At 43.5% G+C, this 72,089-nt stretch overlaps 2 long non-coding RNA genes across 6 annotated transcripts; one reads left to right on the top strand and one right to left on the bottom strand.

Moving 5' to 3' along the window:
- Window positions 1-18,483: 18,483 nt before the first annotated feature.
- Window positions 18,484-23,671, bottom strand: LOC309333894. 2 transcript variants are annotated; one of them, XR_014152764.1, is made up of 3 exons: window positions 23,295-23,671; window positions 22,222-22,299; window positions 18,484-18,671 (listed from the first exon to the last, which is right to left on the bottom strand). It is a non-coding gene; the product is annotated as an uncharacterized lncRNA (long non-coding RNA). The 2 variants fall into 2 exon arrangements; XR_014152765.1 differs by lacking the exon at window positions 18,484-18,671 and adding an exon at window positions 19,530-19,594.
- A 689-nt stretch (window positions 23,672-24,360) lies between these two features.
- LOC309333866 lies at window positions 24,361-70,075 on the top strand. Of its 4 annotated transcripts, XR_014152727.1 has the most exons (7): window positions 24,361-24,565; window positions 37,097-37,195; window positions 58,907-59,053; window positions 63,895-64,059; window positions 65,698-65,811; window positions 66,337-67,664; window positions 68,132-70,075. It is a non-coding gene; the product is annotated as an uncharacterized lncRNA (long non-coding RNA). The 4 variants fall into 4 exon arrangements; XR_014152728.1 differs by lacking the exon at window positions 24,361-24,565 and having other exon boundaries at window positions 34,112-37,191; XR_014152729.1 differs by lacking the exon at window positions 24,361-24,565 and having other exon boundaries at window positions 34,112-37,195; window positions 58,910-59,053.
- The last annotated feature ends 2,014 nt before the right edge of the window (window positions 70,076-72,089 follow it).

Raw genomic sequence — 72,089 nt, 5'->3', positions numbered from 1 at the left:
CTTCATGAAGAAGAATCTCCATGGGATGGGGGTAGGCCAAAGGTTTGAAAATGGTATAGGTGCAATATATTCTGAACAAAAGGCAAAGCTAATTGTAAACAATGTGGTTACTGATGAACTTCCTATAGAAAAAGGGACACGACAGGGGTGCCCAATATCCCCACTACTTTTTATATCAGTCCTGGAGGTGTTGTTAAATATGATTAGGGGGGACCAGCTGGTAAAAGGAATTCGGGTCGGAGCTAAACAATATAAATTGAAGGCATTTGCAGATGACTTAGTATTGACTTTACAAGAGCCAGACACTAGTACAAAAAGAGTTTTAGAACTAATTCAATTCTTTGGCCAGGTTGCAGGATTCAAGCTGAATAAACAAAAAACTAAAGTCTTGGGAAAAAATCTAACAAATGTTGAAAGGGAGAAGTTTCAAAGTGAAACTGGGTTAATGGTGGCGAAGAAAGTGAAATATTTGGGGATTAATATGACATCTAAAAATGTGAATTTATTTAAAGACAATTATGACAAATGTTGGACAGAGGTAAAGAAAGATCTAGAAATATGGTCGAACTTGAAGCTTTCCTTGTTAGGCCGAATTGCTGTGATTAAAATGAATGTTTTGCCAAGAATGTTATTTTTGTTTCAGACACTACAAATTGTGGACAAACTAGACTGTTTCAAGAAGTGGCAGAAAGATATATCTAGATTTGTCTGGCAGGGCAAAAAGCCCAGAATAAAATTTAAGATATTAACTGATACAAAAGACAGAGGGGGGTTTGCCCTGCCGGACTTAAGACTGTATTATGAATCAGCAGCTTTTTGCTGGTTGAAGGATTGGCTACTTCTTGAGAACACAGACACCTTGGATTTGGAAGGTTTTGACAATAGGTTTGGTTGGCATGCTTATATATGGTATGACAAGGTTAAAGTCCATAAAGGCTTTAAAAACCATGTTGTTAGGAAAGCATTATACAATGTTTGGACTCGATATAAGGACTTGTTGGAAAGTAAAACTCCTAGGTGGCTATCACCAATGGAGGCTAAGGAGGTGAAGAAACTCAATATGGAATCTAAATGGCCAAAATACTCTGAAATTTTAGAGCAAGAAAGTGGCAAGTTTAAACTACAGAGTTTTGAGAAAATAAAGTCCAAGGTACGAGATTGGCTCCATTATTATCAAATAATGGAGACTTTTAAACAAGACAGGAAAATTGGCTTCCAGGTGGAGAAATCGAAACTAGAAACAGAATTGTTAGAACCCAATACTAAGAATTTATCAAGAATGTACAATTTGTTGCTGAAGTGGAATACAATAGATGAGACAGTCAAATCAGCAATGATCAAATGGGCACAGGATATCGGTCATGACATTATGTTTGCTGACTGGGAACAGTTATGGACCACCGGTATTAAATTTACGGCATGTAATGCCTTAAGAGAAAATATTATGAAAATGATTTATAGGTGGTACATGACCCCAGTTAAGCTTGCGAAGATTTACCATTTGCCCAATAATAAATGTTGGAAATGTAATGAAATTGAAGGTACCTTTTTTCACCTGTGGTGGACCTGCCCAAAGATTAAAGCCTTTTGGGAAATGATTTATAATGAAATTAAGAAGGTACTTAAATGTACTTTTCATAAGAAACCAGAGGCCTTTCTCTTGGGCATGGTTGGCCAATTGGTGTCAAGAAAGGATAAGACTTTTTTTCTGTATGCTACCACAGCAGCAAGGATACTTTTAGCAAGGTACTGGAAGACGCAAGAATTGCCTACACTGGAAGAATGGCAGGCGAAAGTGATTGACTTTATGGGACTGGCAGAAATCACCGGCAGAATCCGTGACCAAGAGAAAGAGACGGTGGAGGAAGATTGGAAGAAATTTAAAGTTTATCTTAAGAACTGTTGTAAAATTGATGAATGCTAAATTGCCAAGGGAAAGGAAGATGCAGAATTGCAGCGGAAATTATTTGATGAATTAAGATGAAATAGAGAAAGAATAAGTTATAAATATAATTGGACTAAGGGGTTGCTGAAAAACTGTAAAACAAGGATGCAGAGAGGGTGAGGTATGGGGAAGTCGGGGAAAGAAGGTTTATGAAAATGAGGATATGAAATTACACTTGTTTGTATGTTTTTGTTTGTTGATGTTTCGTTTGTTTTAAAATTGAAAATCAATAAAAAATTTTATATATATAAAAAAGAGTCTCTTAACAACTCAGTGGTCTGATAACTGCTTAAAAAATATAGCACAAATGGGCCTAACTTCCCCCACTAGAGGTCAATGGACAAAATAAGTTGCGTTGAAAGGTTTGTCCTAACTCTAGCACTTATTTAGTATTAAGAGTACAATATAAACCTCAAAAGCCACAGCACAGGAAACATCAGGCTGTGCACCATGGGTTATCTGAATGATTTTGTGCCCTTAAATGCCCTTAAATACATGCACACAAGAAACAAGAGCTTAAATCAAAGTAAGTTATACTCAGAATAGTCCTGCTGAAATTCACTGACATAGTTAGAGCAATATATGTAAATTCTAGTGGGCCTATTCTGAGCAGGACTAATGTTGGATGCAACCCAAGATGTTGGATGCAGAAAAGGGATGTTCTCTGGTAAATCAGGTAAATTCTATGGTAATTTGGTAAATCTAGGAAATTCTATGGTAAATTAGGTTGGGTTTTTTTAAGGGTCAGTCAGGATCTCAGGAAGGCTTTCCAAGCTCTGCTAGCTAATATCTTTCTAGCTAGAGATTTTAGAAATGGAACATGGTGCATGTAAGGCAAGGATAGGGAACCTCTGGCCTGCCAGATGTTGGACTGCAATTCCCATTGGCCCTGCCCATTGACCACACACAGTGTTCTCTAAGGACAGAGGAAGAGCCATTCTGTAACAGCCCAAAAGCCCATCTAATCCAGCATCTTGTTGTCCCTATTAGAAGCCCACAAGCAGGATCTGAGTGCAATAACACTCTATGCACTTGCATTTCCCAGAAGCTGGTATTCTCAGGCAGACTGCCTCTGATACTGGTAAAACATATCCACTGTGGCTGATAGCTTTATTCCTCATGAATATATCTGTTGGCATCTGTCTGTCTCGAGAGACAATGGTGTGTGCCTCCGGGGGTGACAATCACAGCGGCCACTATGGCTGCAGAGAACAGTAACACATAATTGCTGTCTCCCACGTTGTTTTTGCTGCCCTCTCTGGGGTGCAATCCTAGGCAGTGTGTTTGGAGATTCTGGGCTGCTGAGATGACAAGACCCTGCTCTCAGCCTTGCTGATATGGTCCAAAGGAAAGGAATACATTTGGCACCAGCTTGGCAGCAGGCATACAAGATGCTATCCAACTACTTTAGGGACTCCATTTCAGATTTGAGTAGGGTTTACTCCTTAGCCTTTTCATCTCCTGAAGATGTCCCACAAGGCAGTAGGTACAGTTTTTTTCCTCAGGGTTTACTCTCAAAGCCTTTCTCATGAATGTGTATAACCACAAAGCCGAGGAGGTTTAGGATCAGAGTTTTCCTTCTCCTAGATGGAGAACCCCACCTGCTCCTCACTTCCTTCTACAGCATGAGGAGGAATGTTCTTGAATCTGTCTAATCCTCTTTTACAGCCATTCAAGGTGGTGGCCATCATTACTACTTCTATTGGAATCAAATGCCATAATTTAACTATGGGCTGTGTGAAGATGGATTTTTTGTTTGTTTGTTTCTCCTCATTTCAGCATTCAGCTTCTTTGGATGACCGGGGTGCCATCTAGGGGGACTGGGGTCCACAAAAATTTCAAGGAGGGTACCAGGCCCCATCAAAATTCCACTGCAGCCATGCATGAATGCCATGGGCATGCTTGCATCACGTGCACAAGACACATGACATGTGCATGACACATCAGAATGCCCTACAGCATGCACGAGTAACATCAGTGCCCTCCTTACATTTTCTCTTAACTAAAAAGCCCCAAACGTGTAACCGTTCCTCACAGAGGAATTTCTCCAGCACCTTGATCATTTTGATTGCCCTTTTCTGAAGCTTTTTCAGCTGCACAACATCCTTCTTGGGGTGAGGTGATCAGAACTGTATGCAGCATTCCACAATTCTAACCCTGAGCCATGGCTTTCCACAAGTTATAGGCATATCTGGCCTATCTCCACTAGCTGTTAAGTGTTATTATGACACCTAGGCTGTTCTTGAGCTGTTTCTGCACCAAGCAGCGGTTGGGACCCAATTGTCCAAAAAGACCCCTTCTAAATCCATCCATGATTGTCAGTTGCTCTTCAGAGTAAAGAAACAGGGAAGTTTGAGCAGATTTAACAGAGTTACAAGTCTGGCCTTGCTCAGAAGACACAGATTATGTAAGCCTCCAGAGATGAAGGCCTACAAACAGATTCAACATCTGTGCATGACTCTTTCTGTGTGTGCGTGTGTACATGCAGACCCAGCACCACAAAAGGCAATTTTCAAAGTCTCGTTTGCTCAGCGTATGCGTTCTACGTGCAAATATCTCACACAAAAAAGTACAGTTCCCCACTACAGGGCCCAAGGTATAGCATGGGTTGCCAGATGTTGCGTCTGTAGAGTGGGGGTGGGTAACACTACTGCATCAGCAAGTGCTGCAGTTGATAGATGCGAGACAGGAGCATCATACAGTTGTACACATAATCACACACAAGAAGATACGGAGCTGCACACTTGCTACTGAGGGTCAAGAAAGGTGAGCTCCTAGTTACCTGGGATCAAGGAATCAGTTGATTCCAAAGTTTTACTCAGAGGAGACCCACCAAAATCAGAAAGCATAACTAAGTTTATTCCATTAATTTCTGTATGTCCATTCAGAGTAAACCTTTGTTGACTACTGCCCTAGAGTTTGAGAAGGCCTCGTAGACCATCAACTCCCAAATTGATGGTGGAAACTAGAGAATCCTCACCAGACACTAATTTAGCATTTGTCCGAAGACCTCTATAGAAGATCCCACCAGTCCTCTTAGTCAAGTAAGGGAACCTCAGGCCCAGATCCCAAATTCTGTCCTCCTGGCCTCTTTATCAGTTTAGTTTTTTGTTTTTGGATCTCCCCAGGCCACACCCTTTACTGGCTTCACACCCTCTTTGCTTTGAGTACCTTGCCTGTCTTGAACCTGCCCTTGAATCCTGATAAAGATTCATGTGCCTAGAACCAGAACAGAGAAGGTGTGTTAGTGTGTGCAAAAACTAGTCTACTGCACAAAAGTAAAATTCACATTCATTGCTCTGCCCACTTTTGCCTCTGGCCCTGCCCCCCGGGCTGTGGCCCCCATAAGGTTGGCAAGATAAGAATGTGGCCCCGGAGCTGAAAATGGTTCCCTACACCTGTACTTGGTAAAGGTCTGCTTTGTTGAACTGCTCTTACTATTGAAGATGTTTAGCATCTTTCTGACTATGGCGAAGATCTTACAGAGGTAATGAGCTTGCCACTGGGCTGTATCATTTCCTGGGCAGATGGAGACTCACACAACTGAATGCTGCTCCATGAAAACAAAGGCATAAAATCAATGCAAATTAAAACAACAACAATGATAATGTCAGGGAGAAAATTTTAGTCTAGCCTTCTCCATGACCAGTGGTGACTGTTGCCCACTGGGACTAGTAGGGCAATGAGCAAAGAGGCCAACAGTAGGTGGCGCCAGAGCCAATGGCAGGCAGAGCCAACTCATTCTAGTTCTATAATGGCAGCACTGAGGGCTCATCCACACTTTCACTTGACCCCTATTTTGATAATATTTTGTACATTGCTGATTATTCCCCCTGGGTCTGAGAACTTCTCTGCAACTGTGCCTTGCAAAAAACCAATCTTACCAGCTTCAAATGTTGCTATCTATCATTAAGGATCAGGCATGTGTACTATAAAACAAATAACTTTATTAACTCCTAACTCTCTGGCCCTCCTGCTGCCTCCACATGCTTTTTGTGCTGAATCATTTCCTGGTAGCTGTTCCCTTAACCTGTGCCTTCCCTCTGTGCCACTAAGTTTCTCTCCCTGACCATTGTCCTAAGCTCTTAGTTCCACATACATTAACCATTCCTTTTATAACTTTAATAAAACCCAAAAAACCAAAACTGGCTATTAAGTTGACTATATAGTTTCAAAAGTCCATGTGCCCACTTGAATTAGACATAGTCTCAGGCAGAGGTATTTTTTTTAGAAAAAATAGGTGCAAGAACTCACCATGAACACCTCCCTTGTTCTCTTATAAAGGCAATGGCACCCACCTGAGAGGTGCCGGAACTGAGTTCCATCAAATTCTGGCTGGAAAAAAGCCATGATCTTAGGTGATGGGGTTTCTGTACTAGTTAACCTGTCAGAGTCTTTATCTGTTTTGCTGCAGGTGACATAATTATTTCCCAGTGGTGATTGCAATATGTGGTATCCAAACAGGATTGAGGTGAGTATGAGCAGTAGCGGACCTTAGGCTCTCAAATTTCAGTGTGAAGCCAAAATTCGACAGCCCACCGTTCTACGTCTTAGTTGCAGCATCCCCTATGGAGCCCCTGAGACTCTGCGCCTGGTGTAACTGAACCAGTCATGCTCCCCTAAATCCACCTCTGGTGTGAGCTGTCATTCACTTGTGCAGGACAAGCTGGGCACTCTCCAGGATGTAGGTTTTCACTACTACACTGGCTCTTCTGGCTCCTGAAGATGCCTCTCCTCCATCATCCATCAGTTCTGAGTCTATGGGCAGGTTGCTGCCCCTTAACCCATGGCTTCCATCTATGTCACTAAGTTTCTGTCCTAACCCTCTTACTTAGTTCTATATACATTGATACATTACTCATTAGTCATTAGAGGCTCATTTAATCAAAATATCTCTCTGAATTTTCTGTGCACCTGAGAAGTTCCAATTCAGCAGGTAAGATTGGATTTTCACAAGGCACAGCTGTGGAACAACAATTAAAATGCTCAGACCCAGGATAATTATTCGCTACACAATATGAGCAAAATGCAGGTCAAGTGAAAGGGTGGATAAGTCCTGAGACTTACACCCCCTGTAAGTCTGCCTACACCTTACACCTTACTTGTGTAAGGTAGACAGATGGAGATGCCTGAATGGAGATCTGAGGTTGATGGGGCAGCTCTCCATTTGATCTAACAGACCAGCCTCCACAGTGGACCATGGCATGCACGCCATCTATCCAAGTGCACAGGAATTGGTTTGTCTGTCTTAGGGAGAAGTGGAGGTGTGCACCTAGGTGTTAGACCAGATGTTCTGATTAAAACCAACTGCTTCATTCCCAGGAACTGGAAGGCTGGATTGTGAAATATCTTCACCTGAGGCCTTGGAAATCAATTGCTAGTAACTGTAGCTGGACTGGGCCAGACAGGACAATGCTTTGACTGAAAATCAGGCATCTCATTATGCATCCCGCAAGATTTTCCCTTCGAAGTGTTTGGCACGTGCAACATGTTCTGCAAACTATAATGGTAAAGGGTGCCAGAGCATCATCTGTGGGGGCAACATCTGGCAACATAGCAGTCTTTAGGAAGGCTGTACTTTTAAAACATGTGGTATTTGCACGTAAAATTCATATGCTGAGCAAATGAAAATCCAAATTTGGACTTCACAGGGCTCTTCACAGGCAGACTCCTATGTCTTTTACTAGCAACATTATAGGTTACTGCAGTTTTCTGACTACCAATACTCATTTTTTATTTAAAACACTAAGTTTGCAATCTTATTAGGCATGGGCAAAACTGTTAGTTTCAGTTTTGCTTGGTTTCTCAGTTTTCCACATTTTTATTTTTTTTAATTATCATGAAAATTTATCAGCATTTCAGTGCTACTTTCTCTTAATTTGCAATTTTTGTATACAATTTTCCCATACATACTCATTTCTGCAAAGCAGATTTTGCTAATATGATATGTTTTTGCATGCTATTAATATTAATGGAGGGTTGTAGCGGTGGGAAGCCCCAACAGCAAACTTAAAGCAAGCTCCATGTGGGGGTGGGGGGTTTGACTTGGTTAAGAAAAGGGAGGGAAAGAATCTGCCCTTCGCAATTACATCTTTCTTCATTTTCGTCTGATTTTGAACCTCTTCCTTTAGAAGATAAATACCAGCAGCTGGAGCCTTGTTAAGTAAAATCATAATCAAAGTCTTTTGTATATAAACTGAACTTTTGGAATAATGAATTGATGTCAAACTTTTCTGTGTGGGAGAGATGTGGGGGAACAGGACTGGGATGGGGGATATGCTGTACCTCCCTACCACTTTCCCCCTGTGTGTATGTTTTATTTAATAAGTTCAAAAGCCAAGCCTTCAAGATAAGCACAGGCATGTCTGAACATGCCTGAACTTGCCCAGAGCGGATAAAAGCCACAGGAACAACTGACTCCTCTTATTTAAGGCAAGAGTTAGCTGTACTGTGTAAACTGGAGTGGTGATATCAGAGGAAATGAAAGTTTAAATACAGGGTGGGGTGTCAGAGTGCTTCTAAATCAGTAAAGAGGCTTACATTTTGCTACCTACAGTGATACAGCCCAAACACCATCACTAGATCTAATGGCATCGCTTCCCCCCTCCCCAGAGTCTCTCTGGACATTTTTTTTTTTTGGGGGGGGGGGGAGGTTATTCTGCAACATGTCACTGATTCAATAATAGGGCATTAGTGGTGAATTTATACTGGTGCATCCACATCATTCCACTTTGTTAGTTATTGTGAGATGCTTCCCCAGTGTTATTTATTGTGGTCATGCACATCAAAAGCAGGACAACATACACACCAGGAACATTTGTGGTGTTACAAGTTACAGGATTCCAGTAGGAAGTCATGGTATACATGCCGCCTGCAAATTGTGTGACTATAAGACATTGTATCCAGCAATGGCTACTAGCCACAATGGCTATATTCTACACCCACTGTTGGAGGGAGTATGCCTCTGAATTCAAATTGCTTATTTTACCTCCACTGCACAGGTGGGGAGATGTCAGGGAATGGTACTGGGGAATGCATTCTATGGCAGACCAGCTTCTCTCCGGTGGAAGAATCGCTCCCCTTGCTCACAATGTATTCAGAAGCAGAGAGAGAGGCAGAAACTGAACAGCTTTGAGGGGAGTTACCCAGTTATGGGATAATGACGACAGAACCAGAAGGGAGGCAGCAGCTAGCTGAGACATCTCTTCAGAGCATGGAGGACCTCCCCTTCCCTTGGACTCGGAGGTCTGAACGTATCAGAGAACAAAGGAGTCAGAGGGAGGGAGGAATTTCCCGCTGGTGCTCAAAATGCTGCAGAAGTCGGAAGGATGATTTGACCAGGCAACCATTCTCCTTGCAGACAGCTGTGTATTTGTGCTTGCAACATGATGCTGTAATAAAAGGACTATAAATCTATCAATTGCTGGTTAATTCTTACCTGTGAAGTTACCGAAGGGAGGGAAGGACTCTCCATGCTTGACAGGAGAGCACTGTTGCACTCAAGTCCTGCTTGTAGGGTTCCCAAAGGTATCTGGTTAGCCACAGTGAGGACAGGATGTTAGACTAGATGGCTTTGGGCCTAATCTAGTCTAGTTCTTCTTCTGTTCTTAGGGTGACTTCTGGAAGACATGCCTCATCCTTTATCTCATTAAGCCTTATTTGAAGCCAACAAAACTTCAGGACTGTCTATGTAAGTTTTATTAAAGGCCGTTTTCAAAGCAGCAGGAATGCCGGTACAGTTCACGTACAGATATCACATATTGCACAGCTATTTTAGCTATTACTCTGTGTGTGTGTGAGAGAGGGAGGGAAATAAACATAGGCCATAATTCTATATCCCGTGGAAGCAACTTTTTGGAGGCAGTGATGACACCAAATTTCTATATAACGATAACAATATCTTTATTGTCATTGTCCCTTGCGAACATATACATACATATATAAATAAAAAAGAAACAGTACACAAAGTGTTGAAGGTGTGATTATATATAACTGCCCTGAAACCATCACGAGAAGAAATAATCATGAAAGCACAATAAAAAAAACACCAGGAGAGCCCTATCACATGAATTCACCATCTGCCAAAGGGGATTGGGATAGTTGTACTGAGTTTATACTACGGTTTTATCCCACACTTCCTGCTGCATTTTTCCATCACCTTCCTTATCAAATTATTATTATTATTATTATTATTATTATTATTATTATTATTATTTGGAGGAGATTGTATATTTGTGCAAGATCTCCCAGACAACCGTGCAAGCTTCATTTGCTGGTGTGTGACTGAATCCCACCTGAAAATAGCTACAGTGTTCCACATCCCCCAACTGCCTCCATGTTCATATAATGAAAGATTCAGAATTACATGGTATGCAAGCATATGGCTGTGAAAATGTTGGAAAGTTTGATAAAATGTGCTTATCTAGTCTGTAATGAAGCTTTGGGTGTTGATAAAGATGTAAAATGTTACACTAAAAGGGACTCCACATGGACCCCTCCTGATGGACGCAATACCACACTGGACTTGTACATTGACTGCTTCCGCCACAGAATCCAAACAGATGTGACCAGAAAACACCATCGCTTACAACAAAATCTAAACCATGCTGAAAGGAGAGCCATAGATAATCTCAGAAACAACCCAGACATTATAATTAAAGAAGCGGACAAAGGTGGAGCTGTCGTCATCATGAACAAAACTGACTACATTCAGGAGGCTCACAGACAACTTTCCAATACCGCCTTTTACATAAAATTGGACTCAGACCCCACACAAGAATACAAAAAAGAACTGAACAAGATTGTTAAGGAGCTACCCCCACACATCCAAGAACAGATCCTCACTAACACACCAACAGAACCGCGACCAGGAACTTTCTATCTTCTACCTAAAATACACAAACCAGGCAATCCAGGACGCCCCATCATTTCAGGTATTGGCACTATTACAGTGGGTGTCTCTGGTTATATGGACTCTGTTCTGAAACCATATGCCATCAGTGCTCCCAGCTATGTACGTGACACCACAGATTTTCTGAGGAAAATACAATCTTTAAATAATCTTCCCAACAATACTATACTAGCTACTATGGATGTGGAATCTCTGTATACCAACATCCCACACAACGATGGTTTACAAGCTATAAGGAACACCATTTCAGATAAAACCACAGCGGACTTTGCCACCAAACTCTGCCAATTTGTCCTTACCCACAACAACTTCAAATTCAGTGATGACCTGTTCCTTCAGATCAGCGGCACAGCAATGGGCACCCGCATGGCCCCACAGTATGCCAACATCTTCATGGCAGATTTAGAACAACGTTTCCTAAACTCCTACCCACTCAAACCTCTCTTGTACCTGCGATACATTGACGATATTATTATCATCTGGACACATGGTCAACAGACCCTGAACACCTTCCACCAGAAATTCAATGATTTTCACCCCACAATCAACCTAACAATGAATCAATCTATGCAAGAAATACATTTTTTGGACACTACTATAAAAATACAGGATGGGCACATAGACACCACCTTATACCGTAAACCAACTGACCGACAAACATATCTACATGCCTCTAGCTACCATCCCAAACATACCAAACAGTCCATTGTATATAGCCAGGCACTACGTTACAGCCGCATCTGTTCCAATTCTACAGACAGAGACTCTCACCTAAGAGATCTACAGCAAACCTTTTTAGAACTAAAATACCCAACAGATGAAGTTAGACAGCAGATCAACAGAGCCAGACTGATACCCAGAGAGAACTTGCTGCAAGACAGACCCAAAAAAGAAAATAACAGAACACCTCTAGTCATCACATACAGCTCCCAAGTTAAAACAGTACAACACATCATCAGAGATCTGCAACCTCTCCTGGACAATGACAGTTCTCTTTCTCAAGCTCTGGGAGGAAGACCTTTCATTGCCTACAGACAGCCACCCAGTCTTAAACAACTCCTAACCCACAGTAATACTACAACCAGACCTAACACGGACACTGGCACCAGAGCCTGCAATAAACCCAGATGCCAACTTTGCTGCCACATACACCCGGACAACACCATTACTGGCCCCAACAACATCACACATACCATCTCGGGACTATTTAATTGCTCATCGTCTAACATTGTGTATGCCATCAAATGCCAACAGTGTCCTTCAGCTCTCTATATTGGACAAACAGGCCAGTCCTTACGCCAAAGAATAAACGGACATAAATCGGACATCAGAAATCACAAGACAGAGAAACCAGTAGGAGAACACTTCAATCTCCCAGGACATTCTATACAAGATCTCAAAGTAGCTGTTTTACTACAAAGGAATTTCAGAAATAGACTGGAAAGAGAAGCTGCTGAATTACAACTTATCACCAAACTTAAAACCATGGAGAAACCTGGTCTGAACAAAGACCTTGGATTCTTATCTCATTATACATGACAAAGCCATTTTTCACCTTTTCACCCCTTGCTTTTTCCTGTAAGACCTATTGCAGTCGTTAAGAGTCATCAACAGGCTCATCACAGCTATCTGCCAATCACCCATTCCCACCACCCTTCTGAGTAATACCCCTCCCCACCTTCTCACTATATAGAAGGGTCTGGAAACTTCTGTTTCAGTGTATCTGAAGAAGTGTGCATGCACACGAAAGCTCATACCAAGAACTGACTTAGTTGGTCTTTAAGGTGCTACTGGAAGGAATTTGTTTTGTTTTGACTATGGCAGACCAACACGGCTACCTATCTGTAACTGGATTTATATTATAAATTAGGTATGTATGATGGCAATAAAATATTTTAAGTGCTTACATCCTCTAAAGGTCTTAATCCAGTCCTAGCTTAACTATTTTTGTACACAGATAGTACATTCACTGAATATAATGTGTAGACACCCCTGTTGTGTCATGGTTTTCAAGAGAGCAGAGTTCTGAAGTAAAAGTGGGAAGAAACAGAGAGAAAGACTGCAGTGGCTGGGAAGGGGAGAGGTAAGGTAAGAATTGTATAAACCTTGAGCTTCTGAATGCCTTAATTCCATTATTATCCTTCTCTTCTTTCCTTCTTTTTTTTGGAGCTTTGTTGACTTCAGTAGTTCTAAGATGAGTTAAGCTCATAGCCCTCAAAGCACTTACTCACGAGTTGTCCTGTCAATTCCACAATTAAGTCATCTGCATTAAGTGGCTTTAGGACTGCTGCCAAGCTGAGGCAATAGCTCCCTGCTGGATATGAAGAATAGAGGAGATCAAAGATGTAAACCTTTTCCCACTCAAGCTACTTTGATGAACAGGCTGTAACTTTGACTAAAGGCCTTGTGTATTTACAGTTGGCTAATGACCTATATAAACAAAGCATCTGTATGCTAACACTGGTCAACAACAAATTTGTTGTCTGCGTTTTTTCATTTGATTTAGGATGAATCTGATGCACTGAATCCAAAAATCACATTGGTTTTGCTCAATCAGGTCAAGTTTTTGAGCTACGGCCACATGTCGGTTTTTTACGTTTTTGTTCACATGTACGCTTGTGTGGAGCATTTTAGAAGAAGTTGGTGGGGGTAAAATGCCATGTCGAATAATTGTTTTGATTGGAAATGATTATTTTAATGACAAGAAGTATTCAGGTCTGATAGTTCTGAGTGATTATGTCAAAAAGGGATCAGTTTGAAGTCATAAAACCTCGAAATCTTCCATAAATTGGTGCGGCAAAGCATAAAGTTATCCTGGTGACCAGGATAAAGCTTGGGCGCCACACATGGTGTGCAAGGCATGCACCAAGACTCTACATGGGTGGACCAATGGCAAGAGGAGTCTGAACTTTGGAATTCCCATGGTTTGGAGGGAGCTGACAAACCATGTCACTGACTGCTACTTCTGCGCTGTTGATGTGACTGGGATCAACAGAAAGAACCGGAGCAGCCTCAAGTATCCTGATCTTCAATCAGCACAATGTCCTGTAGCTCATTGTGATGAAATTCCAGTGCCTATCTTCGGAGAACTTCCTGACATTAGTGACGAAGATGCCTCCAGCGTTGAAGGACATGAAGAAGAAGAAGTGGTTCTTGAAGATGATGCTCCACATCCATTTTCCCAAAAGGAGTTGAATGATCTAGTTCGCCACCTCAGCTTGTCAAAGGACTCTGCCGAACTGTTGGCATCCAGATTGAAGGGGAAAAACCTCCTCTCTGACAGTGCTCGCACCAGCTTCTTCCGCAACAGGCATCAAGAGTACCACTTTTTTTTCTCGGAAGAGAAGGACTTGGTGTACTGTGCAGATATTGCGCAGCTTCTGCTCAAGCTTGGAGTGCCACAGTACGAACTCAAAGATTGGAGACTGTTCGTTGACAGCAGCAAGCGATCACTGAAATGTGTTCTGCTACACAACGGCAACCAGTTTGCCTCTATACCCCTGGCTCACTTGAGTACACTGAAGGAGAACTATGAAGCGGTGAAGTATGTGCTGGAGAAAATTTGTTATGATCAGCATAAGTGGTTTATTTGTGTTGACCTGAAGATGGTGAACTTTTTGTTGGGACAACAGTCTGGCTTCACCAAGTACCCATGTTTTCTGTGCATGTGGGATAGTAGGGACCGTGCTCAGCATTACACAAAGAAGGACTGGCCTGTGCGGGAGGAATTGGTGCCTTGCAAAGAAAGGAACTTCATCAACGACCCTCTGGTGGACAGAGACAGAATACTCTTCCCACCGCTGCACATCAAGCTCGGCTTAATCAAGCAGTTCACCAAGGCTCTGGACAAGGATGGTGACTGCTTCACTTACTTGTGCCAGGCTTTTCCAGGATTGACCATGGAGAAGTTGAAAGCTGGCATCTTTGACAGTCCTCAGATCTGTCAGCTCATCAGAGATCCAGAGTTTGGAAACTCAATGAATCAAGTGGAACTGGAAGCATGGAAGGCATTTGTTCTGGTAGTGAAGAACTTTCTTGGCAACAATAAGGCCAGAAACTACACAGAACTTGTCAGCAACATGCAGACTGCTTTCAGAAACCTGGGCTGCAACATGAGCGTCAAGATGCACTACCTATTTTCACATATGGACCGGTTTCCTGAGAACCTGGGTTCAATGAATGACGAGCAGGGGGAGAGATTCAATCAGGACATGAGAGAGATGGAGACCAGGTATCAGGGTCGCTGGGATGCAGTCATGATGGCTGACTACTGTTGGACTCTGAAGAGAGACCTCCCTGCCGCTGAGCATTCCAGGAGTTCCAAGAAACGGAAGTTCAAGCCCTGAAGTTTGAAAAATAGTGAAGCAACATGCAATTTACGTGTACTTACCTTTATCAATGCCCACCATTCAGTTTACAGCAATCAATGTTTCTATCAGGTAATCAATATATGTTGTTGGAAAAACATTTTTTTCTCTTAAAAACATATTTAGGATGATATGTGTTGACAAAAATCAGCTGATAATGCCACACAAATGTAATCGATTTTGTCACTAGATCTGATTTTTTTCAAATCAACATAACACAAAAACCTGACCTGATGGAGAGAAACGGATGCCATTTCCTGATTCAGCAGTGCAAAAATACTCTAAAGCAGTTGTAGAAATCTAGACAACATTCAAAAAGTAAAAAATTGTTGCCCAGTGTAATTGTGCTAGTCGCACAAAACTGTTTTGCTTAGAGAGGCTTGTAAAGAATTCCTTGCAGCTTGATTCTCAGCACTGTAGACTGGAAAATGCCACAGATGGAAAACTGGGGAACCAGTGGCATGACTGGTGCCCACTGGGACTGGTGGGGGAAGGCAAGGAAACTAGCAGCAGGTGGAGCTGTAGCCAATGACAGGCAGAGCCAGCTAATTCTAGCTCTGTTCTACAAGGGCAATCTTGGGATTAAGGAGGAAGAAGTTGACAGGCAGTGCCATCCCTCCAGTGGTTGCAAATAAGAAGGCAGGTGATGCTGGTGGGGCAGTGCCCCATTCACTCTAACAGAGAGCCTTTCACTGTGGGAGACCTGCCGTGGGATTTCTTTGTGAATCTTTCTCTTGCTGTGTATATGCCTATTTTATTGTTATGACTGTATTAGAACATGTTTCACTGAGTGGTGATATGATAGCAGTCCTTAGATATCTGAAGGGCTGTCACATGGAAGATGGAACAAGCTTGTCTTCTGCTGCTCCAGAGGGTAGTACCTGTACCAATGGACTCAAATTACAAGAAAGGTGATTCTGACTAAACATTAGGAAGAACTTTCTGATGGTAAGAGCAGTTCGAGAATGGAATGGGCCATGTTGGAAGGTGGTGGACTCTCCTTCATTGGAGGATTGTAAAAAGGAAGTTGGGTGAACTAGATGGCCCCTGGTGTCCCTTCCAACTCTACTGTTCTATGATGTATATTTATCTTATAAGTTTCGTTATATGTTTTTGGCGCTAGGACAGGGGGCAGGCATTTGTGTGAATAACGAATGGGCCACCCAGATTGGGCCTGACTTTAGGAACCTACGGGTATCACAGACAGGGCAAGGGCCATTGTATGGCAAAGGGGCCAGCATTAGGGTTGTGCCCCTGATCAGTTTTGGAAGAACAAATCAGTTTTGGAAGAATGTATTCTGAGCTTCAGAAAATGCCATGGAAATTTATATCCTTAATACTCAATCCAGCATGGGGCGATGATGCTGTGCCCCCAGCGCACTCACCAATACACAGGGCCCCAAGGAAGGCCAAAGAATATGCAGCTTGGAATAACTGGACCTCAAAACTGGACCAACAAACACTGCACAACTTGCCCCAGATCAGCTGCAAAGTCTTGACAGTAATAGACTTCCTTGTGTCTGGCAACACCAGGTGCACATGACGCCAGCCAGTGATTAGCTTTTTTATGTGGAAGGTATTACAGGGATCAGGTATCCAAAGACATTTGCTAAAATAAGAGATAGCCGCCCTGTGGAGTCTTATGGTGTTGATAGTCAAGCCTTTCCATTTAACAAAAACCAGGTGTTTTAGAACGTCAGATTCCATAGTGGAATGCCTGTGAGATGAGCAGAACTGGGCTCTGAGCCCTTCAAAGGATGACCAGCTCTTGTATAAGCCCACATTGTGGAGAGTGCAAGGACCTCCAATAGTCCCTGTGTCACTTCTCTTGTTCAATTTCCCAAGGCTTCTTCAGGAAGGCATCTGGTAGCTGGGAAGCCTCGGGTGCCAGGTCACAAAAACGTTCTATCTGGAAACGAGACAAGGCATCCACAATGACATTATTAAGGCCAGGAACAAACATAGCTAAGAAGGAAATGTTACCTCGAAGGCATTCTAACACAGAGGGAAAGCACCCAACATGTAAAATTGAGGTGCCCCAGAAGGGACTGCACCTGACACAGGGTGGTGTTTTTGAGAGAAATCATGGGATTTAACAAACACCTAAGAGTATCTAACTTAGCTTGTGGTAAACGAGATGTTTAGGCTTAATGCCCGAGTATGACAAATTGCTGGCCGGGCCCTCTATTTTTTCTGCTGCTAAGGGTATGCCAAAATTGGTAGCAATTTTGATAAATGAAGCTAATGCCCCAGAGCAAGCAGCTGAGTCCGGAGGACCCATTATCTAGCAGTCATCCAAGTAATGAATAATATAGGGGCAGCCTGACTTTACCTTCATAGCCCACTCAACAAATGTGCTAAAAGTCTCAAAGTTTGTACACACTATGGAACTATCCATGGGCACGGCCTTGTCAAAATACCACTGATCTTGAAACTTGAAACCCAGCAACCAGAAGTCATCCAGGTGAACTGGGAGTAGTCTGTGGAATGCAGATTCAGTGTCACAATTTGCCAAGAGGGCTCCAGGGCCACACTCTTTAATTTATTTGATTGCATGATCCAATGATGCATATTTAACAGAACACTTCTCTTGCGAGATGATGTTGTTTACTGAACCACCTTTTGGGTAAGATACCGTATTTTTTTGCCCTATAAGACGCACTTTCCCCCCTCCAAAAATGAAGGGGAAATGTGGGTGCGTCCTATGGGGCGAATACAGGCTTTCGCTGAAGCCTGGAGAGCAAGAGGCTCTTGCTCTCCAGGCTTCAGGAAGCTCTGTGCAACCCTCCGGAGCCCGGTGCGAAGCTGCGCCATACTCCGGAGGATCGCGCAGAGCTGCCTGCCCTCCCGGGGTCCGCGCAGCTCTGCACGACCCTCCGGAGTCCGGTGCCAAGCCGCGCCAGCCTCCGGAGGGTTGCGCAGAGCTGCCTGCATTCCGAAGCCTCGGGTGCGCTGAAGAGTGCGCCCGGGCTTCGCACAGCTGTCTGCAAGCCTGGGGAGACCGGCGCGGCTCCCTAGGCTTGCGGATAGCAGGCTGTTCTGGGGGCTGGGGTCAGGGGAATCTCGGGCTTCCCCCGCGCCAGCCCCGTGCCTGGGGGGAAATAATTTTTTTCTTTATTCCCCTCCCCCCCAAAAAAACTAGGTGCGTCCTATAGGGCGGTGCGTCCTATGGGGCGAAAAATACGGTAAGTTGTGAATCATGCGGAATTCACCCAGGACCTTTTGGGGAATAATCTTGAGGAGTGACACTATAAATTTGTTAAAAGGCGGATTTGGAAACAGATCTGTGACCCTGCCAAAGTCGCACTCCTTTTCAATCTTTTTCTGAGTGATGTGTAGCATTTCCCTCACTGACTTCTGATTTGGTGGGTTAGTTATAATCAGAGTATCTTCCGCTGGGATATGAAAGCCTTCATGAAATCTCTCCTCCAGGTATTTCACCGCCTTCCTGTTGGGGTATACGCAGAAGAAAGGTAACATAGCTGCAAGAGAGACCGGGGAGGGGGCTAGGGAGAAAATGTGTTGTTTTTGAGCAGATCCTTTTGCTGACTAGAAAGTACCAGCAGCCACTCTAAACTTCTTCTCTCCTGAGGTGAGTCCTGAGTTCCAGAAGCTACGAAAAGAGGTCGTGGCATGAAAATATTTAGCACAGGGATGTGAACCACCACAGCACTCACATTCATGAGGTCTCTGCGACAACCAAAGGGGAAGAAGCAATGGCCACTGAACGGCATGGCTTCGGGAAGATGGCGAAGCTGCACACCGGCCCACTAACCTCACCCACCATTGGGACCCCATGAGTAGGCATTATTTATATGTCATTGGGATCTAAATATTCTGAACAGGTATGAATAGTATCATATTTATTATTAACATTAGAAAGAGACCACACATTTATTTTATATCCCATGTATAGATTTTTAACTGTTCCAACCCTCATGGGAGGGGGGATTTTTCGTTGGGGCCCAAACCCAGGCACTCCCACACACAATTTTTTAAGCAGGACACTCTTTGCATCCTCCTGATGTGTGGCATCCCTTAACAGCTCCTCTTCTCCCCTAATGTCTTTGCAGTGTGTCAGGCAAGCTGGGGAGCCACACACAGATTGGCCATGCCAACTGAGATCCCTTCACAAAGAGAAAGTGAGAGAAACCAAAACTGAGATTATTTCTTCCCTAGCTGGGACTTCATTCATTTCCTATGGGTCTCCTGAATTACTAAGTTTGTGTTTCCAGTAGATAACTGGATGACAGCAATGAATATTATATGGTGGTGGTTCTTCCAAATCATTGTTCCATTCCAACATCTTTTTTCTTTTTTTTCCAGATCATAGAATCTCTTAGTTATGTTCAGTGTAAGACAATGTTGTATCTAGAATAGGATTGAAGGAGAAGAGAGGTGGGAGGTGAGAGTGGTGGAAACGGGGTGGTAAACTTGTATATTATTTTTACTTCCCCCCCCCAAAATTGGTATATGATTTCCAGCAGTTTGTGCCAAAGTGATTCAGTAAACGGACAGGGCTATCAAATAATCCTTTAGCACTTAATACATTTTTGTGATACCAGAATGATAATGTTTGGTTTAGGGTCTTTATTTGCCCTTATTTTAAAGCATTTGTGTAAATCTTGAAAATTAGTATTTTATCTTTTGTATTTAGAGCCCCATCACAATCCGAGGTCCTAAACTGAAGCTTATTTAATTTGTGCATAAGTACAGACCTGTATGTTGGTGAAACAGGATAGTTGACAATTAGATATATAATAATTACTTATTGCATTAATAGCCCAGCTTTCCTCTCTGAGGATCTCAAGGTAGCATACACTGTTTTCTCCCCCCCCCATCTTATTCAATCCCCACAACAACCCTATGAAGTAGGTCAATCTGGGAGGCAGTCACTGGCCCAAGGTCACTACTGCACCAGCACTGGCTATATATAAGAGGAGGAGAGGAGATAGTAACAAAAGAGCAACTATAGAAACCAAACAGTTGGAGAACATGTGTTCCTCTCTTTCTCCTTTTCCCAGCTCTTATATTTTTTCCTAAAGGATGCCTATTGGCCTGGCTTTCTGTTTTAAACCAGGTCTGGAGTTGGGGGATCATATCATGTCTACTGAGGGGCAATTGGTGATGTAATGGTTTGACCTTCCCAAGGAACCTTGGAAGCTAATGGAGGGTGTGGAGATGGGGAGAAAGAGACAAGATTCTTGTCTGTTGAAAAAGAACAGTCTGTTTCTGTGCTTATGAAGGGCACAGTGTACAACAGTTAAACACTTAAGTGCCATCCATTAAATCTGTAATACTCTCTAGTGGCCAGAGATCCAAGAAATGAATTTTCTGCAATACTCTCTGTTCTTAACACATTGTGATAGGTTAGTGGAAAGCTCTCCAAAGAGCAGACCACAAAGATTAAAATAGATAGGGATGTTTCCAAAATGATCCCAGTTTCTCCTGATGTTGTGGAGTTTTGAATTACCTAGACTTGTTTCCAAAGTGGAAATGATGCATTAACCAAACCTCCATTTCATTTTTTAAAAAAATAAAAAACTACAAATTTGGTACAGCTGCACTGGGGAACTGGTGGTTCTCCTGATGTTGCTGGACTATAAGTCTCACAGTTCCTGACCAATGACAATGCTGGTTTAGGCTGATGGTACCTGTAGTCAAATAATGTTGATGTGAGACCAATTTTCTGCATCTTTCAGTTCATTTGTGCTGGTTTATTTCACACACTGCTCCACTACTGTATCAATCTTCTTGCATCAACTGATGAAACATGTCCCCTACCAAATCAAGCAACATGATGGTATGTGCATCAATAACATTTGCACACATTTTTTTATTCAGTATGTGAATCAGTAAAACAGGAATGGGGAACTTGTGGCAGTCCAGCTGCTGGACTCCAGCTCCCATCACCCCCAACCAGCATGATTAATGGTCAGAGATGAAGACCAACATCTAGCAACATCTTGAAGGTGACAGGCTACCCACTCCTGTACTAAAACACTGCACAAAATGAATCTTGATGAATGATTACCTGTGCGTGTGTGTTTTATTCAGCAAACTAGTAATGTAGGTGTATGTAAATGAGGAGGGAATGATGCAGTGGAATGGAAAACTGTGCATGTGCCAAGTCTGGAATTAATCTTAGAAATTCTCCTGGAATTTAAGAGGAGAGGAACCCCAGAAGAATAATCAAGGAAAGGAATGGGAGAAACCCACTGGTCCATTGAATTACAAATAAAGCCCCCTGCACCCCCAAGTTTACTGCTCCCTGTACCGACTATATATAGACACAGATCGCTATGGGTTTGGTTGGATTAACCAGAGGGATCTGGCAAGAAGGAGAGTCAGAATTTGTGTTTCCTACAAAGGTCTGAGACCTACCTGACCTTGCTTCTGGAAATGTCCAGGTTTTGGGCGTTTCTTTTGGGCTTGGGCTTGGGCTGCTCCACAAGCCCCAGCCGCTGCCAGCCCAAGGAAGGAAAGTGGTGCATGGGTGTGGGTGCTCTGTATGCTTTGACCACTGCTAGCCTGAATCAAGGAAAGAGGCACATGGATACAACTGTGGTGGGTCTGCGTGCCCATGCCTACATGCCTCTTTCCCTGACTCAGGCTGTCCTCTTTTTTGCTCTTCAAGATATGGCAACCCTACATTCATGAGTACCATTAGGCAGTTCTGTCAAGCCATGTATTCACTCCCCAGAATCTCTCTAAGTGATGCTAGGTCAGGGCATTACACTGTTAAATAAATCCACCTATCCATGGCAAATCCACAATATGGGCAGGGAACAGTCTTGGCATCTGCCCAAGGATGCCAGGCATTGATGCCACTCACAGCATGGAGAGCTATGCTTTGGGCTACACAAGCAACAACACTTGGAGAATTTTAGATCACTAGTAGTTATGAACTAGGTCACCAATGTGGCATCTGCACATTTGCCAATGTGCCAACCAATATCTCCTTTGGCACCTGAGAAAGGTCTCAGACAAAAACCCACCTGGGCTGAGAAACAGTTCACTCTTCTGGCTCAATTCTTGCTTCCATTGTCTCAGCCTCTCCTAAATTAAACACACACCTTAAAAAAGAGACAATGCATGTACTTTTGTAAACCAAGAAAATCTTTAATAATTTATTTATTTATTTATTTATTTATTTATTTATTTATTTGGTTATTTTAAAAGGGCAAGGAAAAAACCCATCAGATGTTCCTTCTAATAAAGCATTGGAAAATGAATCAGAAAATAAAGAACCAGTCATTGTAATATAAAGAAAAAGTGTGCACATTTCTCCATGTGTCAGGTTTGGACACTTACTTCTCTACTTATTCAAAACAGGGAAGGTGCAAAGTGAGTATCTCTCTGACAAAGTGTAGCAGTTGGCAGGGCCGTCTTAACCATATCCGACACCGTGGTGCAAAGCTGCCTCCGGCACACACACACACACACACACACACCCATTTCCCAGAGTGTTCTAGGGAGGACAGTGCTGCCGGTGGGGCTGGAGGAGGCAGGCAGTGGCTGGAGGGTGGCTCCTCCAGCAGGGAAGAGGCAGAGGCTGGGCGCGGCTCCTCCCAGCTCAGCTGGCCACTTCGTGCCATGGTGGCAATGGCAGACAGAGGCTCTGGGTGCAGCGCTGCTTTGGCGCAGCATGGCGGAGGTGGGCGAGGGTGGTGAGTTGATGCCGAGAGGTGCTGCGTCCAGCCTCTGCCTCTTCCCTGGCACCCTCCAGAACTTGGCGCCCTGGCACCCCGCGCCACTGTCGTCTATGGGTAAGACTCCCCTGACAGTTGGAAATGTAGATAAGAATAGCTGGTGAGGGTGAAGAACATTGTTTATACTCTTTTTTCAAACCCCCTTTTAGGTGTGGCAGTCATTCTGTGTTTACACTATGTACCCGAGAGCAGCCACTTTGTGACTGGCACCCACAGCACTTCCACAACATTCCAAATGTTCCCAATGGCCTCAAAAAATTGGCAACTCCTGCTCCCTCCCCCTGATATAGCTCCGCAGACAAGTATCATGGCATGTGTCTTCTGCTTTTCCAAGGAAGCAACAAAGGAGGCCCACCCACCTGAGAAATGTATGATCCTGAAAAGAGCCTGCAGATGCTTTGTGTTTTATGACTTCATTGAAGTGCTGTTGTAATGCCAGATGACACTGATTCACAGTGAACCAGTAAATGAATAAGTAAAGTATTTTGTAAATGTAATGAAGTCCTAAGAAATACGAGATCTTACTGAAGTGAGTTGACTGTTAAATCTGTGTCGGGAAGCTGTCTTCTTCTGCCAGAATCTTGGGGGATAACAGTTATTAGACTGGCAAACTGACAAAGTGGAGAGGAGTCAAAATCTATTACTCAGGTTCTGATTGCTTCTAGGTGGGCAACTAGAGGATGTGGGGGGCTGGGAAGTACCCCTATAAATTCTATGTCACTATAAACACTGCAGCTCTGCTGATGCAACAGATGGAGGTCTTCCAATGGGGCACTTTAGTTGGTCTCCCCCATGCCCCCTGGCCAGAACCCAAGCCTTTTGCGTGGCTGGCCCTGTGGAACTCCTAGCCAACAGAGGTTCAGCCAGAGCCCATCCCTGCTTCTTCTTAGTCATCTTCTTAAAATGATATTGTTCAGACAGGCCTTTCAAACCTGGGATTATTTGATAACCATTTCGTATTGGTGTGTTTGGTGTACTTATTGTAACAGAGTGTTTTTCGACTGCATACTGCCTTGTGATATTTCATATGAAAGTATAGTTTACAAATATATAAATAAATATAATGGAATTCTGGAGGATTGGAGGCACCCCAGAACAGATTTTGTCAGAGACACTGGGGGTGGGGAGGAAATGTGTCAGTGAAACTATGTGCATGGGGCACTGGATATATAGCCCATTGTTTTGTGCGCCCATGCACAAGCTGACAGTGTATGGGGAAATTAATAGAGGTAATGGGGTTTAGAGAGAATTTGAGGAAAGGAATTAAGGCAATATATTTGGAACAATTTGCAAATGTTATAGTAAATGATAATCTTATTCAAAAGTGTTCAATTTCGAAAGGTGCAATACAAGGTTGCCCATTATCACCATTGTTGTTTATATTGGTATTAGATGTATTGACAAGAAGAATAAGAGAGAATTGTAAGAAAAACACTGGGGCCCAATTTGATCAGTAGAATGTTTGGTATCTGGTGGGCGGGGCTTGTGTGTTCTGCTCCGGAATCAGCCCCTCCCTTCAGGGTGTGTTCAGTTAAGAGTGTCAGTTATGAGGGACCAACTGCCTCTTCTTGTTTCTTGCCTCAGACTTGCCTCATGCTATATTTAGCTCCTCACATCATGTTATTTTGTTGTAGTTTTCTTTATTACTAAAGCTTAGTTTACATTTACATGAGCGACTTATTTTTCTCAAAGAGAAAGAAACTGCTGAGGAAAGGCGTGGAATGTCCTAAACTGCACGACTGAGGTGATATACCCAGTTTGCCAGGAGGATTGATTTTGTTAATCATCCCCCACTTCACAACAATTGGGTTATGGGCCCGTCTGTCAGAGAGAAAAGAAATTATGGCCACATATATAAAAGCTGTGGGAGCCCTAGAGCCTGCTGTGCCTGTTTTCACGTCAAGTAAGTATCCTTTATGGAAATCTAGAATGGAGAATGAGCTGGTGAAGAAGGATTTGTCGGAAACAATTGAAAAATCTGCACCGGCAGAAGAAGCAGAGAAAGTGAAGCAGGAAAAGCAGGACAGAAACACTAGGGCAGACAGTTCAACTCATGTGAGTGACTTACACAACATAAGCAATTTTAAGATTGCCATGGAGTTGTGGCTGTTGGTTTCTGCTCTCTTCACTGTGCAGCGAAATGCTTGTCACAAGACAATGTTTACATTCCACAGTCAATTGCTGTTGGAGTTTTCCCACGGGAAAGGGAGACTGGATGTGACGTACACTGGTTTCCTGTTTTTCACTGTCCTTTGCAGTTCAGTGTGTGTTTTTTTTCTCTCCGTGCTTTAGAGGAGAGAGGATGCTTTTCTCTGCTCCGGCAGAGGCAAGATGTTTTTCTGTAATCTACCAGCTTTGAAGTGTAAATAAAGCAATATAGAGTATGTGGCACGTACTCCTCATCCTTCCGCTGTGCACGGGACACTGCTTATCACTAACATTTGGTTATGGGCCCAGAAGTCGAATCGGAGTGCCGGAAAAGGATCGGAATGCAGAGGGACAGATCGGAACGGAATCTGCTCTGCGCGTCAAGTTGATTGATGAGGTATGTGCTACTGCTCCGGGCAGCCTGCCAGCTTCTAATTAATGGCTTTATGGCTGGACTTTGAACTTTTAAGGCCGTTTTGCCAGGCTCAAAGGAACAAGTTCCTATGCTGGGGAAATCGAAAGTAACTTTTAAAAGTGCTTTTGGACTAAAGCAGCTGCAGAAAATAGTGACGCAGCATGGTTTAAAGCAGCATAGATGATGCAGAAGGCTAATGCCAGAGTCATGATGGCCCTTCAGGATGCTTGTGGGATTCCTAAGCTCAATAAGAAAAACTATGCAGACTGGGTTCTCTATGCAGAGGCTATTCTGCGGAAAGAGGGTCTGTTTGAAGTTATTACAGACACCCCCCCAGCTCCAGTTACAGATGCATGGCAAGCTAAAGATTCCAAAGCAAGGGGAACTCTTACATTGATAGTATCCCCAGAAGAGCTCTGTCTATTGCGTGGTAAGACCTCAGCCAGACAAATTTGGGACGCTTTGAGAGAGGCTCACCTGAGGACAGAAGCTGGATCCACTATGTTTTACTTTAACAAGCTGCATAATATGGCTCTTGCTGAAGGTGGAGATGTGCGTATACATCTGATGGAGATGCAGAATCTGAGACATGAGCTGCAACAGAGAGGACTCAACTTTCCAGAGGCTGTGTATTCCTTCATGATACTACAATCTTTGGGTTCAGGTTGGGAGTCTGTTGCGACTCAGATTGCTGTACAGCCAACTGCTCAGCTGACAGTGGACTATGTTACTGCCGTGATTCTGAATGAAGCAGATCGCCGGGGTGCTAGCTGCATGGGCAAGGGGGAGACTTCACAGTCATCATCCCATAGTGCAGTGGAACCACCAGATGGCGCCAAAGCTTTGAAGGCAGTGAAATGCTACTCGTGTGGACGTCTAGGCCATATGAAGAGGGAATGCAAATATCCCAGGGCCAAGACAGAGCAGCGCAGCGGAAGCTCATCGCGTGGAAGAGGCCAGAGCAAAGGCAAAGGTCCGGTGTCCAGGACAACGCAGCACAAGGCAATGGTCTCACTCTTCACTCCAAAAGTTGCAGAGGTCCAGAAGACGTCTAGATCTTTCTTCGTTGTTGATTCAGCGGCGACGCATCACATGTGCAACGATAAGCGACTGTTCGTGTCTTTTACACCGCAGGAAGGTGCGATTCACCAGGCGGATGACCACACAATCCCCAGTAAAGGCTACGGAACTGTTGTTCTTCACAGTTTGGACTTATCGATACAGAATGTGCTTTATGTGCCGGATGCCAAACATAATCTGCTCAGCGTTGGACAGCTGAATGAGTGGAATATTGACGTTTCCTTTAAGAACAAAAGGTGCATCATCACAAAGAAAAATGATTATGTATTGTATGCTGAATATGTTGATCGTTTATATGTTTTGTATTATGATGATATTGTGCAGGATGACACTTGTTGCATTGCAGGTACTAACAAAAGTTTGCATGCAGAATGTATTCATGATTTTCACAGGAAATTTGGTCATTTGCATTTTGAGGCAGTATCTAAGATGCCTGCCTTGGTTGAAGGTATGACTATTAAACCCTGCAGGTACCACATGAAGTGCAAGGCATGCGCAGCAAACAAGGTGAAAATGGCTGCGAAAGGTAAGGTGTCTAGTAGGCAAGCTACAGAACCATACCAAATTGTTCATGCTGATTTGGTTGGACCACTAGCGCCCTCTTTGGGAGGAAACAGGTACTTCATGGTTCTCATTGATGCATTTTCCAGGTATATTTATGTGTACAATCTCAAGCAGAAATCAGAGGCTTTTCCTAGGTTCAAGGAATTCTGTGCTTGGTTGGAAAATGTGCATGGTAAGAAGGTAAAGACTCTTTTCAGTGATCGCAGGGGAGAATTCACTTCTCAGCAGTTTGAAGCTTTTCTGACTGAGAAAGGAATTCAACACGATTTGTCTAGTCCTCGCTCGCCATGGCAGAATGGACTTGCGGAACGAGCAAATCAGACATTGCTTCAAGGGTTAAAAACCTTGCTGCATGATGCTAATCTTCCAGAGAGTTATTGGGCCGAAGCTCTCTCATGTTTCACTTACAGTTATAATCGCAGGTTATCTTCAGCGATTGGTTGTACCCCGTATGAGAAGATGTTTGGCAAGAAGCCATACATCAAACACATGAAAATTTTTGGTTCTGACATGTGGGTTCACTCACCACAAAACTCCAAGTTAGACAAGCGTGGATTGCATGGTATCTTTCTAGGTTATCAGAAAGGTTCTTACAGAATAATGATGACTGACTCAAAGGCAATTAAGCTCACAAGAAGTGTCGAGTACAATGCCAAGTGGGGGGAGAATGTGGGAATTTTCCAATGTTATCCTGATGACAGTGATGAGACTGAGGATAGTCAAAAGCAACCACAACAACCCACACCCACTGATGAAGGTTCTGATTCTGAGTCTGAAACTGAATCGGGTGATTCAGAGGATTTCAAGAGTGCGAAAGCCTCTATGCGACCCTCTGAAAGCTCTGATCAGGAATTGGAGGAACCATTGTTCACAATAGGACACTTTTCTCCCAAGAAGGAAGAGGAAAGTGTTGAAGACCTACGGCTAATTCGCAGGTCACAAAGAGCCACAAAAGGCAGACCTCCAAAGAGATTTGCTGATGAATTTGCTAAGATAGCAGTAACAGCTGTTAAAAGCTCCAAGAAGGTATTTGAACCTTCAAGTTTCCAAGAAATCCAGGATTTGGATTCAAAGGAAGCTGAGCCATGGTTAAATGCAATGAAGGCTGAGCTTGATTCCTTGGAAAGGAACAAAACATGGGACCTAGTTCCAGTAGTTCCAGGAATGAAACTGCTTGGAAGCAAATGGGTCTTCAAAGCGAAGACTGATCAAAATGGCAAGATAGTCAGACACAAAGCCAGATTGGTAGCCAGAGGTTTTGCACAGGTACCAGGTGAAGACTATCACGAGACCTACTCACCCACAGTGAGGTATGAGAGCATTAGGCTTATGCTCAAGCTAGCTGCAGAGGAGAATCTACACATTAGTCACCATGATGTAAATACAGCTTTTCTGTACGGATCTCTAGATGAATCACTTTATATGCTTCCACCTGATGGCGTACAGGTAAAACAGGGATTTGTTTGTGCTCTGAAGAAGTCCCTTTATGGTCTCAAACAAAGTGCAAGGTGTTGGCACACAAAACTCACTGAAGTATTGTTTTCTCTAGGTTTTAAGCAAGGGAAAGCTGATCCATGTGTATTTGTCAAAGAGGAGGGGCAAAAGAAACTGTATTGTTTGTTTTATGTTGATGATCTTTTATTCTTTTGGAAGGATGTCACAATGTACAATAATGCCCTAGCTCAACTGAAAGAGCACTTTGACATGAAAGATCTTGGTGAGGTAAACAACTACCTATCTCTGGAAATAGAGAGAGATCAAGATGGTAACATACTAGTACACCAGTCACGGAAAATTGCTGATGTGTTAAGCAAACTGAACCTGATGGATGCTAACCCTGTAGACACACCGATGATAACAGGTTATCAGGTAGATGACACTGAAGAAGCATTTTCTGACACTACACTGTACAGAAGTGTGCTAGGCAAGCTAAATTTCATTGCCAGATGTTCAAGACCAGACATTGCTGTTAGCTGTAATTTGCTAAGCAGACAAGTCAACAATCCTACTGTTAAGGATTGGAAAGCTCTGAAACGCATAGCGCGGTATTTGAAAGGCACTATGCATTACAGACTGAGATTTAACAATCAGAAGTCTGGTGGTCTTGAGATATTTGCAGATGCAAGTTTTGGAAGTGACACTACAGACAGGAAAAGTACGTCTGGAGTTTGCTATATGTACAATCAGGGTCTATTTGATTGGTCATGCAAGAAGCAAACAACAGTTAGCTTAAGTACTTGTGAAGCTGAACTGAACGCACTGTCTTATTCACTTAAAGATTGTGAATGGTTGTTACAATTGTGCAAAGACATGAAAATTCCTGTCAAATGTCCAATCCAGGTTTACCAGGACAACAAAGCATGTTTGGCTTTGCTGAATTCTGAAGGTTGTAAGCAAAGCACGAAGCACTTGCAAATGAAGTTGCAACATGCTAGGGAACGTATTCAGAAGGGACTCGTAACGGTGTCCTATATGCCAGGTAATGAAATTCCTGCTGATGTATTGTCCAAGATTGTATCAAGGGATCAACACTGTACCTATGTGCAGAAGTTGGGTTTGTACTGATATTGTATGAACACGCTGCCCAGTGGTGTTCACAGAAAGGGGGAGGATGTTGGTTTCTCCTCTCTTCACTGTGCAGCGAAATGCTTGTCACAAGACAATGTTTACATTCCACAGTCAATTGCTGTTAGAGTTTTCCCACGGGAAAGGGAGACTGGATGTGACGTACACTGGTTTCCTGTTTTTCACTGTCCTTTGCAGTTCAGTGTGTGTGTTTTTTCTCTCCGTGCTTTAGAGGAGAGAGGATGCTTTTCTCTGCTCCGGCAGAGGCAAGATGTTTTTCTGTAATCTACCAGCTTTGAAGTGTAAATAAAGCAATATAGAGTATGTGGCACGTACTCCTCATCCTTCCGCTGTGCACGGGACACTGCTTATCACTAACAGTGGCAAGGTCTGAAAGAGTTGTATGAGAGGAACACTCTGAATGAGAGACTGTATTTATCTAGAAAGCTGTTTAGTATTAAATTGAAAGAAAATGGAGATTTAGAAAAGTCAAGTGATAGAGTTGATGGATCATTTAAATACTATAGGCAAGAAATTTGAAGAAGAGGACAAAGTGATTTTAATTCTGCAAGTCTGCCTGAAAGTTACAATTCTTTGATATATGCACTAGATACTAAAGATAAACTTGGCATAAAAGTACGTTGTATCAAGACTTAAAGAGGAGGCTGCTAGGAGAGCAGAAAAGGCAGCAGAGGGTGAAACACAAGTATTTGCTGTACAAAAGATTGGTAAGTATAATTTTAAAAATAAAAGTGCTTTTCAAGGTGCAGACAAAAAAGAAACAACTGGATGCTTCTCATGTGAGAAAATGGGACATTTTGCACAGAACTGTACAAAACAAAGTGGCACTAATAAAGATAGGTTCCAGGGTGGTACTATCAGAACTATCTAGCAATCTCAGGTTATAGGAAAAAAGATGCTATTAACAGTAACTCCTCTAGTTGGTTAATTGATTCAGTATCTTCATTGTACATGACGTGTGATGCTATTTTTTTCAGAGAGTTAAATGAAAACGCATCAGAGACAGTTACAATTGCAAATGGCCACAAAATTTCTGTGCAAGGAAAAGGAGCAGGTTCGGATAAGTGTGTTGAAGGCAGAAAAACTGTTTGTAATGAAGTGAGAGATGTAGTTTACTTGCCAGAATTAACAGACAGTTTGCTGAGTGTGTCAACTCTGACCAAGCATGGTTTTGATGGAAATTTTAATCACAACAGATGTGCAATAACCAAAGATGGAGTTCTGTAGGCACAATATTTTGAAAAGAATGGAATCTTTGTGCTAGATATAGGTCAAGAAAGGGTGAATATGGTCAAAAAGAATTCAAGTGCAACCTGTATTCCTCAATGGCAGAAAATGCTGGGACATAGAAACTTCAGGATTATTGCAGACCTGCCAAAGAAAGGTTTGGTGAGAGGAATGGAAATTAAACCTTGTAAAGTTGACCTGAATTAGTGAAGTATGTGAAAGTTGTTTGCTGGAGAACAATACCTTCTTTCCCCAAGCAAAACTAGAGAAGCTCAACAGAACCTTTGCAACTTATTCATACTGATATATATATATCTGGTCCAATTCAACCGATGTCTCATGGGAAAAATAAGTATATCTTAACATTTATTGACGATTATTCCAGATATTACACAACTTATCTTTTAAAGGACAAATCAGAAACTGTAGAAAAATTGAAGATGCTTGTTGCAAGCATTAAAAATCAATTCAGAAGGAAGCCACAAGCAATATTTTCAGACAGCGGTGATGTTAAACATTTGCACACTACCCCATTTACCCCAGAACAAAGTGGAATAGCAGAGAGAAAGAATTGCTCTCTGATGGAGATGGTCAGATGTATGCAGAACAGACTGCCAACAAAAGCTGCAAATAAAGCAGCATTTGAACTTTGGTTTGGAAAAGTACCGAACATCAGTCACATTAGAGTCTTTGGAACAAAAGCTTTTGCATATGTGCCAGCACAAAGACATACCAAACTTAGCACCAGGACTGAGTTAGGAATATTTGTCGGCTTTGAGAAGGGGTGCAAAGGTTACATAATTCTTAATCCAAGGACAGGAGAAGTGAAAGTGAGTAGTGTATTTTAGAGAAGGAGAGCAATCTTGTGCATGTGTTCCTAATCAGAACAATTTTAAAGAGAAACAGACTAATGCTGATTTGGTAACTGAAGAGGTTCCAGTAAAACTGATCACAGAAGTTGAAAGAACAGAGAAAGCTAGAATCATAGAATCATAGAGTTGGAAGAGACCACAAGGGCCATCGAGTCCAACCCCCTGCCAAGCAGGAAACACCATCAGAGCACTCCTGACATATGGTTGTCAAGCCTCTGCTTAAAGACCTCCAATGAAGGAGACTCCACCACACTCCTTGGCAGCAAATTCCACTGTCGAACAGCTCTTACTGTCAGGAAGTTCTTCCTAATGTTTAGGTGGAATCTTTTTTCTTGTAGTTTGGAACCATTGCTCTGTGTCCGCTTCTCTGGAGCAGCAGAAAACAACCTTTTCCCCTCCTCTATGTGACATCCTTTTATATATTTGAACATGGCTATCATATCACCCCTTAACCTCCTCTTCTCCAGGCTAAACATGCCCAGCTCCCTTAGCCGTTCTTCATAAGGCATCGTTTCCAGGCCTTTGACCATTTTGGTTGCCCTCCTCTGGACACGTTCCAGTTTGTCAGTGTCCTTCTTGAACTGTGGTGCCCAGAACTGGACACAGTACTCCAGGTGAGGTCTGACCAGAGCAGAATACAGTGGCACTATTACTTCCCTTGATCTAGATGCAATACTCCTATTGATGCAGCCCAGAATTGCATTGGCTTTTTTAGCTGCCACGTCACACTGTTGGCTCATGTCAAGTTTGTGGTCAACCAAGACTCCTAGATCCTTTTCACATGTACTGCTCTCAAGCCAGGTGTCACCCATCTTGTATTTGTGCCTCTCATTTTTTTTGCCCAAGTGCAATACTTTACATTTCTCCCTATTAAAATTCATCTTGTTTGTTTTGGCCCAGTTCTCTAATCTGTCAAGGTCGTTTTGAAGTGTGATCCTGTCCTCTGGGGTGTTAGCCACCCCTCCCAGTTTGGTGTCATCTGCAAATTTGATCAGGATGCCCTTGAGTCCATCATCCAAGTCGTTGATAAAGATGTTGAATAAGACCGGGCCCAAGACAGAACCCTGTGGCACCCCACTAGTCACTCTTCTCCAGGATGAAGAGGAACCATTGATGAGCACCCTTTGGGTTCAATCAGTCAGCCAGTTACAAATCCACTGAGTGGTAGCATAGTCAAGACCGCATTTTACCAGCTTCTTTACAAGAATATCATGGGGCACCTTGTCAAATGCCTTGCTGAAATCAAGGTAGGCTACATCCACTGCGTTCCCTTCATCTACCAGGCTTGTAATTCTGTCAAAAAACGAGATCAGGTTAGTCTGACATGACTTATTTTTCAGAAATCCATGCTGACTATTGGTGATCACAGCATTCCTTTCTAGGTGCTCACAGACTGTTTGCTTAATGATCTGCTCCAGAATCTTCCCTGATATTGATGTCAGACTGACTGGGCGGTAATTATTTGGGTCCTCTCTTTTCCCCTTTTTGAAAATAGGGACAACATTTGCCCTCCTCCAGTCTGCCGGGACTTCGCCTGTTCTCCAGGAATTCTCAAAGATGACTGCCAGTGGTTCTGAGATCACATCTGCCAGTTCTTTTAATACTCTTGGATGCAGTTCATCTGGCCCTGGAGACTTGAATACATCTAAACTAGCCAAGTATTCTTGTACTATCTCCTTAGTTATTCTGGGCTGTGTTTCCTCTGCTGAATCATTTGCTCCAAATTCTTCAGGTCGGGCATTGTTTTCTTTATCGGAGAAGACTGAGGCAAAGAAGGCATTGAGGAGTTCAGCCCTTTCTGTGTCCCCTGTTTGCATTTCACCATCTTCTCCTCTGAGTGACCCCACTGTTTCTTTGTTCTTCCTTTTGCTACGAACATACCCATAAAAGCCTTTTTTGTTGCTTTTAACCTCTCTAGCAAGCCTGAGTTCATTCTGTGCTTTAGCTTTTCTGACTTTGTGTCTACACGTGCTGGCTATTTGTTTGAATTCCTCTTTGGTGGTTTCCCCCCTTTTCCATTTTTTGTACACATCCTTTTTTAATCTTAACTCAGTTAAAAGTTCTTTAGATAGCCCGGCTTCTTTAGGCACCTTCCATGTTTCCGTCTCATTGGTATTGCCTGAAGTTGTGCTTTTACTATCTCTCTCTTAACAAACTCCCAGCCATCATGAACTCCCTTTCCTTTTAATATTACTGTCCATGGGATCTCACCCAGCACTTCCCTAAGTTTTATGAAGTCGAAGTAAGATACCGTACTTTACCAGGGGAAACAGAGTCAGGACAAGAAGCTGCGTGTGATTATATGGATGAACAGTTAGAACCTTTAATCAGACACTCATCATGAGTTAACAAAGGTGAGCCGGCAGAGCAACTATCATACATCGCAAAAGCAGTGCCTGTGTCGACCACAGCAAACTATGGCAAGTTCTTAAAGAAACGGGAGTGCCTGATCACCTCATCTGTCTCCTGAGAAATCTCTATGTGGGACAAGAAGCTACACTTAGAACTGGATATGGAACAACTGGTTGGTTCAAAATTGGGAAAGGAGTACGACAAGGCTGTATATTGTCTCCCTGCATATTTAACTTATATGCAGAATTCATCATGCGAAAGGCTTGGCTGGATGAATCCCTAGCCGGAATTAAGATTACCGGAAGAAATATCAACAACCTCAGATATGCAGATGACACAACCTTGATGGCAGAAAGTGAGGAGGAATTGAAGAACCTTTTATTGAGGGTGAAAGAGGAGAGCACAAAATATGGTCTGAAGCTCAACATCAAAAAAATGAAGATCATGGCCACTGGGCCCATCACCTCCTGGCAAATAGAAGGGGAAGAAATGGAGGCAGTGAGAGATTTTACTTTCTTGGGCTCCATGATCACTGCAGATGGTGACAGCAGCCACGAAATTAAGAGACGCCTGTTTCTTGGGAGAAAAGCAATGACAAACCTAGACAGCATCTTAAAAAGTAGAGACATCACCTTGCCGTATAGTAAAAGCTATGGTTTTCCCAGTAGTGATGTATGGAAGTGAGAGCTGGACCATAAAGAAGGCTGATCGCCGAAGAACTGATGCTTTTGAATTATGGTGCTGGAGGAGACTCTTGAGAGTCCCATGGACTGCAAGAAGATCAAACGTATCCATTCTTAAGGAAATCAGCCCTGAGTGCTCACTGGAAGGACAGATCGTGAAGCTGAGGCTCCAATACTTTGGCCACCTCATGAAAAGAGAAGACTCCCTGGAAAAGACCCTGATGTTGGGAAAGATGGAGGGCACAAGGAGAAGGGAACGACAGAGGACGAGATGGTTGGATAGTGTCTTCGAAGCTACCAGCATGAGTTTGACCAAACTGCGGGAGGCAGTGGAAGACAGAAGTGCCTGGTGTGCTCTGGTCCATGGGGTCACGAAGAGTCGGACATGACTAAATGACTAAACAACAACAACAAAAATGGTGAACCTGACACATGGAAAGAAATTGACAAACTTCCTGCAGAAGAAGCTGATAAATTGATAGAAGCAGACAAGGAAGAAATTGAGCGTTGAATAAAACAACACTTGGACACTTACTAAATTGCCAAAGGGTAAAAAGGCTATAGGGTGCAAATGGGTGTTTAAGGAAAAGTTAAATGAGAATGGAAATGTACAAAGTATAAAGCAAGGCTAGTAGCAAAGGATAGACACAAAAATATGTTGAAGATTATGATGAGACATTTACGCCTGTAGCTAAATATAGTACAATTAGAATTTTACTTAGTGTTGCAGCATCCAAGCAACTTGTGTTGAACAACTGGATGTAAAGTCTGCTTTCTTAAATTGGGAAATTGAAGAGGAATTGTATATGATTAAGCCAGAAAGATTTGAAAGAGATGAAGGGCTGGTTTGTAAACTGCAGAAGGGAATGTATGGTTTAAAAAAGGCTGAGAGAGCATGGAATGAAAAGTTAAATAATCTGCTTTTAAAATGAGTTTTTTTAGAAAGTAAAGTAGATCCATGTCTCTATACAAGACAATGAATTGAAAAAAGAATTATTTTGCTTGTATATTTAGATGATATAATTTTGGTTACTGAAAACAAACAAGAATATACAAGAATTGAACTTCTGGCTTTTTCTACTAAGAGCAACACCCAGATGCGCAGATGCGAGTTGTGTTCCCTTCTGGATGCGAATGGGGCTCCAGAATGGATCTCGTTCGCATCCAGAGGTACCACTGTAGAAATTAAAAGACTAGGAAACGTATCTTATTTTGGGGGCATGCAAGAAGAGAGGGAGGAAGATGGTAGTTTTCTTCTTAATCAAAGGCAGAAAATAATTGACAATATAATTTTTCGGTTTGAAAGAAGCACATTCTGTGTCAACTCCAATGTACTAATTTTCTTTCCGGAGAGGTTGAGTGTGAATATTTATGTAATAATGAATTGTGCAGAACTGTAATTGGTAAATTATTTGTAGCTACTACATGTAGGCTTGATATTGCCTCAGCAATGGGTATACTATGCAGAAAGGTGAGTTCACCTAACCAAAGAGACTGGACTGCATTGAAAAGTAAGATATTTAAAGGGAAAGGTTGATCTTAAATTAAAATTGTCAGCTGCAAAGGATCCCAAATTAGTGGGATACTCAGATACAGACTGGGTTGGAGACAGAGAATGAAGCTGTAAGTTAGGCAAGTCATAAACAAAGTTCAGTAGCTCACTCTTCAACAAAGCAGGGTATGTTTCTGCTAAAGAAGTGTGCAAAGAAGCACAATGGCTTAACCAAATTTTAGAGGATTTGGGAATGCCAGATTCTAAGCCCATTAAGCTAATGGAAGACAATCAGATTTATCTGAAATTGGTGCAATCAGAGAAGATAAATTGATATACCAAACATATAGACATAAAATCTCATGCAATAAGAGATTTGAGCCAGAAGGGATTTATAGAAATGCAATATTGTCCAACAATAGAAATGACAGCTGACATTTTAACAAAGCCTTTGTCTAAAGAAAGTTTTGAAAAATTATGTGCTAAATTAAATATGATTAATTCAAATTAGGCTCAGGGAGAGGGGGATTGTGAGAAAAACACTGGGGCCCAATTTGATCAGTAGAATGTTTGGTATCTGGTGGGCGGGGCTTGTGTGCTTTGCTCCAGAATCAGCCCCTCTCTTCAGGGTGTGTTCAGTTAAGAGTGTCAGTTATGAGGGACCAACTGCCACTTCTTGTTTCTTGCCTCAGACTTGCCTCATGCTATATTTAGCTCCTCACATCATGTTATTTTGTTGTAGCTTTATTTTTTTATTAAAACTTAGTTTAAGGGAGCCACTTATTTTTCTCAAAGAAAGAGAAACTCTGCCGAAGAAAGGTGTGGAATATCCTAAACGTAGGTGAGTGAAGGGATATTCCCAATTTGCCAGAAGGATTGATTTTGTTAATCATCCCCACACCTCCACAACAAGAATAAAGCGGTACAATGAATCCAATTGAAGCAACAAAATTATAAACTGAAGGCATTTGCACACGATGTTGTATCAATGTTAGAGAACCCAGGGGGAAATGTACCAAATATAGGGTTGCCATATTTCAAAAAGTGAAAATCTGGATACTATATGTATATAAGCTTTTTTGACAAAATCACAAAAAAGTCATTTTTGAGCTATGTTTTAGGAAAATCGGCAAAAACTAGACAGCTGGCATGGGGTTGCCATATATCTGTATTATTCTGGTCAGTATTCCAGGTATGTCCGGGAAATTCCAGCCGTATGGTAACTCTAAACAAAGGTGTTGGAAATGTAAAACAATATGGGGACTTGGCAGGTTTTTATGTAAAGTAGAATAAAACTAAAATGTTAGCTAAGAATAGACGTGCAAGGAAAATAAGCTTTACAAGAAATAAGCAGAATTAAGGTGGTGAAGACTAAAATATGTAATTGGTTAACCACTAACAATCTGAATTTATTTCATGATAATTATGTAAAGTATAGACTCAAGTAAAAAAAAGATTTTGAAAGATGGGGGAGAATGAAACTCTCTGCAATTAAAACGGACCCTTTTATAAGAGGTCTTTTACAGAGAACGGGGAAATGGACTTGATCTAGCAGGGTTCTTCTTACATTCTCAAAGCTCAGTCATAGTGCCTATGGTTTGGATGCAAGGCACCCTGTCTTCACATCTTGGCATCTCCAGTTAAAAGCATTTGAACTAGCTTGAGCCACAGCATCCAGAGTAGACCATGCTGAGCTAGATGGAACAACAGTTGGATCATATACAGCAGCTTCCAAATGCATTTTTTTAAATAACCAAGTTAAATTTCTTCATGTAAAGGCAAGTCTGAAGAAGGCATTTCTGTCCTATTCATCTTCTAAGACACGCCTTTCAAGGACTCAGATTGAAGGCCCTCAGATGAGGAAGGATATCTACTTTGGGCTCAGTGTATACGGAAAGTCCTTGGTCAAATTCCCAGCATCACCAGGTAGGGATGGGAAAGACCCCTGCCTGTAATAACGGAGAGCTGCTGCTTGTGAGTTTAGACAATACTGGGCTAGATCTACTAGGCTGAGTCTTAAGGCCACTTCCTATGTTCATTCCAATACAGGTATGTGTGTAGCTGCTCCATGTGGTGAGCCAGAGAAGTACAAGTTGCTGCATCTGCATAACATCTTCCTGAATTTTCATGCCCTCTGCCCCTCCCATTACTTGAGTACCTTGAAAGGAAAGGGGAAAATCTGAGCATATTTCAAAAGCCTGGCTATGCCATGTGTTGGGTGAAGTCAGACTTCATAAAATGATTTTTAGAGGGGAAACCTTAGCTTCTTGAAATGCCACCTATGTTCACCATAATTTCAGAATCCTCCTTGCTGGGAGGGGATGCTTCTTGGTATGGCATTTCAAAGCACTGCCTGTTCAGCAAGGTCATTCATTGCAAGCACACCTGAGACTCACCATTTCCTATTTTTAAATGAATATGAAAGGGGATAGCAGTACAGTTCAAGGTGATGGACTGGGCCATTAGCAGAGGGGATCCATTTACACTCAGCAAAACACTCCTGTAAAGGATTTACCTGCTGGCAAAAAGTGTTAACTTATCACTTGCTTGAAAAGGCATAAGCAGAACTAGAGAGAATCTCCAGGATTCCAAATGACCTTGGGCTGGTTTCTAACTTGATCTGAAACTGAAAACAGACTGTTGATGCCAGCAGTACTAGGTGGCCAATTTCTGAAAACAGTTCCTCATTTATATCCCACTGGTCTAGGGGTTAGCCAATTTTTCATCATAAGGACCCTGTGAAGAAGGCTACCAATGCATTTCTGTGGACAGCTTAGAAGTGTGGATATTTACTAAGTTCAAGATGAAAATGGTCACAGCTATTATTTTTGTGATTTTCAACGGAGGGATTCCGGCTCCTGAATATGGGAAAGGTTCATTGAGGGTTTTGTTTTCGTTTTTTGGTGGTGGGATGGTAGCAAGCTGCTAGTTGCCCAAAAGGCAACAGTTCATCCTTGTCCTGGGATTAATGTAGATGTATAAAATGACCTCCCCTGCAGGATCAGACTAATCAGGGAGACCTATAGCTCAGTGGTAGATCACTTGCTATTACACACAAAAGGTCTCATGCTCAATCCCAGGCTCAATCCTCAGTTTCTCTGGATCTCAGGTAACAGGTGATGGGAAAATTCTCAGACTCTGGAGAATCTTTGTCAGTGAAGAGTAGACAGTGCTACTGGAGAACTAGGGTGGTGCAGTAGTTAGAGCATTGGATTAGGATCTGAAAGACCAAGGTTCAAATCCCCACTCAGCCATGAAACACACTGAGTGACCTTGGATCCATGGGCATAGCCGGGGGGGGGGGGCAGGAGGCAGCTGCCCCTCCTAAAATCAATAAAAATAAATAAAAATACATTGTAAACTGAGGTTGGGGCCCCCCCAGAAGGCCTGCCCCCCCCCCAAGGCCTGCCCGCTAACAAAAATCCTCACTACACCCATGCTTGGATCTGCCATGGCTTCTCAGCACTGCCTACTATTGAACAGGATTGTTGTGAGAACAAAATAAGGACTGGGGAAAGCCACATACACCTCCTGGAGCTCTTGCGGGGAAAGGTGGGATGTGTGTGTGTGTGTGTGTGTGTGTGTACTGGTAGTATAGATGGACAGAACTATGAGCTGTAGCATTACATTAGTCTGATCTTGCAAATTCGGGTTCAGATTGACTGGAGGTGCTTCTGTCTCAATGAAGTTGTCCACTTCTGTCCAAGCTGCACGATTTGGGACTCAAGGTAGGAGCTCATAGGATAGGATGCTCCTCCATAGAAAATGAAAATGATACCATGCATGTAGAAAACTTACGTCTAGCCTGGGCCTCTCCCTGACATGTTGGTATTTGAAATACAGAGGAGCACTCCATCATGTGGGCCTCCACCTAAACTTGCATGCATGCAGTCTGAAGTGGTATAGCCCAGACACAGGTTGACTTGGAAAATAAACAGGTTTTACTTACTAGGCCACAGTATAAAATGATTGCTGAACATCACCTGAGACACCTTTGCCTATATTTGCCCAGAGTTTCACACTGCTTTGGAAAGGAGACAAGGAGGTTTCCTCCTTATGTGGTGAACAAGAAATGGACAGTTAATTTTCTCTCTCAAAAGGCTGCATAACAAAAACAGCAAAAAGCTATTTGAGGGCATCTGGTGAGAAAAGTGGAGCGCTGCTGCCAATGCACTGCAATGTGTGCGCAAAGCTTTACCCGACACCACCTTTTCTGTATCCATGCGCAAGCAAACATGCTTGCATGTATCTAAGCTCCATCCATCATATCACATGCAACATTAATTAAGACCTCATTGTAAGGCTCTGGAAAAGGGATGATGGTGACACCCCCACCCCTCACTTCATTGTGGCGTGTCAAAGTCACATATAGAGTAACTGACATCTGCAGATTTTGCATGCCAGGGTGACTGTAACTTGAACTGACAATATAAATTGCTGTTCGCATGCTCCCAATGACTTTGCTGTGTCCCCAGAGCCTGACGCCTTTTTTTCAATTAAAAGCACACATCCCATCCTTTCACAGGGTTGCAGATGTACTGTAAGTGGCTGGCAGAAGGGGTGGGGGGAGGCTGACATTCACAGCTGGAAGTGGGAACTGAGAAAAAGCTCCCGGCATACGCAGGAAGAAATGTGCTTCTGGCTATGGATAAGAAGAAGGGATCCCATTGCCTGTGGGTGGTTTGTGTGCCTTTCAGGGGTGCCGACTAGCCCCCACATCTGGGGAGCATGTCATGTGACACATCATGTGGTGTATGGTGCCTGCCCAGTGCACAAGTACTTGCACACCAGGCTGGGCCAGGCTGCATGGGCATCCTGCCCCTGCTGCCATGATGCCAGTGCTTGCATATGAGGTAGGGAATGGGGACATCGTGTGGGGATGCACCAAGTGGGGGCGGGATGCATGGAGGGTGATCTTCAACCTCACACGTCCCAGCTCCCTCCCAGCTCCTGGGCTCCCCAGCGGAGGTGGGGGGCATGTTGAGGGCTACCAGCTGTGGGGGATGTCAGCTCAATTTTGGGGGTGCTGGGCCTCCTGCTTCAAAATATTGAGGGGGCTGATGCCCCTTGTGTCCCCATATCTGGTGCCTCTGGTGCCTCCCCATGACACCAAAGGTGCTATCATGTCTAGCACTCCTTTTCAGGGGAATGCTTTGGGTGTAGTCTTTGTTAATTTCAGTAAGGCTTTTGACAAAGTCCCCCATGGTATTCTCATGAGGAAGCTGGTTAAATGTGGATCGGATGAGATAACAGGTGGATTTGTAGCTGTTTGGCTGACCAAACCCAAAGAGTGCTCACTAATGGTTCCTCATCATCCTGGAAAAAAATTACAAGTGAGGTGCCACAGAATTCTGTCCTGGTCAACATCTCCATAAATGACTTGGATGAAGGAATTGAGGGGATGCTCGTCAAATTTGCAGATGGCACCAAACTGGGAGAGGTAGCTAATGCCACAGAAGACAGAATCAGAATTCAAAATCACCATAACAGATTGGAGAACTGGGCAAAACTAACAAAATAAATGCCAGCAGGGACAAAGGTATGGTACTGAAGTTAGGCAGGACAAACCTGCTGCACCAATATAAGATGGAGGACACCTGAAAAGGATATTGGGGTCTTAGAAGAATACAAGTTTATCATGAGTCAACAGTGTGATGCGGCAGCAAAAAAAGAGAATGCTATTCTAGGCTTTATCAACAGAAGCACAGTGTACTAATCAAGGGAAGTAATAGTCCCGCTCTATTCTTCCTTGGTCAGAACACACCTGGAACATACCTGGAATACTGTGTCCAGCTCTGAGTGCCACAGTTAGAGAAGGATGTTGACAGGCTAGAACTTGTGTAGAGGAGGTCAAGCAAGATGACCAAGGGCCTGGAAACTAAGTCTTAGGAGGAATGGTTGAAGGTATTGTGTATGTTTAGCCTGGATAAGAGGAAACTGAGACTGATAGCTATCTTCAAATATCTAAAGGGTTGTTACATGGAAGATGGAGCATGCTTGTTTTTTTCTGTTCTGGAGGATAGGACCCGAGCCCATGGCTTCAAGTTAGAAGAAAGGAGATTCTGACTAAACCAGAATGAAATTTCTGACCGTAAGAGTTGCTAAACTATGGAACAGTCTCCCTCAGGAGGTTGTGGACTCTCCTTCGTTGGAGGTTTTTAAGCAGAGGTTGGATGGCCGTCTGTCATGAGATTTAGATGAGATTCCTGCATGGACTAAAAGACCCTTCGGTTCCTTTCCAGCTCTACAATTTCTTTGATTCTTTGATTCTATGATATGTGCTTAAATATTCTCTTCCAGTTAAGTTTAGGCAGGTCTCCTCCATGTTGAACATCTGACTTCTGATTTGTTTTTGAATTGTTATCTTTATTGTTGTTCATTTGGCATGCTCAGGAAACATGGCATAGAAATAGACTAATGATTATTTCCATTTATTTCAGTTTGGGAGATCCATTGAAACTGATTAGGGCCATTTATTTCCAAGTGTCATATTCAACTAAGTTTTGTTCAGAGTAGACTCATTAATTTCAGAGGGTCTACTATGAGTAAAACTTAGCTGAATTATGGAAAAATAGTGAGTATCACTCAATGCTAGTCCTACTCAAAGTAGATCCATTGAAAATGATGGACTAACTTAGTTTCAGTGAGTATACTCTGAGTGTCTAGTTAAAACATGATGGGTTGGAGCCAATATTAGTCCTATTCAGAGTAGAGGCACTGACATCAATGGGCATGAGTAATTTGGGTTAATAATTTCAATGGGTCTTCTCTGAGTATAACTCAATGTCAGCCCAATCGTACCTTAGACCCCAAATGCCTTGCGAGTCGAACATGTTGGCTCCCAAACGCCGGAAAACGAGAAGTGAGTGTTCCAGTTTGGGTTCCAGTTCTTTGGAACCCAAACATCTGATGTGGCTTCCAAGGCTTCCGATTGAGTGCAGGAAGCCCCTGCAGCCAATCGGAAGCCATGCCTTGGTTTCCGAACATTTTTGGAAGTCGAATGGACTTCCGGAACTGATTCCGTTCAACAACCAAAGTACGACTGTACAGTGAAACAAGAATTGTGTTACAGTTGTAATTTATTCCTCTGAATTGGAAGGAAATGGATAGTTCAGAATAACTTTTTTTAAAAAAAGCACTACAAATAATTAGTAATATCTTCTGTCACTGCTTTAAAACCATTATATCAATACCATAGCAAAGACAAAGGTTAACTAGGAAACCATTACAAGTTTGCAGCCTGTATCCAATGCTAATCCTACCCAGATTAAACCCACTGAAATCAATGAACATGACTAAGGTAGGTCCATTAATTTAAATGGATCTGCTCTGAGTAAAATATAGTTGGAGACAACCCTAGATTCCTAGCCAAGTGAGAGTAAGTTTAGGCAACATGGCTATAACAGACAGAATATTAGCCTGTCAGTGTAGACAGTACTGAGCTAGAAAGATCAATGGTCTCATAGAATCACAGAATTCTAGAGCTGGAAGGGACCCGAGAGTCATCCAAACCCTTTATTGTATTGGTCACCCTCCTATGCACACTTAGAGCCACTGAGCTGAGTGAGCCTTTTGGGGAACAATAAACCCCATGTGGGGAAATTCTTCTGGTTAAGCTACTTTAGATGATTCAGAATTAAGTAATTAATTAAGAGTGGCAATTTTATTTATATTGCCAGATTAAGCCTATTCTTTGATTTAATTTGGTGTTTGATAGGTAGATAAAGAAAATCTGTGTTTTGGAAAGGACACATAAGAAGGCAGAGGGTTGTTTTCAATTGTCAATCATGAGAAATCACACCCCTCTATATTACTTTGATGAAGTAATGAAATGAGATATAATCTGGAGATCTTTTCAACAACTCTACTACAGTGCATTCCTCCTACATTCAGCTTCACAAGAAAATTTGTATTTTATTTCTGTTTAATGGGTTGTAGTTTTTTCTTGGCTATATTGTGAGTGGTTTCCTGCATATGGTGTAATATGAGTCTGTTATGTACTATTGCCATAGCCTCTTTTGGACAGACATTACTTGGCCGTGGTACTCCATGCTCTAGTAACTTCCAAATTGGATTACTGCAATGCACTCTATGTGGGACTGCTCATGAAGAAGACTGGGAAATCTGAACTGGTCCGAAATGCATGTTGGGGTTGCCTTTAAAACTCTTATAATCTTGGTTCTAAAACAGCTGCATTAGCTGTCACTTCAGTTCCAGACCCAATTCAAGATGTTCAAGCTAGTGCTTAAACTCTGCGTAACTTAGGCCACAAACGTCTAAGAGACTTCAATAACATATGGGGACACAAGTTTGAGAAAGGCTGCTGTAGACCCTTCCAGGGGTGATCCTCTTGGTGATTCCACCAGCTTCAGATGTTCAAGGAGGGAGTGGTGGCCCAGAAGAAAGACTTCTCTGTGTCAACCCCCAAATTGTTTTCAAGACCCACCCTGCTCCTGTAACTGTAATTTTTTTTAACTGTTTTTATTTCTGTTTATCATTCACATGCCAGTTAAGGACAATTATTATTGTTGTTGTTAATAGCATGTTGTTATTTCTACTAATCACATTGATGACCTATTAGAAAACTGACTCCAACTGACTGCCTTTACTCAGAGTTGGCTTCAGGTATCATCATAAGCAGTGCTTTTTTCTAGAAAAATAGATGCCGGTACTCACCATGAAGTTGTTATACACCATGAAGTGTCATACTTTTTAACACCCCCTAAAAAACAACCAGATGCCAGTACTGCATATACTTGAGTACCCCATGAAAAAAGTACTGATCTTAAGAAATAAAGCAATAGACAAAGTCAATGGGACACATAAACATAAGGGTTGTATCCAACTAAATCATATTCAGGGTAGACCTATTTAAATCAATGGACATTACTAAATTGAGCCATTGCTTTCAATGGGTTTACTCTGAATATGACTTACTTGGATACAACCAATATATTGTTATTGTTGCTTTTTATAGTTATGTTTCTTTATGTACCACTTTTTCCCCTGCTGGAACTCGGCAGGGGCGGAGCTACCAGCCCTGGCATCCGGAGCAGTGCAGGGGTGGGGCTATCTGGCACGTGGGGGGGGGTGTAGCTGGCTGCACGGCAAGCGTCCTTGGCCACCCGCTGCCCACGTGGTGAGGGGGGGCGCTGCTTGCCGCCTGCATGGTGAACTTCCATAGCCACCTGCCGCCTGCAGGGCGAGTGTCCGGAGGGGCGCCGCTCGCCACCCGCAAGACAAGCGTTGGGGGGATGCCACTAGCTGCCTGTGGCAGCATCATCCCTAGTGGCCCGTCACTCACGTGGCGAGTGTCCAGGGGTGCTGCCCGTGCAGCAAGCGGTGGTGGTGTGGCAATGTCACCCACCCTCATGGCTGACACCCGGTGCGAAACCGCACCCCCTGCACCCGCCTTCCTCCACTAGTGACTCAAGGCAGCTTACAGATAAAAATAAGAACAGCTAAAAGTGTAGAAAAAACAATCATTACAAAACAATTAAACAATTGATAGAATTATAACTATATACATATACAAATTTATTAACAACATACAAATAATTACCATAAAAGCAGAACAGCATCCAGCTCTTTCATTAAAAGCAGTCAGTTCCAAAAAGCCTGTTGGAACAAAGAATTTGTCACCTGCCAGTAGAAGGACAACAAGGAGGGAGCCAGTCTGGCTTCTCCAAGGAGGGGGTTCTGGGGTCTGTCCCAGAGAAGGCCTTCTCCCGCATCCATACCCAGTATGCATGTGAGGGTGGCAAGACCAAGAGAAGAGCCTCACCTGAATATCTCAAAACCAAGGCAGATTCATATGAGGGAATACTGCCTTTCAGATACTTTAGTACCTTGCTTCTCAAACTTAATCCGTTCCGAAATTCTGTTCCAAAACCAAAGCATTCCAAAAGCAAGGCACACTTCCCATAGAAAGTAATGCAAAACAGATTAATCCATTCCAGACTTTTAAAATAACCCCTAAAACAAAAATTTAACATGAATTTTACTATCTAACAAGATCTTTGATCCATAAAATGAAAGCAGTATATGGTACTATTAAATAAATAATTGTCCAGTAGTACCTAAGCCTTTGTGTGCATGCACACTTCTTCAGATACACTTTTATATCTGTACACTTCCGGTACCTAAAGAAGTGTGCATGCATATGAAAGCTCATACCCAGAACAAACTTAGTTGGTCTCTAAGGTGCTACTGGACAATTTTTAATTTTAAAAATTTATTTCGACTTTGTCAGACCAATACGGCTACCAACCTGAAAATAAAATAAATAAGACAGTACTGTAGATGATAAAAATTAAAATTATTTTTTTTTCCTACCAGCACTGATGACAGTCATTGTTTGGATGGGGGGGCTTTTATCCATTTCCACAGTCACACAATCAATCAATCAGTAGCTGAACTGGGTTCCACACAGTCACAAAAACAAATTAACCAAAAAAGCCTCAAAAACAAAAATGCAAAATAAATAGCAAAAACAAAACTGCCAAGCTTATTCCATTCTGGAAGTCCGTTTGGCTTCCGAAATGTTCAAAAACCAAGGTGCAGCTTCTGATTGGTGCAGACACCCCAGAAACAATAGCCAGCAACTGCACTGAATGTTCAGCTTCCAAAAATGTTCGAAAACTGGAACACTTACTTCCGGGTTTTCGGTGTTTGGGAACCAAGGTACCACTGTAGCTTATACCTTAGGGTTTTGTAGGTTGTATCCAGCACTTTGAAATGTGTCTGGAAACAGACCAGGCCAGTGGTGCTGTTGTAGCAAGGGAGTCATATGCTCCCTATAACTGGCCCCAGTCAAGAATATGCTTACACATTCCCAGTGACTTTGTGTACACTTAGGAACTGCTCATAAAAGGTAGTCATCCCCACCCAACCCTGCCCGCAATCTCTCTGAGAGTGACAGCACCACATCTCACTGCTCCTAGGAAGTATTGCAGCTATGTTTGTTTGTTTGTTTGTTTGTTTGTTTGTTTGTTTGTTTCAATTTATATACCACCCTTTATCCAAAGAGCCCAGGGGAGTATACAACATTAAGGACACAATTTATGAAGTATAATAATAAAGACATAATACACAACATAATAATAAAATAATCATAATAACAGTTCCCCTTCCCACATTTACCAGGCCATAGATTATTCAATGGCCAAAGGCCTGGGTAAAGAGGAATAGTTTTGCCTGGCACCTAAAGACATGTAATGATGGTGCCAGGTAAGCCTCTCTGGGGAGAGCATTCCACAGACAGGGAGCCACCACAGAAAAGACCTATGTTGTCACCCTCCAAAACTCTTGGGTAGGGGGACGTAGAAGATGGCATTGGGTGATAAGCACAGGGTTTGGGTTGCTTCATATGGGCAGAGGCGGCCCTTAAGGTATTGAGGTCCTGAGCTATGTAAGGCTTTATATGTCAATACCAGCACTTTGAATTGAGCCCAGAAATTAATCCGCTGCCAGTATTGTTGTGACAGGATTGGTGTTATATGCTCAAACCATCTTGTTCCAGTGAGCAATCTGGCCATTGAATTTTGCACCAGCATGTACAAGGCATAGCAGTAATCCACCCAAGAGGTTACCAGAGCATAGACTACAGAACTTAGGCTATCCCTGTCCAGATAGGGTGCAGCTTGGCTACCAGCCAAAGCTGACAATAAAGCACTCCATGCCACTGACGTCACCTGGGCTAAAGTGACAGTAAAGGATTCAGGAGCACCCACAAGTTACACTATGTATCTGCTCCGTAAGAGGGAGTGTAACCTCCGCAAGAGCTGGCAGTCTCCCATGCATCCAGTCAGTGGCATAGCATATGCCCATGCTGCCCCAGGGCTTGGGCAGGGTCACGCCCCCAAGGGGGGCAGGGGCACCCTCTGCATGCCACAGTTCGGGGTAGGGGAGGGGCGGATAAACTGCCGCCTTACCTGGGGTAGAGCTGTACTAAGCACAAGTGCTGCAACCAACGCACAATTCCTTCTTGCGCAGAGCTGGGTTCCAATGAAGGAGCCTGCTGTCAGGGCTCCTGTTTGTGTCCACTTACAAAATTGTGCCCAGGGCCACAGTCCCCATGCCCCCCCCCCCACTACGCCTCTGCACCCACTAACAATGCCTCTATCTTATCTTGACTGAGCTACAGTTTATTGGCTCTCATCCAGTCCATTACCAAGGCAAGACACCAGTCCAACACATCCACTGCCACACCTGTAGATGTTAAGGGGAAATAGAACTGTGTGTCATCATCGTACTGCTGACAGCATATTCCAAAACTCTTGATGTCTCTACTCAATGGCTTCATACAGATATTAAGCAACACAGGGGATAGAATTGAACACTGAGGGACCCCACATTGAAAGCCCCATGGTGGAAAAAACACACACAACAACAACAACCCTCTCAACCATCAGCCACTGAAGATGACCATCCGAGTAGGACCTGGACCACTGCAAAACAGTGCTGCCCATCCTCAACTTTGATAGCCTCTCCAAGAGAATACAGTGGTCAATGGTACTGAAAACCACTGAGGAGGCAAGGAGAATTAACAGGGACACATTACCCTGTCTCTTTCCCAACAGAGGTCATCACATAAAGTGACTAGGACCAGTTTATGTGCCAAAGCCAGGCCTGAACCCCAGTTGAAATGGATGTAGGTCAGCAACCACCTCCTCAAGAACGTTGCTCAAAAAAGGGAAGTTGGTGGGAACTTCCGGGAGAGATGCATGGCAGTTCAGAGATCATACTGGTAGCTTCAGCTGACTGAAGATAATTACATGGTGACTGATAATAGCCAGACAGATAGTCTGGATCTATTAATCACTCTGGAGATACCTCAAGATGCTTGGATCAAAGCCATATTTCTGCTGTCTATGCTTTGCAGTTTGGACAGGAATTATAACAAACTGGCAAGCCAAGGAGAATGATATGGTACTTAAACGTCACGCAGTCACCTGAAAACAGGTAATAAGAATAACACCCTCTTTTTTTCCTTTTTTTTTTTAAAAAAAAAACCTTTAAAACATATTTGGGACAAGGAAGAGACCCCTTCTCCTTCTGCTGGGAAAAATCTAAGTACCACCTTCTGTTGCTGAAAAAAATTGTTAAAAGTAGCTAGAGCAAGGTGGAAAGTTTGGACAAGAAAGATTAAAATGGATGATAGGAATACTAGTATCGTTTTCTTTATCTGGAGCAAATTCAGAGAATGTTGCTATTAAAGTTATGGTATTACCTCTGGAGAAAGACGGGGGGGGGGGGAATGAAAATGGAATGTTGTAGAGGAGGAGATCAGGATACTATTGTAAGCACAACAGGAAATGGAATACAGCAGGTCATGGAACTGAATATATGAAACTGGACATGAATGAGCAGCTATATAATGAGAAAAAAATGGAATACTAGGGAGACTTTAATATGGACATGGATGGAAGAATTTAGTATTATTATATATTGCATAATAGTGTTGGGAATTAATAGAGGTAAAATTAAAAGGGGAAAAAATGGTTAATAAATAACAATTAGGGAACCTACCTTGGACTTTATGTAGGAAAAGGAAATGAATGATTCTGAGACACTTTAACTTAAAAGAAATATTGTTTAACAGAAAGTGAAGTTGGATGTTCCCATGGACCGAAAGTTTTAACTAATCATATTTTCTTCTTTTCTGTAAAGATGGAAAATTTGAAGTTCCTCTTTGGTATTTTTTGCTAATGTTTCCTTTCCTTTCCTTTCCTTTCCTTTCCTTTCCTTTCCTTTCCTTTCCTTTCCTTTCCTTTCCTTTCCTTTCCTTTCCTTATTTTATCTTTCTATTTCTTTCTTCTCTTTTTCTATTGTCCCTTTATTATATTCTTCCATTTTTCACCTTTGTTTTGTAGCTGCAATTTTACTGTATTATGGGAAAATCTCAATTAAAAATAATGTGTGTGTGTGTGTGTGTGTTGGCAACTGACCTGTGGTTACCTAAGTTCTCAGAATCTATACAATGGTTTTGTCACTGCCTCCTTTGAACAGGCAGAGACCAACCCCCTCTTGTAAAGATGCATTGGCCATGTCTCTGGCCCAGACAGCTGTCTCCTCTCTGCTGGATTTTATCAGCCAAGAGGGGCAAGGGTCCAGATTACAGGTAGTAACCCAAATCAATCCAAGTGCCTTGTCCACATCCTTGAGCTGCATCAACTGAAACTCATCCAATAAAACAGGACTATACAGTGCTCTGGGCACCCCATGAGAATGATCTGCTATAACAGCAGAATCAATGTCTTAATGAATGCAAGTGATTTCATCCTCAAAATGCTTGGCAAACAAATCACAGTGAGCGACCATTGGTTCCACTACTTTTGGGGGGGCCACTCTGCAAAAGGCCCCACACTACCTGGAAAAGCTCTGCTGGGTGGCATAGTGAGGTGGTAGCAAAGTATGCCTTCTTTGCTGTCTTCACTGCCACTGAGTAAGCTTGAAAATACACACTACCAGGGTTCGGTTGTATTCATCTGGAGTTTTCCTGACATGCATTCAAGCTTTCTCCTAGCTTGCTTCTTTACCCTAAGCTTGGGAATATACGGGCTCTATGAAATGGGTAAGGGTGCTCAGGGGTAATTGTGTCTGCAGCCTGAACCATTGGATGTTTCACAGATCGTCCAGGGCTTTGACCAGCTATATCGGCTGGATTAAACCCCAGAGCTGTTTGGAAACCACTCGGATTCATCAGCCTCCAAGGGCAGACCATCCTAAAAGGTCCCCTGTCTCTGCATAGTGGAAATGGTGCTGAAACATTTCAAACCCACATAGCAGGAGCCACATATCTAAAGTGCTCCAAGTGGCTCCAGTTTCAGTGCCTGGCAATACATGCTGCATGGCACGCATGGCTCTGGGAACCCACAATTTGGCACTCATGGTAATGCCTGTGCATCAAGCAGGCTTCAGGGATTGTGAGGCTCTAGGTTTGAAAGGGGCTGGTTCTGCTGGAGAATCTGGCTTGGAGCATGCATTCTCCAGGGATCCCAGTTTCTCATGACTGACAGGCTCTACTGACAGCCTGTGAACACAGTGATCAAGTTTTATTGGCTGGGGTCAGTTGTTTTAGGGGGAGCTCTAACATAAGCAAACTGCAGAGCAAACTTGCTAGTTGTTGCTGGACTTCTTTTCTTCTTTTGCAACCCACAAGGCTCCAGAATGTGGGGTCAAGAATTGCCTTCACTCTGATTTGGCTTCATAATGATGTCATGGAATGACAACTGAAGCCAGGTCTTGGTGGAGGCAAGTGTTGTATTTATTCTGCAGCTTTGTAGGTTACAGGAAATTGGCAGCCAGGAGCATTGCTGCTGCCACTGACAGGACCATAATAAACAGCTGGAACATGCATCGGGATATTCACACAACTATTTTCACCCCTCCCACCCACCAGTTCTCAAAAAGGATGTATGATGACTGAAGTATGATAGGTTGTTTGAAGTAACCAACTCTTGTATGCTATTAATGCAAGGGGAAGAACTCCACCACCTCTACCTTTCCTTTCCTTTCCTTTCCTTTCCTTTCCTTTCCTTATGCTTTTCCTTGTCTGCTTCCCTCCTTGCTTGCTTGCTTCTGCTATTTTCCCTTAAATCCACAATGCCATCTTGTGGCGGCAAGCAATGAAAACATCTAAAGGACCAAGTCATGGCAACAATACTCAGGCACTTTCATTTGACTCTGAATGCAGCCGTGTGTGTGCTTGTGGGGTAGGGGAAGCATTTGGCGACAAATGCTAAGCAAATAGATCTTCAACCATAGAGAAGCAGGGGTAGAGTGATTCATTCTATAAAATCATAAGATAGGCACTTATGGATCAGACCAGCATCCCATCTACTCCAACATCCTATTCTCTCTCTCTCTTGGATATATTTTTAATTTGCTTTTCTGTTTTGTCATATCATCAAAGCATACTGTATTATATACAGGATAATAAGAAAAAGTAAGGGACACAGGAGGTGCTGTGGTCTAAACCACTGAGCCTAGGGCTTGCCGATCAGAAGGTTGGCGATTCGAATTCCCATGACAGGGTGAGCTCCCATTGCTCGGTCCCTGCTCCTGCCAACCTAGCAGTTCGAAAGCACATCAAAGTGCAAGTAGATAAATAGGTACCGCTCCAGCGGGATGGTAAACGTTTCTGTGCACCGCTCTGGTTCTCCAGAAGCGGCTTAGTCATGTTGGCCACATGACCTGGAAAAACTGTCTGTGGACAAATGTCAGCTCCCTCGGCCTATAGAGCGAGATGAGCGCCACAACCCCAGAGTTGTCCGGGACTGAACCTAATGGTCAGGGGTACCTTTACCTTTAAGAAAAAATAACATAAATATAAGACATATATAAATGAATATTAGTAGTAACATAACTTACTCCGATTTGTTTGACTCTTATAAACCTTACTTTTGACTCCCCTTCCACTCTTTCCTTAGTTTCCTAACTGCTATCTTTTCGACTGCATTTTCTTCCTCTACTAAGTTCTTTTCATTACCTTATATAACCTCTACTGCTGAGTATTTTTTGGCAGCCTGTCATGCTTTTTTTTTTTGTTATTATGTTTTTCCATATAATCTATATAAAATGTCCAACCCTCTTTTAATTTTTTGTTGTCTTTGTTTCTGAATCTATTTGTTATGCTGGCAAGTTCTATATATTCTAATAATTTAAGGTGCCGTTCTTCATGTGGCAGTACTTCATCTGTTCTCCACTTTTGAGCTACCAGAATTCTGGTAGCTGTGGTCGCATACATCCATAGAGTAATTTGATTTCGTGGGATTTCTGTTGTTATTATTCCCAGAAGGAAAGCTTCTGGGTTTGGGGAAAACATTCTTCTAAACATTTTCTTAAGTTCATTATACAGCATCTCCCAAAATTCTTTTATTATTCTACAAGACCACCATGAATGATAAAATGTGCTGGTTGTTTCTTTGCACTTCCAGCATAGATCACCTTTAGAACTAGACATTTTGGCTAATTTGCTTGGTGTCAACTATCACCTGTGGATACCACCTGATTCTTGCAACGTCCATTTTCATTGGGGACCTGAGCATTGCAGTAATGCAGTGTGGGCATTATTGTGGCATGGATAACGGGCAGATCATTTCCTTAAGTTCATAAGAAGAGCTCTAATGGATAAGGCAAAAGGCCCATCTAGTCCAGCATCCTGTTCTCTCAGTGTCCAATCAGATGCCTCAATGTGAAACTGACAAGCAGGACCTGGCTGCATCAGCAATTTCCTCATTTGTGTTTCACAGCAGCTGGCATTCAGAGGCAAACTGTTTTGGATACTGGGAAGCCTGGGAGGGTATCACCACTCTTCCAGAAGGCAGGACTCCATCCTACAGGTTTATATTACCAGGAAGTTTTCTATCTCTCTCTTTGTAGCAGCCATTTACTGTAGGTGTTTGCAGAAGGTTTTGATGTCCTCCCTCCCTGACCTTGAAAGCCACTTTCTGGGGCTATTAATCAGCCAAACAAAAAGCATGGGAAATCCAAGCCATCAACCCACATCACCTAAAGGCTGAGGTTTTGTTTTGTTTTTAAAGATCCAGCCTACGTTCTTTTGTCTCTCAGTGAATTTTTGTGCCCAGTTTCAAGAGCCCTGAGGTATTGCCAGGCTCAAGCGTTGGCAAGGTCAGATGGACAAGGATGGAGAACAGAAGGCTGACATGTGTTGGAGGGGGTTGAGACTAGGGAACAGAGGCTGGAGGAGGCAGTTACTTCCCTCTCCCAGGATGTGCCTACTCTGAATGGGGAATCCACCCCCACCCCACCCCAGCTAGAGATTCATGGGAATACAATCTGGGGAGGGAATCAACCAGTATGATGTAGTGGTTAGAGTGGTAGACTAGGACCTGGGAGACCAGGGTTCAAATCCTTAGTTGACCATGGAGCTCACTGGGTGACCTCACAGGTTTGTTGTAAGGATAAAATGAAGAGGAGAACTATGTGTGCCACCTTGAACTCCTTGGAGGAAAGGTGGGACACAAATATAACAAACAAACAATCAAACAAACAAAATTAAACCAATTGCTAGTAGTGGGTGAATGAGAGTCAGAAGGGGGTGGGTCACAGACTGGTTATCTAGGACTCAGTGATGTTCCTATCACTGGGAATTGTCACATTCCCCTGTGATGTAGTGAGCACTTGCATGCTTAACAGTCTCAAAATGCTTGGCAGGTGGGCATGTTAACTCATTGGGATGCCACTGCTTCCATACACCTCTGAATTCTTCACCCTGATCTTGCATTCCATCAGCTGGAAGTGCTGCTTCTGGCCTGCCTAGTCTTGCCTTTCTAGTCACTAACCTGAGCATAATGGCTGCTGAGACTTGCTACCTGTTGCTGAGCTTGTAATTCTACTCTATCTCAATAAAGATATATGCCTTAATCTCAAGTAAGAGTCTCTGTTGTGGGATCCAGGACACCATAGCCATTTAGAAATCTGACCACAGGCAGTTTTGATTCTTTTATTCCCCCCTTCTCTGTTTAATTGCATTGGCAGTCAGTTAAGGTCCTTTTTGGCTGGAATGGAATTTGGATAAGCATTTGCTGATACTTCAGTAAAAGTGAAGCTCTGATCAATACCCTGTCTTCCCTATTTCCCTCTAGAGTAGATGAGGATGGGACATTTTTCATCCCAAGGGCCGCATTTCCTTTGGAGCAACTTTTGGGAGGCCACATACCAGTGGGGCCAGAGATGAAAGGGGGGGGCAACAAATGTCAGTGTTACCTTTGCATTAGTTTCTACACACATTCTCCCACCCCTTTCAATCCTCCACCCAGGTGAAATAGAGGCATTATCAGAGTTAAATGACTCATTTCAGCCAGGAGAAAGCACTCAAGGTGGATGCAAAGCAGGAGCACCAAGGACCATGGGCTGGGGAGAAGAGTGGCTAGTGAGGACCTGTAGCATGTGAAGAGCCTCAAGGGACAGACAGAGAGGCTACAAGAACCACATTTGCCCCCTGGGGTTGAGGTTCCCCACCCCTGTTCTTCATTGTCTGCCAGTAAGAGTACACATTCAGGATAGTGACTGGCAGTAGTTCTCTAGGTGTTCAGACAGGGAGTCTCTCCCAACTCTGCCTGGAGGTGTTGGGGATTAAACCTGTGGCATTCTGCATGCAAAGCAGGTGTTTTACCACTGAGCTACAGCCCTTCCCCGATGCTGTAGCAGTGGATTTCCTGCATTTGCTGGGGCCTAGACTAGATGACCATTGGTGCCCACTCTGACTCTACAGTTCTGTGATTCTAATGTACGCACATATTTATCAGTCAGCTGATAAATGAGTCTTTTTAAATCCACACTCCCATCTTCCCATTTTATCCCCACTGCTAATGGTTCCCCATGCTAATCTGCAATGGTTCCCCATGTCTGGCACAGGATGCCTATGGTACCCTTGTCACAAACATCTGGAGGGATGCGTGGCATGAGAAAACATAGATTTTGACAAGGGTGCTGAGCAGGCAAGTGGGAATGAGGCTCCACATTATGGGCTTAAAGGTAAAGGTAAAGGGACCCCTGACCATTAGGTCCAGTCACGGACGACTCTGGGGTTGCACGCTCATCTTGCTTTATTGGCCGAGGGAGCCAGCGTACAGCTTCCAAGTCATGTGGCAAACCAGGGCAGCACACGGAAATGCCATTTACCTTCCCGCTGGAGTGGTACCTATTTACTTACTTGCACTTCGTGCTTTCAGACTGCTAGGTTGGCAGGAGCAGGGACCAAACGACGGGAGCTCACCCCATCACGGGGATTCAAACTGCCAACCTTCTGATTGGCAAGCCCTAGGCTCTGTGGTATAACCCACAGCACCACCCGCATCCCACTTTTTTATTATGGGCTTTCATATGGTTAAATGTGTGTGCAGGGGCTGGGGGGTACGCCAGTGTCAGTGAAGAAGACCCAGATTCAATCCATGGCATTTCCAGTGTTTTTTGTTTTTAAAAAAGAACAGGTAGCAAGGTGATGGGGGAAAGCTCTCTGAAACCACTGAAGAGCTGCTGACAATTGGAGTAGAGAATCTGTGGTGATTCGACAGATAGCATGACATAGTGTTAAGGCACCTTCCTATGACTCTCCTTCTCATGAAATGAGAAGACAGGAACGTTAAGATGTCCCTAGTACCTGGAAAGCCTTGAGGGCTGTGTGATAATCAACTTAAACTCTCTAGTATATTACAACATATGAACCAAAGAGAAGTCTTGTTGGATCAAGCCAGTGGCAGCATCCTTTTATCACAGTGGCAAACCAGATGCCTTTGAGAAGCCTGGAAGCAGGACCCAAGTGCAACATTCCCCTACTGTGGTTTCCAGCAACTGGTAATCAGAAACATTACTACCTCCAACTGTGTAGGCAAAGCAAATGGACTGGCAGCCATTACCTCCATGAATTTGTCTAATCCTTTTTTAAAGCTACCCAGGTTGGTGGCCAACATTGCCTCATACTATGCATGGTATTAAGAAGCACTTCCTTTCGTTTGTCCTGAATCCTCCAACACAGCCAAAACCTAATCACCGTGTTCCCCAACCCTGTGTTCTTGGTGGGCTGCAGCTCCCATCATTACTGACTATTTGTTATGCTGGCTGAGACTGATAGGAGTTGGAGTCCAAAAACACATAAAGGGCACCTATGCTGGAGATGTCTGAGCTACCAGATTCAGTAAAGAGAAGGTTTGGAGAGCTCTCGTACTCTTCCCAAACCCCATTCTCAGCTATCAAGTTTCAAATTCTGCCTGCAGCCTACTCACCATCAGAGCTGCTCCCTGCCCCCCACAAGCCCCCACAAGCTGCTTTTTCTGGCAAAGAAATGGAAAGACCTGATGTGAAGTCAGTCTTATTCACCTACTATGGCAATAAGGGCCTCATTGGGTAGGAGATGGGGGGGGGTAGAGGGCTTAGGGGAAGGTATTAGCGCCCTGGAGGATTGCCTTCTTTCCCCCACAAGCTGGTTCCTCAAACAATGTGTCTTGGTCACACTCCAGTGTGACGTGAAATTCTCAGAACTGACTGTTACAGTCACTGATATGATCCTGGCACCCAATCTGTTCACTGGGCAAGACAGATTATGGGTCAGATTGAATACCACTGTTCTTATGGTAAAAACAGATCTTGCCCCATTCCAAATAAAACATTTCTCATCTTTCTTAAATGGTTAGAAATTCTTTTTTGTTTTGTTCTTAAAAAAAGAAAGAAAGAAAGAAAGAAAGAAAGAAAGAAAGAAAGAAAGAAGGGGAAATATATCAGAGAAACACCAGAAACCAACTGCCTTTTTTCATCTGCTGCTTGATAAAGTAGAGGCTTCAACCCGGGGACAAATCAGGCAGCTCAGGGCCTTGAATACAAAATCCAGGGCTGTGTTATTTGCCCCCAAATCCAGCTGTTCTTGCTGAAGTGTCAGAAAAGTTCATCTGAGGATATGCAAACATCTTTGCATTAAACAGATGCCCCAGCATCCTATACAGAGAAGGAGGATATAAAAAACAGTGCAAGTTCCAGGGGACAATCAACATTTGTATGTGTGCATTGTGGAGGGTTGAACTGGTGAACTTTGAAGTGGAGAAAGTGTTATTTATTCAGAGCTGCTGTGGGTTTGGTGGCCTCCCCCAGATACCTAAAGGACTTGTTGAGATAAGGCAGGCAGCCCTCTGCCTTCTGCAGCAAACTGTGGTGCAGACTCCTCTGCCATTAGATTTGCCTCTTGCCAGGAAAGCAGCGGAATAGATTCCCTTGTCAGTTACATTGCCTCTGATTAATACAAATGTACAAGGCGGTTGATCCCAGAGAGCGCCCTGTGGATTTATTTGCATAATTACAGGGAGAATGTGCCCCTCCTGGTGACTTGGTCACATGATACATATTTATTTGTGCAGTTTTGTGCTGCCAACCAAGCCTAATTATATTCTTTCTCTTCTCTTCTTTCTGGAAAGAACCATAACTGCTCCAATGAGACATTATTTCAAGATGACACTGGCATTTGCAAAAGGACAACTGAGCAAGGCCTGTTTTCATAGCAAGCCCAGTGCTGGTGGTCAACATAATTAAGGGACTTACTCAGGGCCAGTGTCATGCACATAGCTTCCCACAGTCCAGAGGAGCAGTTCAAGCAGGGGGGAAGGCAGTCAGTCAGAAGGGGAAGAGAGAGACGTGCCTTTCTCTCAGCCAGCCAAAAGCAGTGGGTTAGAGTCCCCCTTTCCAGAAGGAGGAGAGAATGTACCTTATCAATACAGTGAGAGCGGGCTGGATGCAGTCCAGCCCTCTGGCGAGCAGCCATTAGTCACCTCTCAGGGGAGGGGAGAATCTTCAGCAGAAGAAGGGGTGGGAGCTGACCCTGAAAGTCCAAGGGTTTGCAGGAGAACAAAGGTCAAAGAGAGGCGTCAATCAAAAAGGAGGAGGGGTAGAGACTTTCCTGGTTCCTCCCGGAAATGTGATGATGGCTCAGATGCTTCAATTGTAATGGATAGTTGCTAGTGTGTGCAGTTCTGAGGCTAATGACTGTATACAATAAGTCTTCTTGTAATTACCACCACTGTGTGCTGTTTATATATGCCAGTAGCCTGCCAGCTCCTGCCAGCTTGAAGCATATCCACTCTTCACATCAGATGACCAGGAAAGAGTTGGGATGTCCAAAGAGCAAGGAGCAGCTGGAGGCGCGCTGAGGGGGGCAGGGGTGACGGGCACTGAAGGTGACCCCTATCAGGTACTATGGTAACAATATTTGCAACTTAAATCACAGTTCGATCATCTAGCAGGAGCTTTTGGAGAGCAGAACAAGCAGTTAGCTCAAGAACGGGACTTGCAAATGTCTAAGTCTCTAGTTGCCCCTCCCCCCAAGTTTTCTGGGGGGAAATTGGACTATTTATCATTCAGGATGGGATTTCTTTGGTTCATGAAGATTAAAGGTAAAGGTAAAGGTACCCCTGACCGTTAGGTCTAGTTGCAGACGACTCTGGGGTTGCACTCTCATCCAGTGGCGTAGCGTGGGGGGTGCAGGGGGGGCCGGCCGCACCGGGCGCAACATCTGGGGGTTAGGGTTAGGGATAGGGTTAGGGGCGCAAATCCAGGGTTAGGGGGCGCAAATTACTTGCCTTGTCCCGGGTGCTGACAACCCACGCTACGCCACTGCTCTCATCTCACTCTATAGGCCAAGGAAGCCGGTGGTTGTCCGCAGACAGCTTCCGGGTCATGAGGCCAGCATGACTAAGCTGCTTCTAGAAAACCAGAGCAGTGCATGAAAGCATTGTTTACCTTCCCGCCGGAGCAGTACCTATTTATCTATTTGCACTTTGACGTGCTTTTGAACTGCTAGGTTGGCAGGAGCCGGGACTGAACAACGGGAGCTCACCCCATCGTGGGAATTCAAACCGCTGACTGCTGACTGCCTACCACCAACCTGATCAGCAAGCCCTAGGCTGTGTGGTTTACACCACAGCACCACTCGCGTCCCTAATGAAGATTACGGGGAAGGAATTACAAGACGACACAGAGAGAGTGAGATTCCTCATTAACCTTCTGGAGGGAGGAGCACAACACTGGGTCACTCCTTTGATGATAAGCGATGACGGAGCCCTGTTTAATCTGGAAGCATTAAAATGTGTAGTTTGTACATCCAATCAAGATAGTTATTTTATAATTCCAAAATTGGCAATTGTATACCAAATTGTTCCATGCCCTGGTCTTCTACAATCACTTTATGAAGTATGTTGCTTTCCAACTTTTCACCTCCAGCTGTTCCAGGCACTCAGCCTTTCCAGGAGTAAATCCCCAGGATTAGCTGAGTGTTCCCCTCCAAGCTTCAGGTTCGATTGTGAAGTTCCAGGGACCTCCAAATAGGCAGACATGTAAATGGATGTTTTTTGCAATCCAAATAATGCGATCACCAATTGTCAGCCTCTGCTAGCTGCAATAATACTAATACCAGAGCTGTTCAGTCGACTTCTAGTTTAAGTTCCAAATGCCAATAACAAGGAGCAATAGATCAAGTTCAAACTCACCAGTCAAGTTCAATCAGAAGGGAAATCTCTGTACCCAATAAAATGATATAATAAAGTCCCTCTAAAGGCTGCAAAAAGTCTTTTCTCTCACTCACAAATTGTTCCCTTTGCAATTGCCTGTGAGCCAGAAAACGGAAGTTGACTTCCTGTTTTTCCGTTTTTGCCAAATCAACTTTTCATTTTAAAAGCTTCCAATTTTCTCCTTAAATAAGATTTAGATCCAAAGACCTTGCTGGAAAATCTGCTGCTTTTGGTGATGACTTGTGGCTTTGACTGTAGGGTTGCGGTGAAGCCGTGAGCAATCTCGACTGCTTTTCCTCCCCCGCTCCACTCACCTTGCGGCAGCAGCGGGTTCACAGGAGGTTGTGGGAGTATAATCACTCCGCTGGTCCTCTTTATGCCCCACTTCATCCATTGGGTTCTCTAGGGGGGTGCCTAGCCCTGGCACTCTCCCCTAATGCCCAAACAGCCTCAGAATGGTCTCCCTTTAATCAGACGACATGAGCTGCACCATCATTTCCATTCTGCAGCAGACTGGAAGTCCCCCAATTTTTAAAAATTATGTTACAATTCCACCACATGTGATAAAACATGCCTTCCTTCTCATTACACTTCCAACATTTATTGGAGCCTATTCTATACATTTTTGCCATTTTTACAGGCATGATATACCATCGATTTCCCTCAACTTCCTCTTCTGGTTCTTTACATAATAACTTCTCCTGCCTGTTTTATTATATCTTAATATTATGTTCTTTAGTTTGAACTTTGTTCCATTCTTGTAATTACCACCACTGTGTGCTGTTTATCTAGGCCGGAAGCCTTCCAGCTGCTGACAGCCAGACAAGCAAGCTAAGTAAGCTATGGCTTAGAGCAGGGTCAGCTCTGGAGGTCTGGAGCTCTCCATAGCTGACCTGAAGTATCCAGGTTTGCATGGCCCACTCCAGGTTTGCCTGAATCTGCAGGTGGGTGAGAGTGGCTTATTTTTTAATTATTTTTTTTTAAAGAAGACTTATGTGTGCACCATGCAAGCTTTAGCCTGATAAGAGCCAGCTGCAAATTATGGCTCTCTGGGGATCTGCCTTCCTCTGATCCTCATCCCCTCCCCCAGTTAACCTCCATCTCCATGGCTCAGTAGTGGGACATCACCAAGACCGTCTCCCATGACATCCTTGATTCTGGTTTGGATCCTGAAATCTCAGAGTCTGGGATGCTCCTGATCAGGCAATCCTAGCTTAGAACCTCAGATCATGAAGGTCCAGGTAGCAGCAGGGGAGGGCACCACTGTCCCAAATTGAATTGACTACTGACACAGGGAATGAAACTAAAGAAGAGGTTGGATGATGCATTTTGTGGCTGCTGATTCTGCTGCTGTTACCCTTCACCACCACTTCTGTCTGGGCTTCATTTCCTGAAGTCTCATAACCCTGAGATCAGATTCCTCTTCCTGAAGGGATAAGGCTGAAGTCTGGAGTAGTAGATGTGAATCTTTTCTTATATTTGGGTTTTGTCACACATGTGGGGTTAAGCAGGGCATCTAGATCACCTGGTGCCACTTTGAGTTAGATGTAAACTCTAGTGCATCTCCTATTTGGAAACTAGATGCTTTTGTGAAGTCTGTTACATATTGGGTGGCATGTATTTGGGGAAGAAGCTTCCTCATTTGTTCTTCTAATGAAACCTGCATGTTCCCCATAGGCATTAATACCTTTGCAGTACAGTATTTGCAAAACCAAACAAGAAGGATTTCATGTGTCCAAGTGGGAAAGGAGACCTACCAAGGGAGGGGTCCAAGTTTAGGGTGATATAGTCAATAGAAGATTTTACCACATGTTGGCAACAGTTTCTTCAGTAAAATAGAAAAGCTGATAAATGAGCCAATACATATTAATATTGTTTAAATTGTGCAAAACACACACACAGAGCAGCAACAGCCCTATAAGGTTCACATGAGTAAAAGAACAAGCCAACTAAAAGATAGTTTGGCTTTTATCAGAGGTTCTGCACTGTGTCTTTTCCCAGCTGTGAATTGATGGGGGAAAGCTGGTATGAAGGTATGGAAAGAACAATAAGCAATTCATTTCCTACTCCCCCCCCCACCCGCTGACTCAAAACACTATTTGAGGTTAAGCAACAAAATGTCCTGTGGAACCTTAAAGACTAACACATTTTTCATGGCATATACCTCCATGGACTAGAATTAGATGCATATGGTATAATTCTCATTGGAAAGTATATACAGTGGTACCTCTGGTTACGTACTTAATTCGTTCCGGAGGTCCGTTCTTAACCTGAAACTGTTCTTAACCTGAAGCACCACTTTAGCTAATGGGGCTTCCTGCTGCTGACACGCCGCCGGAGCCCAATTTCTGTTCTCATCCTGAAGCAAAGTTCTTAACCCGAGGTACTATTTCTGGGTTAGCGGAGTCTGTAACCTGAAGCGTATGTAACCTGAGGTACCACTGTATACACATAGGTGTACAGGGGAAATGTAAACATTGGAGTTAAATGGCAATGAAATACAAAAAGTACAGTCTGTGAGTGACCATTTGATTTGAGCTTATAAATGTGCAAAATAAGCATACTGACCTTTCATAAGCGAGCACTGCTGAATAGATGATCCCTGCAGTGGGATCAAAAGCCATTGTATTAACTCAGACTCAAATCTATACAACTCAGCTTCTTAATAAGTTGCAATTCAGCAGTTGCACATGGAAGTTTATTCATTTATTTAGGAGTGTTTATACCCCGCCCACTAACTGAAGTTTTTGAGGTAGCTTATAATATATCTGAGGGATGTGGGTGGCGCTGTGGGTTAAACCACAGAGCCTAGGGCTTGCTGATCAGAAGGTCATGGTTCGAATCCCAGCAATGGGGTGAGCTCCCATTGCTCAGTCCCTGCTCCTGCCAACCTAGCAGTTCGAAAGCACGTCAAAGTGCAAGTAGATAAATAGGTACCGCTCTGGTGGGAAGGTAAACGGCATTTCCGTGCACTGCTCTGGTTCGCCAGAAGTGGCTTAGTCATCCTGGTCACATGACCTGGAAGCTGTACGCTGGCTCCCTCGGCCAGTAAAGCGAGATGAGCACAGCAACCCCGGAGTCATCTGCGACTGGACCTAATGGTTAGGAGTCCCTTTACCTTTATAATATATTTGAAACACAATAAAACAGATAGTGATGCAATAGCCACTGCACCAAGGCAAAGATATATGTGAGGCTCCCACAGTTTGTTCTCTGATGTTCCAGCAAATGCCATTCTGCTACTGAGTCTACTGGCACATGAGTCCATTGAGTGACGAAGAAGGTAGATCGGGCAGGAATTCCTTCCTGGGTGGTGGCCGTTGCTCCTGTCTCTCATAGCCCCAGCCCTGGTGGCAGATGCAGGAAGTGTTGGGGGAAATAAAGATGGCCCATGCCTCCCTCCCAGTTCTCAGATGTTTCAAGTGCCACCAAAGATGTCCACCACAGAGCATTCTGAGGGAATGAAATGTTTTCCCGCTGGCTTGTTTCTGATGCCAATTCTGTGCCCATTTCTTCCTTTGTATAGGAACTGATCTTCTAGTCCTATGCAGAATGCCAAAGGGATTTGCTGGCAGGTGATAGAATACATCACACTGGAAGATAAGCAGTTGGATTGATCTTTGGCAGCCTACATTATTAGGTGTTGCAATAGCAGCACCCTAGTAAATGTAGGAAGAGAGTTAGCATATAGGTTTGTTTATGTTTGTCTCTATTATGTGGCTTTTTGAGCAATTTAGACATGTGGTTTGCTGTAGCCTGCTGTGTCACTCGTTAATAAACCCACATGGCTTGAGCTGGTTGGATTTTGCATGATTTTTTTTTTTTGGGGGGGGGGAGAAACTGTTGTTCTGTGGACCAAAAGAGAACCCTGGGATATTTTTAGATAGCCCTTGGCCCTGGGCAACCTTCCAAGAGATGCATCCTAGTGGTGGGTGGGGCCAGAGGTAAAAATTGGGGAACTGGATGAGACTCTCATCTTTTGTACAGTGGGCTGCATTCCAGAATGCGTTCATGCAAAAGCCAAAAAAAGCCTTTCATGCAGCACCCACCAACATGCACAAACATCTCTCAATCCTGGCAATCAACAAGCATTATCACAGTTCAAGGACACATATATTCCAGCCAGGCAAAAGCGCTTGAGGGGAGCACGGAGCAGGGCTGGCAAAGGCTTGAGGTTCCTCACCTCTGCTTTAAATCATCAACAAACGCCTGACAAAATTAACTGAGGAAGCTATCTTAATCTGAGTCAGACCACCTACCCAGCTGTTGCCAACACTGACTGGCAGTGGCTCCCCAGGGTTTCAGACAGGGGTCTTTCCCTGCTTTAACCAGAGATGCTGATGATTGTATCTCTGAATTGTCTTTTTCTGGCAAGCAAAGCCTGTGCCCTACCACTGACCCATGATGCCTTCCTACCTTCTTAAGATCCTAAGAACATGAGAAACATAGTGCAGCATCCTGTTATCATAATGGCCAACCAGATGCCTATAGTCAACCAAGAAACAGGACCCAAGCACAAGAGCACTCTCCCTCACCCCCGTGGTATCTCTGACTGTGGAGGGAGGCAGAACACAGCCACCATGGCTAGTAGCTGCTGATAGCCTTATCCTCCATGAATTTGTCCAATCCTCTTTCAAAGCTCTCCAAGTTGGCGACCATCCCTGCCTCCTGTGCGAGTGAGTTCCACAGTTTAACAATATCGTGCATGAAGTTCTTCCTTTTGTCTATCCTGAATCCTCCAGCATCCAGCTTATTGGATGTCCATAAATTCTAGTGTTCTTCACTTTTACACAGTTTGGGAAATCTTACCCTTTCATTTTTGTGTTGATTTGTGTGTGCAGAAATCAATAACCAGCCATTACTTCTTCATCTTCAAATGCAACATCACCTTTCAAACAAATCCTAATAAAAAGTGCTACTGGAACTCTTGACCCATCCTTTCACATCTCGCATCACATCCCTCTAATAGGCTTGCACATTCCACTACAAGCATAAAAACAATTGCTTCACTTGTACTACTTTGCCTCCAACAATGTCTGGATGGCTGATGAATGCATGGTTTGAATTTTGTCAGGCATATCCAACATTGATGAAACATTTTAAAGAAATCCACTTGCATTACTGTGTTAATTAGACATATAGGGCCAGTAATGCATATGTAATCCCATTGGGACTAGGCTTTCCACCTTTTCCTTATTTCAAGGAGAGGGTCTTTATATAGTATTGAAATGCATGCGTTCTTTTTCAAGTTAATGGTAAAATAATACATGGCAAGAAATAATATTATGTTTTCTTATTAATAACTCCTTTTTTCAACTCTCTTCTTCAGCTGAAAAGACTCCTAGATCAGTTGCCAAGGATCAGTGAAAAGACAGCCCCTGTGCTCAGGCTCACAGTTTAAAAGGCACAATACACAAGGAAATACACAAATAACCGCGACGGGGTGAGCTCCCATTGCTCAGTCCCAGCTCCTGTCCACCTAGCAGTTCAAAAGCACATCAAAATGCAAGTAGATCAATAGGTACTGCTCTGGCGGGAAGGGAAACAGCATTTCCGTGTGCTTCTCTGGTTTGCCAGAAGTGGCTTAGTCATGCTGGCCACATGACCCGGAAGCTGTCTGCGGACAAATGCCGGCTCCCTCGGCCAGTAGAGTGAGATGAGTGCCGCAACCCCAGAGTCGTCCACGACTGGACTTAACTGTCAGGGGTCCTTTACCTTTATACAAGGAATGGGGGATTGTGAGGGAGGAGGGGATATGTTCATGCAGAAACTGAGGAAACAAGGAGGTGATGCAAATGTTGCAGGTTTCAGCAGAACTGATAGAGTTGCCCTATTTCCCTCCTATCTGTCTGCTGCAGCCTTAGTCCTCTGGCTGCAAAAGTAAATGCTGTCTTTCAGTCCTCAGGGCACAGTTAATTCATTTGTTAATGTATCTTTTTTCTGATTTGGCAACCTTCTTGTGGCACAGGAGAAGCCAACAGGCATGATTGGTGGAGACAACCTGGAAGTTTCTTTGCCAAGAAGCCGCACTGATGCTGTTCACAAGAGGCAATGCACAGCAGAAGTTCCTGACAAACTCCATCACTCAAATGACAGCTCATTTGATATCTTGCCTCCTTGCTCCTTCCCTTATCCCAATAACATTTTGCGACTCATTAGGAAATGATCTATGACTATCCATCCCTGTGTCTTCAAAGCTACAATTTATAGCCTCTTGTATAATTAAAAAAAACAACACAATTTGGTTAAAATTGGTGTAGTGCCGATATGCAAGTGGGATGAAGCCCTCTGAGCTTCCAGGGAAGAAAGTTCCAGTGTGAGAGGGTTATTTTCTGAATTGTTGTCTCTGGGCAGAATTAAATTGCCTTGACACAGATACCCATTTTAATCATAATACAATGACTCTAATTTCTTTGTGCCACATTGCATCAGGGAAATGAATTCAAAGAGGAGGGGGAAATACGTTTTTCAGATGAGAGTCACATCCTCTTTTAGGTGTATTACCTCATTGCCAGGGAGATAACAATGAGTCATCTCATTCCTGCTTTTATTGATAAATTCCATCCAACCCAGCCAATCCAATGAAAAGGTGGATGAGCTCATAAGAGTTCCTCCCTAGAAGGATCCATTTTTAGAGTGCTAGTTTAATGGATGGCTTACTTCAAAGCACCATCTGGAGCTATCCCACTAGCAAACTCCTAGGGGACGAGGGGGTATTCAGCCCCCAAATAAAATATTTGAGGGGACTGCCCCCTCAAATTGATGAGCATTCCCATTGTAAAATTGGTGTCCATGTGCCATACCCCTCTCACAATATTTGAACTTGTGGACATCCAACAAAGCTGAGTACTGGAAGATTCAAGACAGATAAAAGAAAGGATATCTTCATGCAGCTCATAGTTAAACTATGGAATGCCTCACATGAGGCACAGATGGCCACCAACCCCAATGACTTTAGAAGAGGATTAGACAAAAGCATGGAGGAGAGGGCTATTGACGGCTACTAGCCATGATGACTATGCTCTGCCTCCAAAGCCAGAGGCAGTGATGCTTCTGAATGCCAGCTGTTGGAACCAACAGGAGAGGAGAGTGCTCTTGTGCTCAAATCCTGTTTGCAGGTGCGCCACTGTGAGAACAGGATGTTGGACTAGATGGTCCATTGGCTTGATCCAGCAAGCTCTTAGATTCTTATGCCTAACCTGTTCAATCCTAATGGATCATGACCTGAAACGAAACAACGGTCCACTTTAGAATCCCCAGTCCGGTGGATTATTTTACAAGGTGACCTTAGGTTATGTGCTATATGCATAGCACCCCTCCTATTTCACTTCTAAAATAAGGTATACAGCTGCCCACAAACTGAGAGGCTAGTGCACTGGGCTCCTTGCTGTCATGTGCATTGAATGCATGTAAGGCAAGGTCTGTGGGAGGAACTAGGTTGTGTTCTCTCTCAGAGGGAATTGTATGGGGAAAGAATGGCTGCCGCTGCCCCTCCCCCTGCTCCCAATGTGATATTAGTAGTTTGGAAGGAAAAACTTTAATGGGGGGAGGGTGGATGCCTTAGAATTTTTCATTAAAAATCTGCCTCAGAATTGCATGGGGTGGAGTTAGTCCCATTATCTCTGAAAACTGAGATAGACCAGATCTTAATGGGGCCTTCCCTCCATCACTTGGCACTGATGATCACTGAGAATTCTTGGAGAACAAGTGAGGTCCCTGCAGACTGGAGGCAGGCAAATGTTGCTCCCATCTTCAAAAAAAAGGGGGGGGGAGAAGACCCAGGTAACTACCGACTGGTGAGCTTGACATCGATACCAGGAAAGGTTGTAGAGCAAATAATTCAACATTTGGTCTGTGAGCACTTAGAAAATAATGATGTGATTACTAAGACCCAAAACAGGTTTCTTAGAAACAAGTCATGTCAAACAAATCTCATTTCTTTTTTTGATGGCATTACAAGTTTGGTAGATTACAGTAAGAGTTTTGACAAAATAAAATAATTCCTTCCAATAGCACCTTAGAGACCAACTAAGTTTGTTATTGGTATGAGCTTTCATCTGCCATGATATTCTTGCAAGGAAGCTGGTAAAATGTGGGTTGAACAAGGTAACTTAGGTGAATTTGTGGCTGGTTGGCTGACCAAACCCAAGGATTATGGTACTCATTAATGGTTCCTCATCATCCTTGAAAAAAATTAGATGTGAGGTGCTGCAGGGTTCTGTCCTAGGCCCATTGTTCAACATCTCCATAAATGACTTGGATGAAGGAATTGAGGGGATGCTCATCAAATTTGCAGGTGACACCAAACTGGGAGAGGTAGCTAATGCCACAGAAGACAGAATCAGGATTCAATATGACCTTAACGGATGTGAGAATTGGGCCAAAACTAACAAAATAAATGTCAGCAGGGACAAAGGTATGGTTCTGAACTTAGACAGGACAAACCAGCTGCACCAATATAAGATGGAGGACACCTGAAAAGGATCTTGGGGTCTTAGAAGAACACAAGTTTATCATGAGTCAACAGTGTGATGAAGCAGCAAAAAAAGAATGCTATTCTTGGCTTTATCAACAGAAGTATAGTGTACTAATCAAGGGAAGTAACAGTCCCGCTCTATTCTTCCTTGGTCAGAACACATCTGGAACACACCTGAAATACTGTGTTCAGTTCTGGGTGTCATGATTAGAGAAGGATGTTGACAGGCTAGAACGTGTGTAGAGAAGGGCAAGCAAGATGACCAAGGGCCTGGAAACTTAAGTCTTATGAGGAATGGTTGAGGGCATTGTGTATGTTTAGTGTGGAAAAGAGGAAACTGAAACTGATAGCTAAGACATTTAAGACATTAATGGAATGACTGAATAGAGCTTATGCCTCCTCATTCCCTTGCTCTCTCTTCCCTGCTTCTTTTCATACCATTTTGCCCTTACTAAGTCTAAGAACATAAGAAGAGCCATGCTGAATTAGGAAAAAGACTCACCTAGTCCAACATCCACCTCTCATAGTGGCTAACCAGATGCCCCAAAGGGAAGCCAACAAGTAGGAACAGAGCGCAACAGCACACTCCCCTTTCATGCTTCCTGGAAACTGGTATTCAGAGAGTAACTTGCCTCCAACAGTGGAGGTAGAGCATAGTCATCACTGCTAGTGTCCATTGATAGCCTTAACTGCCATAGATTTGTTTAATTCCATCCAAGTTGGTGGCCATCACTACCTCTTGAGAGAACAAATTCCATAGTTTAAGTGTGCTATGTGAAGAAGCACTTATAAAATCATAGAACTGTAGAGTTGGAAAGGACACCAAGAATCATCTAGTCCAACCCTGTAATGCAGAAATCACAGGTAAAGAATCTCTGGCAGATGGCCATGTAGGAAAGTCCACCACTACCTGAGGGAGTGTGTTCCACTGTTGAACAGCTCTTACCATCAATAAGTTATTCCTAATGTTTAGTTGGAATCTCCTTTATTGTCACTTGAATCTGTTGGCTGGGGCCCTTGGAGCAGCAGAAAACAAAGCTTTCTCCATTTTCCATGTGACAAGACTTCCTTTTGTCTGTCCAGAATCCAGGGGTGCCAATGATGAATATAGAGACCTTCAAGCCAGGCTATCCTAATCTCATACCGTGAGTTGTTATCTTTGTCTCACAAAAACACATTTCAGAGTGTCTGCATAAGAAAGGGAGATGTGCCTTGCTCCATGTCCTAAACTCCCTTAAAAAGGTAAAGGGACCCCTGACCATTAGGTCCAGTCATGACTGACTCTGGGGTTGCAGTGCTCATCTCGCTTTATTGGCCGAGGGAGCCAGCGTACAGCTTCTGGGTCATGTGGCCAGCATGACCAAGCCACTTCTGGCGAACCAGAGCAGTGCACGGAAACGCCGTTTACCTTCCCGCCAGAGCAGTACCTATTTATCTACTTGCACTTTGACGTGCTTTCGGACTGCTAGGTGGGCAGGAGCAGGGACCGAGCAACGGGAGCTCACCCCATCGCGGGGATTCGAACCGCCAACCTTCTGATCTGCAAGTCCTAGGCACTGTGGTTTAACCCACAGCGCTACCTGCGTCCCTAAACTCCCTTAGGTAAACCCATATAAGAAAAGGAATGCAAAGGGATCACGTGCAGCCAGGTGCTGCTTAGAGAGAGTTCTTTGTGTGATTGCTTAATGTATATGCAATTAAGGAAAGACCATAAATGGTATGCTAATAGAGCGATGTAACCTAGGATTGGAAGGATTTTGCTACAGTTTATGCATATGTAGTGCCTTAAGAGATAACAGAAATGTATATATGAGGGAGCCCCTCCCTTTATTAGGGGGCTCAGACTTTGGAAACCGATTCCTCTAAGTCAGCTTGCTGGCTAGCCAGGCAATAAACCTTTTGTTATTCCTCATTTGCTGTGTGGAGTTTTCCTTCAGCCCAGACACTGCTGTTTTGCAACACCAACTTGAGTAAAATATTTGGTGGTGGGCAGGTAAGCCCCACCCTGCATAATCGATCACATGATGCAGTGATCCATTTGCATGGCAATGCCCATTAACTTGGGGGGGTCCCCCTCAAATATTTTAGGGGGGTGAAGGGACTTTGACCTCTAGGAGTTGGCTCCTATGCCAGAACCTCTCACCATTCTGTATCTCTCTAAAAATATCCCTGTAAAAGCTTTTCTTTCTTGAGAAAACTACCCCCCCCCAAAAAAAGAGAGTACATGAGGCACTTAACCTGAGAAACTTTGTGCGTCAAACCCTCCAAGAACATTTTAAGAACACAGTGTCTTTCCCCCTAAGGTGCAGGCTTACCCACAATTTATTTCCCATAGAGTTTCACGTAACATCTTAGATAGAGGCTCCCCCTGTATGATCACCTGGCAGGGCCCTGATACATATTCTTTTGCTATGAATGGCCAGGACATTAGTGACAAGGAACATGGCCTTTCTAGCCAGAATAGGCCCAATTATATTGGACAAACTTCCCAGTAATCATTGGATCTACTGACAAGCACGGTATCTCAGTAGTCCCATTTTGGGCCTTGCATGTAGGACATCCCAAGTTCAAATTCCAGTAATGTCCAGTTAAAGAAACCACCTTTATCATAACTTCCTCCCAGATTCAAATAAAATCAACATATACAGCCACAGCAGGGAGTCTTTTTCAGTGTGAGGGCTGCCTTCCCTTTCAGTCCACCTGAAGGTGGACTGAAGCATCTGCGTTGGGCAGCAGAATCCCACAGAAACAAGATCACATGGAACTTTCACAAGATCTCACTGCTGCTGCTGCTTTTCCTCACTTCTCCCATGGTGTGGGGGTGTGGTGGGGTGTCCTGCTTGCCCTCTGCCGCTGGCACTGGAGAAGCAAGGAAAAGAGCAGCTGAGGCTTCTGTGTTCTGGCAACATCTCACAGACCTCTTGTGAGAACCTAAAAGCCTTAGTCATGCAGTCTCAGTAAGCAAGACTACAATGGGGGGCAGTGGCAGTGGGGGGCAGCAGCAGTGCAGAACCTTCCTATACCCTCCAACTGAGCATCCCCAACCCCCCATTTTTGGCCCCCCCAATCATTTCCTACCAGTAGGACAAGTGCCACCTCCAGTACATTAACAGGACACACACCCTTCTTTAGTAGATTTAGTAGATTTACATAAAAAGGAATACACCCCAAGGAATAAATAGAAAGGGGCAAAATTAGACATGGACACCTAAAGCATTTAAAAAAAAAAATCAATATTGTTTGCG

This window comes from Podarcis erhardii, assembly GCF_964252035.2.
Source record: "Podarcis erhardii genome assembly, chromosome: Z".
NCBI classification, from domain to species: domain Eukaryota; kingdom Metazoa; phylum Chordata; class Lepidosauria; order Squamata; family Lacertidae; genus Podarcis; species Podarcis erhardii.
The sequence above is the reverse complement of the archived record's forward strand: the minus strand, read 5'-3'. Positions and strand labels throughout refer to the sequence as shown.